General features: G+C 36.1%; 6 protein-coding genes and 2 pseudogenes across 7 annotated transcripts; 4 read left to right on the top strand and 4 right to left on the bottom strand.

Moving 5' to 3' along the window:
- Nucleotides 1–1,477, bottom strand: part of LOC9327392 — a 4,882-nt pseudogene extending 3,405 nt beyond the window's left edge.
- Nucleotides 1,478–27,865: 26,388 nt separating this feature from the next.
- Nucleotides 27,866–29,442, bottom strand: LOC9327391 (probable BOI-related E3 ubiquitin-protein ligase 2). Its single transcript, XM_021014599.1, has 4 exons — nt 29,332–29,442; nt 29,118–29,218; nt 28,678–29,006; nt 27,866–28,495 (listed from the first exon to the last, which is right to left on the bottom strand). Exons 1-4 carry the CDS (start codon nt 29,382–29,384, stop codon nt 27,980–27,982), a joined length of 999 nt encoding a protein of 332 aa, XP_020870258.1. The 5' UTR covers nt 29,385–29,442; the 3' UTR covers nt 27,866–27,979.
- Nucleotides 29,443–34,944: 5,502 nt separating this feature from the next.
- On the top strand, nt 34,945–37,037 carry LOC9330089 (probable beta-1,3-galactosyltransferase 5). The gene is made up of 7 exons (XM_002893982.2): nt 34,945–35,194; nt 35,286–35,385; nt 35,495–35,553; nt 36,106–36,305; nt 36,398–36,461; nt 36,570–36,642; nt 36,733–37,037. Exons 1-7 carry the CDS (start codon nt 35,100–35,102, stop codon nt 36,871–36,873), a joined length of 732 nt encoding a protein of 243 aa, XP_002894028.2. The 5' UTR covers nt 34,945–35,099; the 3' UTR covers nt 36,874–37,037.
- A 2,929-nt stretch (nt 37,038–39,966) lies between these two features.
- Nucleotides 39,967–55,283, top strand: LOC110225396 (alanine--tRNA ligase-like). Its single transcript, XM_021015045.1, has 8 exons — nt 39,967–40,171; nt 53,005–53,258; nt 53,402–53,555; nt 53,641–53,781; nt 54,133–54,267; nt 54,479–54,596; nt 54,753–54,848; nt 54,963–55,283. The coding sequence occupies exons 4-8, from the start codon at nt 53,764–53,766 to the stop codon at nt 54,968–54,970; spliced, it is 375 nt and encodes a 124-aa protein (XP_020870704.1). The 5' UTR covers nt 39,967–40,171; nt 53,005–53,258; nt 53,402–53,555; nt 53,641–53,763; the 3' UTR covers nt 54,971–55,283.
- Nucleotides 40,166–52,876, top strand: LOC110225395 (putative F-box protein At1g21990). 2 transcript variants are annotated; one of them, XM_021015043.1, is made up of 4 exons: nt 40,166–41,189; nt 41,280–41,420; nt 41,498–41,815; nt 52,756–52,876. In XM_021015043.1, exons 1-3 carry the CDS (start codon nt 40,239–40,241, stop codon nt 41,804–41,806), a joined length of 1,401 nt encoding a protein of 466 aa, XP_020870702.1. In that variant the 5' UTR covers nt 40,166–40,238; the 3' UTR covers nt 41,807–41,815; nt 52,756–52,876. The 2 variants fall into 2 exon arrangements, with proteins under 2 accessions (XP_020870702.1, XP_020870703.1); XM_021015044.1 differs by lacking the exon at nt 52,756–52,876 and adding an exon at nt 52,229–52,749 and having other exon boundaries at nt 41,498–41,845.
- A 230-nt stretch (nt 55,284–55,513) lies between the features above and the next one.
- LOC9327390 lies at nt 55,514–57,821 on the top strand (annotated as a pseudogene).
- Nucleotides 57,822–62,714: 4,893 nt separating this feature from the next.
- On the bottom strand, nt 62,715–63,729 carry LOC110225360. Its single transcript, XM_021014896.1, has one exon. The coding sequence runs from the start codon at nt 63,710–63,712 to the stop codon at nt 62,846–62,848; it is 867 nt and encodes a 288-aa protein (XP_020870555.1). The 5' UTR covers nt 63,713–63,729; the 3' UTR covers nt 62,715–62,845.
- Nucleotides 63,730–66,237: 2,508 nt separating this feature from the next.
- LOC110225249 lies at nt 66,238–67,341 on the bottom strand. Its single transcript, XM_021014498.1, has one exon. It carries the CDS (start codon nt 67,322–67,324, stop codon nt 66,458–66,460), a length of 867 nt encoding a protein of 288 aa, XP_020870157.1. The 5' UTR covers nt 67,325–67,341; the 3' UTR covers nt 66,238–66,457.
- Nucleotides 67,342–72,089: the final 4,748 nt, after the last annotated feature.

The following is a 72,089-nucleotide window of genomic DNA, read 5'->3' as shown; positions in this document are numbered from 1 at the left end:
AATGATGTTTCAGAAACCAAACCAATTAAACAAGTTTGATGCTACCTTCACTATCATCCATCTCTCAATTCTCTATATTCAAAAGTCAAGTCTTTTCCTCTGCCTCTTTGGTCTTAACCAAAACTCGATCTCCCAATAGCTTAATTGAAGCTAAGTATATTGTCAATACTAAACTGAGACAAAGAAAATTATAAGTCATTACTAGAAGGAAACCTATAAATCATCACACATAGTTTTAGAAATAAAAGAGAGCTTGACTTCTAGCTGCACTTGAAGAAAGAAAGTATAGAGACTTACCTAGTGGAGAAGGATATATGAAAGGCAAGAGTTGCTAAAGGTTGAGTTAAGAGAGACTCCCTTATTACAGACAGAATCTACACAAGATTCCTGCAATATCGAGTAAGAAAAAGTCTTAAAATTGATATCTCATTCATATGTAAAAATGTCCTGAGATACTGAATAAAGAGACCTTACTTAACAATGACCTGATATAATAAAATGTCCACTAGCATTCCTATTAGATACTAAAACCATTCCACGAGAATCTAATAACATCCAATGGTACATAATGCATCAGATAATCAAATCATTATAAACTCAATGTAGAAATACAATTAAAGTAGCTAAACGTAATCATCCATGAAAACAGTCTTCTTGTTCTTACCTCCTACTATAGGAGCAGTCTTTTGGTCTTCTTGTTCTTACCTCCTACTATAGATCGTTACCCTACAACACCAATGAAAAAAACAAACCGGCTGAATGCAATTTTTCCAGTTTGAGTCTCACCTAGACATTTTATCGAACATCTAGAGTGCACAATGAGTTCATCTACAGAATAACTACATAATCAAAATCCCAAGTCAAACTGGTTAACACTAAGCAACATCTATATAAAGAAATAACTCTTAATCAATTCACAAACCCATATCCATCTAACCGACCACGAGCTAACAAAACAAAGACGTAGAGAGAAAGAGACATAGAAACAAAAGGCGTCATGTTTGTGCAAATCCTCAACAACACAGAAAGGAAAAAAATCAATTCTTTAAATCAAATTCAGAGTAAAAAAAGAGTGTTACGTTGCTAGGTAAGTTGCAGAACCTAAATGATTTTAAAACTTTAAGCTAGTAATTTCATCGAACACATGGTGTGCATAAAAGACAAGCGCTAAAGATGGTAAGAAAAAATGAAACTCTAGAAAATCAAATACCTTAGGGGTTCAGGATCAACATAAATCTTGAGAAAACTCCATAAAATAACAACACTTAACAAAAATAAATTAAACCTGGAGGAACTAGTAACGAGTATGAGGAAGAACCCTAATCAATTCTCCAAACCTTTCCACCGTCAAGAGTTCGTGAACACACAAATCTCGACGCATTAGCTGTTAAACAAAATCATTTATAAACACGATTCACAATTTCAAACGAAAACCAAACCATATTTAAAGAGGAGAGGGAGATAAAAAAAAAAAAAAAAGACAGTGAGAGGGAGGACCAAAGAGTGAGATCGAAAGGAGGAGAGTGAGACCACTAATCGATTTCTTTTAGGTATGAGTATGTGAGAAGTTCTCGATAGGTTTTGGGTGAAAGGGGGAATTGTTTGTGAGAAGTTTTAGGTCTGAATCTATAAGAAAGAGGGAAATGAATAGACTGTGGCGCTTAAGTGAAATTTTTGGGCAAAGTATTAGCGAAATAAATGATTTTACATTTTCATTTGCTAATTTGGTATCTTAGCGTTGTTTCAATGCTATAATATAGTAATCAAATAATTTTTCTATTTTTTATAGCAGTTGCGGAAAATGAGCTATCATCACGTGCTATCAATGTGGATATTTTTTGTAGTGTTATTTGTTTGTTCAAAAACTAATATGTGTAGGCTATTAGCTCAATTTTCAAATACTAATTTGTATATATCACTTTTTTTTTTTTTGTATATATCACTTACTTATAACTTTTTCTTAAAATATATCAATACGTGTACTTGTAACTTGCAAAAATAATTCGATCAAAACGTCAAAATGTTAACCTCTTTTCTGAAAGAAATTATATAGTATAATAAATTCGCATAAACAACAACCATATATATCTTAATTAAACTCATCCGACTAAGAGAATCTCATGTATATAAAGGTGTTGATAAAATTTAAACTTTTCATGGACTGGATCATAAAAGTTAAGATTTTGATCAAATTGAAGAGACAGTAAAATTAAAAAATTATAAAAAGAAAAAGTGAATGTGAAAATGTAAATTAGAATTTGGGAGTTAGCAACCTCGATTAATGAGAAGATGGAGGGGAATATGTGTCTGAGTGTCTAAAATAAAATAACATAAAAAGAGAAAAAAAAAATAAAAAAGTGGCTTTCAAGGCAAACCCGTGACTCTCCTCCTTCTTCCTCCTTGTTTCTTTTCTGACACTACGATCCTTTCCCTCACCCACCACTTCCTTCTCTTACTTTCTTAAACAATCATTTCTCTTTTTCTTTTTTACTATTTTTATAACTTTAGTATATACCAATTTCAATTCAATTTTTACTCTGTATTTCCCAATATTTAATTGGTCAACACTTTTGCTTCTTGAGGTTTCTTCTCTGCTCTTCTTTAGTGCAACTATTCTCAACTTATTGTTATTACCGGAAACTTTCTCTTCTGTTTCTTCTACTCACAACATACTGTTTTTTGCTTTCTTCTATTCCCTCAAATTAATCAATGAATGTCCTTTTACCACATATGTGTATATATTTTTTTGTCCTTTTTATATTTGAATAAATATGTGTAAATGTAGAATACACACACACACACACAATAATATGCATTCTTACATAAAACTGTAATTTAAAAATCCATAAGATCCTTTTAATCTTTCTGGATCTTGTAAAGTGTAATTTAATAATATTGATAAATTCTGACTTATAGATTCATGTGAAAACCATAAATTATGTAATAAAAACTAAAAGTATGTCAATGTCATGTGTATATCCCACTTTTCCTTTAATTTCCTAGGTCATGTGTATATATCACATGAGGCTCTGCTTCTCCTCGGGCAACTAGCACTTGACTAGTTTCTCTTCTTCATATTATTATATGAATTACGAGTAAATCATAAATAAACTCGTATTCTTTTAAAAATGACATATCTTATTAAAAAAACATCCGATAAATTAAATTGATAAATACACAAAACAAATTTTGTCCTTAAACTTGCATGTAAAACAGTCCTTTACTTTTTAAACTTATGCTTTTTAAGAGATTCAATTTCCTAGATATGTATGCCACGAAGGAATGCCTTGATTAAGCAAGAAACAAAAAAAGTTCATCAAATTTAACACATCAAAATAAAAAATACTCTGATTCTTTACTGAACAATGTCTGCTATAAAAATAACTATGAGAGAAAAGAAACAAAATATTTTGACGAAAGGGCTTAAACATCATCCCTTGGGAATGAAATTACGATTTAACAAAAAGTCTATATATAGAAAGAAATTCATACAAAAATGGAATTTAGGTCGAAGAATTTAAAACGTTCAACAAAATATATATTATGAGTTTACTATCGAGTAATATTGCAAACTACTGAAATATGATCAATTTTTTTTTATATAATTAACTCATAAAAGAAGTATATATGTTATATGTAGTATATGGAATTTTATTTAGATGGGGTAAGAATAGAAAATTGCATGCATGCACTGTTAGAGGAATTTGTAAAGTAATTTTTTTTTGTAATATTCCAATAATACCGTCAGTTTATGGAATAAAGGTTTTTTCATACCTCAACTGCAGAGGTATGTTCGATTCATACATCAAGTATATTACTGTGCAAATTCATACCTCAACAAAGCATTAATTGAAATTTACATCCCAAACTTATCAATTTATACAAAATCATACATATGCCGCTACAGTGGCAATAAACTATTAAATATTGATGACATGGACACCACATGTACAGTGACGTGGATGCCACATCATATTGTTAACAAACAATATTTTTTCAATTTTAATTTATTTGTTAAGTTTTCTATAAATATTTATATATATACATATAAATAATATCTCTCTCCGATAGATTATTTGATATAACATGCAATCTTATATTTTAAATAAATTTGAGTTTTAATGAATTTTTAGATGACTTTGATGGTTGCAATGAATTTGGAAATTTATTATGATTTTTTGTGAAATCTCACTTAAAATCATGCGATTTGGATCTTTATATTTTTAACTAAGTAAATAATCGAAAATTTTCTTAAAGTCATAAAAATTCAAAGGTTAAAATGCTTTTTGATTTGTAAAGTACTTTTATAAATCATTAGTTCAATAATTATAATATTTGTTTTTGGTGAGGTTTCACGGCGGAAGAAAAAGAAGAGAGAATATAGGTGTTTCGGAGATTAAAAAGAAAAAAAACTGTTTGTTAACAAATAAAAATATGACGTGACATCCACATCATTGCATACATGGCGTCCACGTCATCAAAACATAATAATTTTTTGCCACTGCGGCAATAGATGTATGATTTTGAACGAATTCTTAAGTTTAGCTAGTAAATTTCAGTTAATGTTTTGTTAAAGTATGAATCACTACGGTGCTATACTTGATGTATGAATCAAACATACTTCTACAGTTGAGGTATGAAAAAGCTTTTTTCCGTCAGTTTATCTAGCTAGTCCCATAGGCCATAACGAAGAGAAAAATACAAGTTTAAAGTAAGGGAAGTAATAGTTTTATTTTTCTTGTATTTATCCCATCAACTTTTTTTCCATACATATAGGTCTTACATATAAATTTTAAACTCTATAGCCCGTGCCCCGTGATGTTAATGAAATTTGATAGTGGGTTAAAGACTAAAAGGAGACTGCATGTAGCCACAATATACTACTTGATCAATAATGTTTTATCTATACAAACAAAACGAAAAGAGGGGATCTCGAAGTATGAGACTCTCTTTTTTACATATACCGTTGTTTTTGTTCTGAGCCCATCAGACTCTATAGCACAAACAATTTGAATATTTGACCCCTTCATTAGTTAAATGGATATTATTATCTTAATAATCAAAACAAAGGATATACTTGTTTCTGTGTAATTATTATATTTAATTTGGTTATTTTGTTTTGGAGATTCTCAAGAAGAAAGATTGGGGTTTCCAACGAAGAGACAAACATACTCCAAACTCTTCTTTGCAAACTATTCTTCTCTTCGAGCCCTTTCATGATTTCGATATTGGGTTCACATATAATATGTACTTAATATCTTGAGATTTGTTGTTCAATATTAAGGGGGTATTATTGGTTTATTAATTTGTAAATCCATATAGAATTTGAAAATTTCTATTAATTATGAAATCAAGATATATGGATTTTGAAATAATATGTGTTTACCCATGGATTTGAATCCTTCTATTTTTCTCTTTCAATTCCATTCAATTCCATTTAAAACATAATTTGGATTCTCAAATCCAAAAACAAATGACTAAACGAATAACATATGATTTTAACTAGTATTTATAAATCATAGAACCAATAACACATGAATTTAATTAGGATTTTAAAATCAATGATTGAATAACAAATGATTTTTGTTTGGATTTCTAATTCATTATAAATCCATGAACCAATAACCCCTCCTAAATCTTTTAAAGGGTGGAGCTTATTGGTGATCACAATTTAACCAGCATAGTAAGTATAGAGATAGTTTACCAATCCGACTATTGCATTTAATAAAAAAATGGAAATAATCTTTCTTCATAAACATACTTGAAAAATGTGTAATTTAACAACAAAAAAAAATTTGAAAAATATTTTTTCTTGTATAATTTGTAGATGGTAAGACGAATATATATAGTTATTATACAAAAAAAAAAAACACATAATATACTGCTTTAGTTTGGAGATCGAACGACTAAATTGTCTTTTTACTAATTTTTATTGATGTTTTGATTGATTTAATTTTTTCATCCATTTGTACATAATATTTTTTTTTGTTGCCACATAAATTTGAATACCGCTTTATTCTTCCACAATCTTCTATAGTATTAGTATTATTGATTGGTAATCTAGCAAACTTCGAAAGGAACGATTAAAGTAATTATGATTTGTAAAAGATATCATTGAAAAAATAATGTTACGTGCAATAAGACCTTTTGAGTTGATTACCCAACAACGAATAGCATATTTTTAAATATGGAGACGAAGATCTAATGTACCGAGGGAATCGTTTGATGTTATAAAAAAAAATGCATAGATACCTAGAATGGATCTAAGATCTAATCAAGTTACAATAAAAGTAATGATTCTAACAATTGTGTAAAGTATTGGAGGAATTGAATATATTCCTGTTACTACTATGAGAAGAATAATTAAAAACTAAGATAAGCTCAGATCATCTTTTGTTTCTTGTTTTTATTTTTGTGATATAAAAGTTCTTGGTTTTCCTTTTCCATGCACTACAATCTTATGTTGATAAGATCAATCAATCATCTTTGTTCTTCTAATTTTTTCTTTAATTTTTTTCCTAATTGTGGATGATTTAAAGGAATGATGGTGAAGTCGATCGAATCTTGTAACAATGAAGCATATATAGAAATTAAGAAGATTTCATCGAGACTGGAAACGAGATCTCGATTTATCAATTGAGAGAGTGCTTAGATGGTTCCTTAAATTATGCGCGATGTCTCAGATGATAGCATTTGAAGACCGAGACTGAGCAAGATATCATCTATCATTCCATTGTTTACAATTCATGTAGGCAACCACTTGTAGAACCAACTCATTTATAAGAGATATAAAAGTGTTTTGAGGACCATATTAGACCCATTGGAGACGGTTGGAGGATGCAAATATGCAATGCTATTTTATCACAAAATAAAACTAAATCGAAGCAATATAACAATATTCGAAAACCAAATGAGTTCAAGACCCTTGTAGGTGAGAACAAAAAAGAGAAACAGTCGGAATGGACAAGATCCAGCACTGAATTTTATCTTTTGTAAATAGTATATCTTTGTTGCTGGCTCATAAAAAAAAGTTTGTTTTTGAGTTATATCTTTTAACATCTCTAATCAGGGCTCCGTTCGTATCTAAAATCTTCCGATAACCGGCTTTAGTTTATGGAAAACTTCCTACATTTTCTAGACTTATCGATGAGAATACGTCGAAAACAAAAATAGTTTCAATACCGCTCTCTGATCCTCCCATTAATTCTAAAAATTCAATAGTCCATCTCGTTTGTGCTTCTTTCACAATTCCGTCAAAAATTAAATTGCTAGGTTATTCATGAATCCTTGAAAATTCCAAAAGAATATCTAAAATATAATAAATTAAAATCAACATAAAATAAAAATATTAAAAGTTAATGACCAAAATCCGGTTGCAAATCTTTAGTTAGCTAATCCGACGATATAAAAATGGACGTTAAGGTGAGTTCATTACCTTTTTCGTTGTTGTTGTGCAAAACGTTCATTACCAAAACACAAACCAAACAAGTTGAATTATATGTGTAATTTATATGTGAGTGTGTGCATGCATGACATGGCCCTATGGTGTATGAAGAGCTAGAAGATTCTATTCTAAGTTCTAAAGTGAACTGAAGTTTGAATACCACGAATAGCTTCTTTCATCACATGACTTATCTTCTTTCTTCTAAAAACGAATATAACAAAATAATTCATATCTCTCTTTTCAATATATATGAACGTGAAGGATAAAACAAAGAGAAAAATACAAATCGAATTGCGTGAAACTATAAGTCTAATTTAAACCCGAGACACGTGAATTTCCAAGAGAGACCAGAGAGCGAATAAGGATAAAAGGAAACATCTGCACCCAAAAGTTCTTTTTTAATCAACATTCATTTCTTTATTTATTTGCGCAAAATGCTCTGATGTTTCTACTATTTTCTTTTTCTGGTTTTATATTTTTAGTTATTTATGTATACTTTTAGAATATGTAAAGAATCAAAATCATGTGTGGTATATACGACAAGGTGGGTACCCCTACAAGGTTCTCTCTCGTGTCTCTTCTATTTGCTTTCTTCTTTTGTCTCATTCCATAACACATTTTAGTGGCACGAGTTTACAAAATTTTGCTTAAATAGGTTCTCTAACATGTTAGTCTTGTTTTTGGTATTGTTGCATCTAAAACTCTTAATAAAATTTAGCTTCTTTAATTAGTAGATTTTTCGAGATATGCTTCATATAACCAGACGCTTAAAATCACGTTTTTATATTAATAAAAATATATGAGATAACTACATCAATATCTCACTTGATTCATGATTTGTCAATTTAAACCTACCCAAATTTGAAAATACAATTAAATCATGTGTCAACTATATTTTTGCTAGATCATTACAATGAAGTTGTTGGTTCCGAACTACTAAGTTGTGGAATTTAGTATTTCTGAACCCGACCGTGCCGCATTGAAGAGCAAAACTAGTATCTTGCATACCAATTTTTATCGACCGTCAGAGCTCCCGTATGAAATTATATATGCAGCCTAATGCTTAAACACATGGTTGGATATCATGTTTATACATCGATTAAATTCTACTACCAGTGTAATATATATTCATCCTTCGAATTAACAACTTTCAATATATGAAATTCTAAGATACTCCATATAGATTTCTCTTGCATGAGACCGTATAAATAATCTTTTCTATTCGTAGCCTAGTCTAACATGGGTAAAAGACGCACCAAGGGTCCAAGGCCCATGACGCTTTTAGCTCGAACTTCCAAGTTATAACTTTGCAATTATATATATTTTATACGTATATCGACCAATATATATTAGACCATCATACATTTGTTGTCAGATCAAGTAGTATTCATCCATTTGGCACAAGTTTAACAAAAGTTGGTTTGATTGCAATATGCAAATTAAAATTTTGAGGATATCAAGAAGATGTGAAAACCTTAAGACAAGAGATTGGGTCAAAAAAAAATGAGGTCAATGGAAGATCGAAAAGGACAGATAATAAAGAGAAATGGAGGAAGAAGAAGAAGAAATTTTGTCAGTCACGAGAGGCCTATTAAATTGGTTTCACGAGAAACTGATTCTCTGTGTTTATCTAAAGACAAGGACATGTTCTTCTTCGTTTTGTCTTTGCCTTACTTTCCTCATTTATTTCTGATCTTTTTTCCCCTTATTTGTTTCTTAATAGGAAATATTAATTGTAACGTACTTCTCTACATGCATGTGTTACTGTCAAGTGTCAACGTTTAGTATGTGTTAATGTGTACCTACATTATCTAGATAAGTTTGGTGAAATAGGTTTTGGGAAGATTAAAAGCCAATTATACCCTTAATTAAAATAAATTACAGAACTAAAAAAATTATAATTTTTTATCTCCAAATCCAAAAACTCTTAATAGAGTAGAGGCTTTACTTCCAAACCCCAATTATAAACCCGTTTTAGTCCAAATCGTAAAAAATAACTATTGCATCAATTTGGGATGTTAAAGATGGGTTCAAATCGTAAAAATCCTCCCTTTGTCCACTGTCTAAATAGTTTCTTTATATTCAACTTTACAGAATGATTAGGGTTAAAATATTGCATCAATTTGTCTCCCATTTTAATAGCATTAGTACAATCTCCACCGTTTGAACAAAAAAAAAAAAAAATTCTCCACCGAGCACAATTACTTCAACTATAGAGTCATTACAAGAAGTGGATTTCATAATTTGTGATGCTTTCTATCAAGGGGAAAACGTTTTTAATATTTTAACTAATTCTAAAATTTTCAAAATATGTATTTTTATTTTTGTAGAACGTAATCAAAAAAATATTTTCATATAATCGATTTTCCAAACTTGTAGATTTAGTTTTATTTTTAAAAGATTCATTTTCAATATTTAAGAATTCTAAATATTTCAGAAATTGAAATCTATATTATTTTAGAAAATGTATTCTAAAATAATAATATCTTTTCTAACGTGTTCAGAACATAGTGTAAATCGTATAATGGATTTTCCGGCTAAAATTAGAAAATCAAGGAAAGCGTAGAATAGATGTTCTACGGTTTTTAGAAATTTGTAATCCGGTCTTCTGAATTTGCTAGAACAGAAATCTAGTCTAAAACTTGTATAATATGTACAAAAGTTTAGAATAGAAACTCTGATATTCGTAGAACACTAGAAAACGTATTATAATAATATTAGACGAAATTTTATCCATAAAAAAAATCAATTTTTTTCAACTAAATCACCAATTTTTTTTTTACAAAACATATATATTCTTGTATATCTACATGCTTTCTTGGTAAAATCATTAAAAAAAATACTTAAAATATGGAGTAGGGATATTTTGGTACAAAGTGACATTCTCACAAAAAATTGTATATGGTCAAATTTTTATTTAGACCTCCTTTATTTCTAATTTCCCCTTTGATTAATGGCTTTGTGAATTATGCCCTTTTTGCCATTTTTAAAAAACTTAACATTTGAGATTTTTTTTTGAAATAAATACTAAACCCTAAACTCTACACTTTACAAAAAATTGGAACTTAATAAACCCAATCATAATCCCTAGAATTGTGTTTCTAAATCTTGAGAAATGGCATATATAATATTTTTTTTAAAAGGGCAAAATTCATAATTAATTCGATTCACATATGTACATTCGTAAAATGTTTAAAATAATTTTATTTACTTATTTATAATGATATAACAGTGTTTTAAAAATTTGAACACTTGAAGAAAGACCCCAAAAATAGTAACTCGAATAGCATTTTTATTTATAATGAAATATTTATATTTTTAGCAAAAAAACAATATATTGCTTAAAAAGGATGAATCTACGATTTACATACATAGATCTAAACAAACGGATTCTATATCCACTCAAATTGAACTGTTAGTGTGTAACCGAGTGTCTAGCTACCGTGATAAGAGACCAATACTCGCCTCCGGAATGATGCAGTCATGGTTTCGATGCCGTACTAACATTCTATAGATTAGATGGCTTCATAGATCTTAGAGCCAACTGTGCACTTGTCCTTCACCATTAAGGGGTTCTAAGAATATGTTTCTTTACTATTCAATACTTCCAATGACTAATCTTTTTGTGGATTTAATTTGTATTCTCTAAAATTTTATTTATGGAGAAATTAGTTTGTGGAGAAATTAGTTTTTGGTTGAAAGACATGTTTTTAAAGTGATTTCCGTAAAATGTGATGTTAATTATCTTCATTTGATAACGAATGAACCAAGAGTTAATATAAACTTTTAGCCTGACAAAACCATGAAATCTCCCTAGCTATTTCAAACAATCGTTATTTGACATAACCTTTGTTTCCATCTATTAATTTATGACTAATCCATATAATATGCCACAAATAGAGCTGTCGAATAGTTCATCCACGCCCAATTGAACTAGTCCACGCAGAACATTTTTTTTTTGGACTGTAATTGGTCGGTCCATAACGAATAACATAGTATTAAAAAAAAATGTCCATGCCCAATAAATGTGGATGTTGGATTTACACATTCAATTATTTATATTATTTGTGGGTTTAAACTCTCAAAGACAGAACTACAAGACGAAATACGTGTAAAAAAGTATGGAAAGTGTATGCAAATTGTAGAAAAAAATAGTATCGTATTGAGAATACAACAAGATTTTGATGCCTTTTTTTGGTCTATAGGATCTTATATTTATCTCCAAATTATTACATTTAATTTCCTAATCAATCTAATAATTCTTCTTTAATGTGTCCCTTTTGATCATCCCATCAATATTGTAACAACGTCTTCGTTTGAATTCTTTTGGGCCTTTCTTGGGAATTCGAGTGTTTGGCTCACCATGTGGTTTTGAAATGTCCCTTCACTTCATAAAGCTTATAAAAGCTCTTCGGTTCGTTCGCGCTGATACAATCTATTTGGTTCAAAAATATGTCTACGAATCTTCTTTAATGACTCAATGACCACGCGGTAATCCAAAACCAACAATAAAGACCATGTCCAGATTGGCATGTCCAAAGACAACCTATTCATCATATACATGCATACTGATCATGAATTGGTGTTTCAATTGATCATGAAACTACACAAGTTTAGGTGTTTCAATTGATCATGAAATTACACAAGCTTAGGTATTTCTAATGATCTGAATGGTACATACGATGCAAACAGTCTTTTATCCTCTCTTTTCAAACTTAAAGTCTTAAACTTAGACAAGACCAACCATAAGAATACCTCAAACTTACACAAGATCAAAGTCATCATAACCATAACTCAAAAGTCTCAAACAATAAACATAACTAAAAAGTCTCAATCTTACACAAGATCAACCATAATCATACCTCACACCAATCCATCACATTGTACTTTTTTCCCCTTCCTCATCAACAACGTCGAACTCATTACCCACAATAATTTTTAAAAAATGTAGTTAGATTCAACGCTTACAAAAACAATATGCAAATAAAGCGTGAAATTCTTACCAAATTCTTGAAAACTTCAAAACCAATTCCTTGTACATATCATATCTAAAACATTTGTCGCTAAGAAGGCAACTCATATATTTGTTGAGAGCACGTCTACCTACACTAAAAGATGATTCTGATGCCACAATTGTGATAGGGATGCTAAAAACATCACACGCCATTGACGCTAACTCTTTAAAACGGCTTGAATTATCTTTCCAATATGTCACTAAATTCAAACTGCTAAATGTAACCATATTCTAGAAATGCTAACTTCAATCTTGGATCAAGAACTGGAAAAATTGCAAGAATGTCACTGAATTCTTTCCAATATTTGTCAAACTTTTCGTTCAAGCCACCATCATTTCACAAATAACCATCATTAGAGTCTTAATGGTTTCTCAACAAACATTCAATTGTCCACACTTGCACAAAATACAAGTTTGATGTGGGATAAGATGAACCAAAAATTAGTTTTATAATTTCAGCAAACGGTTTCAAGAGCTCACATATCAATTATGATGTTTTCCACTCTAAATCAGATGAAAAACTCTTATAACTATATATATTTGAATACCAAGAGGTTCTGGGCCAAAGCCCGTAATCCCTCAGGCCCGAAACCACAACATGCAATATTAGTTTTCTTCCAAGTGTCACTCGTTAGCATATATTTAAGGTTTTTTTTATATCATTTTCTAGTCCAGTCATCTAATTTGAGTTTCAAAGCTTATATTTTGGACAACATTTAGACAAATACACTAGAGGGAAATTTATCCATCACACCTTCTAATTGTTCTGTATTGCAAAGGATTTACCATTGGCTATAACTCTACAGACTAAATAAAGGTGTGCCCATTCCTGAAGGCTTTACATTTGAATACTAAAGACATTTTCACAAAAATACACATTAGGGCTGATTAAACTGGTTTACAAATGTCCATTTCTAAAAGCTTTGCATAGTGAAACTAGAATTTCCCACAAAAAGTATTTTTTAAAACCTGAATTAGTCTAAATAAAAGGCGGGACAAGCAACATAATCATGTCTAAGATTCTAATACAATATATTCTCCCTGTCTTCTGCTAATATGTCCCTGCAAAAAAAATGGTGAAAACAAATGGGAAAGTGTATAGTTTTAAGATATCGAAAATCTAAGATAAATGGAGGACAAAAAAAATAACAGGAAACCTAAAGAGTTGAGTTTAAAATTCATCTTACCTTAGAGCAACATAAAAAAGAACATCCAAAAGTAATTGTAGCAGGATCCTCTCCGCGAGCAACTCTTTTCGTGATGATATCAAGACTTCTCCATGTTTGAGGATGCTTTTGACGATAGTTCAATACCATGTGAGTGCCAAAAGCAGCAACTCCTGCAAGCCCAATGGTAAACAGAGCACCTCTATTAACCTAAACGAACTCAAGTCCTCTTTTGAGATGAAATATTACCTTTGCAATATTACGCAAGACATCATTAAAATCGATTGCTCTAGAGAGCATCATATAAGTGAAATTCTAGCAAGCTATAATATTTTAAATCAGATCTATTTCAATTTGAATTCCAACTGTTTTCGTACAGTTTTGAAACATGTTTGCTCTAGACAGAGACCCCTTTACATACTTAACACTATCCCTGATTTTATCCAAAGCTCCACTAACCACATCAAAACAAACTTGCACAATCAAATTTGAGATGCGTTGAAAACCACACATAAAAGAATTCTCCATTGCAAACCAAATATTTTTGTAGCTTTGTTTTTAAATATTTTGCATGATATCATTAGTAGAATCATTGTCTACTATTAGAGAGAATACTTTTTTCTCTAATCCTAATATTTCAAGAATTCACTAAGCATCATAGCTATAACAATACCAGTATGTGGAAGCGTAAAATTACAAGTTTAAGTGTTTAACCATCAAGAGTTATATATAGTGGACTGTCAATCAATTAAATCTTTGTTTAGTGGGATGTCAAACAAATATATAATGGGTTACCTTCGACAGTTATAGCTCTCCAAATATCAATTGTCAAATAATTATACCCGGGATTTTTGTCGAGATTTCCTTAAGCTTCATTTTCTACTTCTAATTTGACAATTTGTTTTTGGAGAGACGAAGAAGAAAATTCTAATTTTCCACCAAATTTTAAAGAATTTGGGCATGCCTATTGTCTATGTGGTCTAGCCTATTTTATTCGCGGGTAAAATTGGTTTTTAATTTATTTAGACTATTTTTTTAGCGTGATCATAACCGTTCATATTGATTTGGACGAGACTGACTACCCAGTGACAGACCGACCAATATATTGACGAATATAGCCCAAATTAATAACCATATAATTTTTTGTTTTTGTTGTGTTAATAACCATATAGTTTTTGTTGCAAATTTATTTAAGATTACCTTTCCAACTCCGAAAAATGCAGATTAATGATACGAAGTCTAAAATAATACGAAATGTAACCCTTATTCGCTACCGTCAAGTTCGTTCAAGTTTGTAAAATTTTGACACATACTATTTCAAATCGAAGCCCTCGCGATAAAGAGTTCGACTCTACATTTAGAATTTTTAAAAACTAATGTATGTGATCGAAAAAAAGTTTACAATATCGTACAAGGGTTATATTGCGTATTATTTAGCATTTGGTAGGATTAATTTGCATTTTTCGGAAATGGAGGATAAAATTGTAAAAATGGGCAAGTTCGAGAGTTTTTTTGCACAAATCCATTGCAATTTAGTAAATGCATTTTGTCCACCGCAAATCCATTGCAATTTAGTAAAAGGATATGTGACCATTGGGGGCAGTTTGTTTTTGGGTAACACGTTATTTTGTCTAATATTACGTCTGGTAAACAAATATAATTATTGTTGCAGGCTAATTTACATGATAACATTCAGTTTTATTTGATGTCACATGATTTAGAAAATAGCACCGAATGATCATGAACCAAAAGAGTATTTTCAGAGATTTATCATATAATTACCTAAATAAATATTAGAGTATGGTCATTTTGCATATACAACTCTTATATATATCTTAACCCATGGCAGTAAATCGATGAACGAATTTTCAAAAGCAAAACAAAGATTTGCTTAAAAAGAAATGACTTGGTTGGAGTTGGACCATTTTATAAAATAAAAATGAAAAGGAAGACATTTTAATTTTTTTATAATTGGGTCAGATAAGTTGAAGGAATCTAGTAGTGGATTTGTTTTTAAAATGAAATGTCTTTTCTCCATGCAAAAATGAGAAAAAGCTCTCCTTTATTCCTTCATACAAAAACAGACATCCAATAATCCAATTTTTTACTTTGGTCTTTTCATATATTCTTTTAACGCTAAATTATTATAAGCTTTTATCGTAGGTCCATGCTTATAAATAAATATATATATAACATTCTTTATTTATTTTTTTTCCTTACAGATCATAATCTAGATTTTTGCATATATCATGTTGTTGGCCTGATATCCTTTTTTTTACGGATATTCAGAAGTCACATATCTGGATCCGAGTAATTGAAACTTTAGGATATCCAATCCTGTTTCACTCTAAGAATATTGAGCAATTATTGACAATGCAAGTTTATTATTTTTCACATAATATTTTAACTACATATAGTTATTTATTATAATAGTCTATGACTTTGATCGCTAACATTGCTCCTCCTATATTACCATTCAATTTGGCAGTTAAAGATGGTGGTGGACCTGGTGGTAAGAAGAGGCAATACAGAATTGGTAGTATAAACTTACCCGGTTTTGTATGGTCATTTTTTTGTGGGGTGGTAGAAACGCCAAAAATAGATTTATGTTCATTTTGATTTTTTTATATATTAAAATGTAAGTGAATATAAAATTTATAAATTATATATATTCTTTTTATTTGTTTTTTGTACGATTCTATTTTGTTTTAACTATTTAATGTGCTATTACTACTACCACTTTGATATGAAAAACCTGTTATCTTACCGTACATCTATTTCTTAACGTAGTCTTTAATTATAATTTTTTTTTTACCTTTTCTTATTATTTTATAATTACTAGTATCAAAATTCTTTGCCTTTCGGTTTAAAATCGGACGAAATATATATCTATTAAGTAACAAATGGTATAGAGAAGATTATGGGCTATCTCGAGAAGGGCATATTACAATGAATGAGACAAACGGAAGAAACTTTATATATGTACAAATGTTTGCGTAAAAGCGACAAAACAGAGAAGTCTTTAATTTGATTCTCCACTTGAACTAACTTTATTTTCGCTTTTTCTCAATCCTTAAATTAGCTAAAACTCATGTTCCCATGTAAACGATATTATACAACTATTACAACATACGAAAAAGCTAACGGGTGCCAATAATTAAAAAGTTTGATCATGTAGTGTGACCTGTAGTTTTTCAGTGTTGAAAAGGCTGCAATATCGCTAAGAGATGACATTATAGTAAAGAAGTTGTGATAGGATTGGGCCTAGGACAAGTTCATTAAGTTTTGAATAATACTAACTACAAAAAAACTAGATTAAGAATGAAAGCATTCTTAAATCTTATAAGTTATTAGCATTGTTGGTGTTGGATCTTGCATAATCATCTCGATTTCATTCCTAGGTTCGTCATCTCACGAGTGCCAAAATTTTTCACATATTTGACTTGTGAATGCATCAATAGTCAATGGTCAAAGACTCAAAAGGTTTAAGTCTTAGTATATTAAGTTGTGATTTAATTCAAAAATACATTGTGATGAATGACACATTAAGAGAGAACATGAACTATAAAATAGAGGAAGATCACCTTATGGAAAAAATCCAATTTTTCTCACACCTTTCGCCACAAGAACAAATTATATTTTAAAGAATCAATAGCTATTCATGTTTAATTTTCTTGATCTATTCATGTCTATTTAAGTACCTATTAACAAAATCCTAAAGCTTATACTATCCATTTTTTTTCTTGATTTATTCATGTCTATTTTTCTATCAATTTAGTGTTTTGTTCACAAAAGTTTTTATCCTTATCTTTTTTTTTTATATAATTGTGAATCGAATCGTTTCGAATTCTGCATCAACATGCATCTAGTTTTTGATGGTCATTGATTTGGTTTGAGTATACCCCCAATCTATAGCAAGATGGGTAGGAGGGTGGTATCGAAGTAAAGTCAATTAGTAGCAAACTTATAAATTAGAGGCTCAAAAGTTGTAGTCTATATTTTATAGTGATTTGTTTTCAATGTGAGAGTTTCTTTTTTTTTTTTTTTTGGACAAAGTTTTCAATGGAAGTGTTATGTTCAATTTGTGTTGATTTAGATTTCACCATAATCGAATTCTGCTGCAAATATTTGTTTTCTTTTCGCATTACAAAACACGAAATCAGCAGCACTATGAAGAAGAAAATCCTTTTTTTTTCCCACTATCGAAGCATTATTAACATTTATTAGTCAAAAATTTGTTGGAAACTCAAATATTCCCAATTGTTCTATGACAAATTTGCATGTTATGTACGTTCTACTAACTTTTTCAGGAATTGCTTGTTATTGTGGCTTTCGTAGTTGGTTGGGGAGATCTTTTAGTTAGAGAGCATTTAAGGTAGAATTAAAGAGCCACTAGATTTTTGTTTTTACGAGGATGATGAATGCAACACTGAGACTCTTCTCCTTTTGATGACCAAAAACTAAAAGAAAGTACTATATTTTAGTGATGATAATCAAGAGCTTAAACTTAGTTTTTTTTTTTTTTTTTGTGTTTAAATAAATATGAATAATTAAATTAGTTAAACAAACAAAGTGTTTAAAAATAATAGACAAACTAAAATTTGAAAGTTTATAAATAATTTGGTTCAAAAAGTTTAATTATTATTTTATAATTTTTAATTAATCTGAAAAAGAAAAAGAAATAAAGAAGAGAAATATAATTTGTACTCTGAAAAAGGGAATGGAAGAGAAAGAGCAGCTTTACAAAGTAGAATATGCTAAAGAATGATTGAAATGCAAATGTGAAAGTTGTCTTTAATTTTGAGCTATCATTCAATTCAACTACTTTTCTTTATTTTTTTTCTTCATATGATTTGTTGTATTAGGTAGATTAGATTCATGTGTACGAATATTATAACTTATAAATGGTATATCCAAAGAGATATTTTCAATTAATTTCTGTAAACCAAGTAGTATTATTTTGCTTCTTTTGAACTTTGATCTTCGTAAAGTGTGAATGGAGTTAGATTGTGATGGTGATGGTGATCATGTATTTGGTGTTAGTAGTAACTCTATTTTTTTTTTCCCTTTTCAGTTTCATGTATTAAATAACTGTAAAAAAGCATATTGGATATCCATAGAAATTTCATGAAAGAGAAAGCAAGCACACTTTTTTAGTGATTACAAAATTTAAAGCGAAATGCCGTGGTTAAGCGAGTACTTTAATCTAAAGCATCTTTGAGTCGAAAAATCATGACAAATAAGGATTCGTGTCTATACAAATCCAATAGATTTCAAAAGATATGTCCAAACACATGAAAAGAATATGCAGAATATATACATATAACCATATAATATATTAAACGTACATGCACACTATTATAAGTAAAATTGACTAGTAGACGACGAGAGAATTGATCATACGAATCAAGATTGTGTAGTGACTAGTGAGACCTCGGAGTCTATATATACGTAAAAATGGTAACGATATTAAAAATGATTTAAAAATCGTATTGATCAATTTTTTTGTTTGTTGTTGATGGTTATTTGGATTTTTATCTTTCTAATTTCTAAAGAAAAAGCAAAATTCTCTTTTACAGATACCTTTTCTCTTTGTCGTTACTTTGTAAGGCATAATTAGGTTAAACTTCACTAATAATCATCTTGACACTTTTACCTTTAAAGCATACCTTCTTAACACAACATTAACAATATTCGGTATTTGGTAACTGGGAGTATCAAATAGTGTTAGTTGACAAATAACATAAAAACAATAACATTAACTGAAATTAGTAAAAATTTATTTTCAAATCTCAATGCATTCTATATAGTGACAAGTGAAACTTAAGAATAATATTTATATCATTGTAAGAATTCCTATCTCATGGTATTGATTGATTAGCTTAATATATGTTTTTGTTCTATGCATATTAAATTTTTACATAAATTATTCATGAATTTGTTTTTATAAATATTCCATATATAATCATTGTTAAAATATCATATATTATTTAGTCGGGATTGTTTTTTTGAACCCTCAAAGGCAGGCGCTTTGGGATGCTGGATCTGGATCTCTCTGTTGCATGCTTTACACTAAGATTAACAAATGTGAGTTTAGTAATAGTGATGCTTGACTTGTTTGCAAATAGCAATTGTTTTAGCATGAAATTTAAACTTACTGATGACTTTATCCGGACAATATGGACCAAGATTATTGGGCTTACCCCTTTGGAATGGGCTCTTCGACCTAGCCGGTATTCTTCTATTCATGCTCTAAGAAAGCATTTAAAATAAATTTTCACCCTCATGTAGCAAAAGTAACATCTAGATCAAGATTAGGTGGACAAAGACGAGCCAATCTATATAATGGTATAATTTCATATGTCACATGTTTTTTTTTTTTTTTTTTTTGTCATCCGAAATTAATTAGAACTCAAAAGAGTCATTTCTGTGGAATGTTATTTACAAATATGATATGAAGCGGTTCTGTACGAATTTTTCGTGCCAGATGATCTGCTTTTACATTAGCATTGCGAGAAATTAAAGATAAAGAGAATGATGAGAATTCTTTCTTGTCGCTCTGAAATTCCTCCAAGTACACTGAAAACGCCGGCCATTCGGTTGGAGAAGACACCATCTTAACCAGATCAGAACAGTTTGTAAAGAACTCTACCTCTTGATTATCTGCACCTATCATACACTTCATCTCCCAGAGAAGGGCCTCGAACTCGGTATGTAATGGAGATAAACTTCGACGGAGATTTGCAGCTCCCATGGTTGGCGGCTCTCCGTTTGATGATGTACAGAACCATCATGTACCGGAGAACTTATCACTTTCTTTTCACGATCCATCCACAAAGCAACGGTATCCTGAATAATTCGAGTCAAGTGAAGTATTCCCCACTCGAGACCGATTTACCAATTCCACAGTACCATGTGTTTCATGATGAAGCTCAATTTGGGCAGACTGCCACAATTGAGCTTCTTTTTCCGCTAACCGTAATACCTCCAACGGATCTTTATCAATATTTTCAAATACTTTTTCATTCCTTGCTTTCCATATATACCAGATAATCCATGGAAAGGCTGAAGAGTCAAAGTCCGAAGGTATTCTCCAAAATAAATGGTCCAAATTCGCAAAGATAGACTCCGTTGGAAAAAATCCCATTGCTGTAGGAATCTGAGAGAGTGCCCAAACCTGTCGTGCCGGGTGGCACTGAAAGAGTGTATGATTGATTGTTGATTAATTGGTGATTTTAATGAGTTAACCGGAAATCATGAGAAAAGAGGTGGTACTCTAAGACATGCATCTTCGTTTATCCCTTTTAATTTGATGATTCAAAATTGCGGTCTTTTGGAATTTTCATACATCGGAGACTGGTTGTCCTGGCGGGGTTGGCGGGATAAAAAACCTATACGGTGTCGTTTGGATAGAGCTTTAGCGAATAAAGATTGGCATAAATTATTCTGCAACTCTTTCGTTGAATATTTACCAATGGTTGCTTCCGACCATTCACCGGTGGTAGCTACGCTATTGGATAAGATACCACGTGGAAAATGAACCTTTAGGTTTGATAAGAGATGGATTGGAAAGGATGGTTTAATGGAGGCAATTTCAAATGGTTGGAATTCGGAATCTGAATCAGGAGCAGAAAAATTCGTGGAAAAGTTGAATAACTGTAGGCCGGCAATTTCGCAATGGAGGAGAGAACTAACTCCTTATGGGCGGCAAACAATTGACGGACTTAAATCGGAATTATATGTGGCACAGAGGGATGACAGAAGATCAAGGGAGGAGATTACAAAATTAACATTACGGTTGAAAGAAGCTTATCGAGATGAGGAACTGTACTGGTATCAAAAAAGTAGGTGCTCTTGGATGAAACTAGGAGATAATAACTCAAAGTACTTTCAAGCTCTAACAAAACAGAGACGGGCAAGAAATCAGATTACTGGGTTGCATGATTCAAACGGGATTTGGTCTGCGGAAGATAAAGATATTCAAAATATAGCGGTCTCTTATTTTAAGGATTTGTTTACTACAACCAAGCCCGAGGCTTTTGAGGAGTCTCTGGCTGAAATATAAAGTCTGATTATGGATCAGGTTAATAATTTTCTAACGGCACCTGCTACGGAGAGTGAGGTGAGAACAGCTCTGTTTATGATGCATCCGGAAAAATCGCCAGGGCCCGATGGCATGACAGCCTTATTTTTCCAAAAGTCTTGGATTACAATTAAATCAGATCTTCTTGTTCTGGTTAATTCTTTTTTAGAGGATGGAATTTTTGATAAACGATTAAATACGACAAACATTTGTCTGATCCCAAAAACGGAAAGACCGACACGGATGATGGAATTATGGCCTATTAGTCTATGTAATGTGGGCTATAAAATTATATCGAAGATTCTTTGTCAAAGACTTAAAACGGTTTTACCAAAACTGATTTCGGAAACACAATCGGCTTTTGTCGAAGGACGATTGATTTCGGATAATATACTTATTGCACAAGAGATTTTTCATGGGTTGAGGAATAACCCGACATGTAAAGCAAAATTCATGGCCATCAAAACTGATATGAGTAAAGCTTATGACAGAGTGGAATGGATTTTCGTTGAGAAGGTTCTAAGAAAATTAGGTTTCTGTGAGAAATGGATTACCTGGATAATGTGGTGTATTACAACAGTTCAATATAGAGTGCTCCTTAATGGACAACCTAGAGGACTAATTGTACCAGAAAGGGGATTACGACAAGGAGACCCGCTTTCTCCTTATTTATTCATCCTTTGTACAGAGGTACTAATTGCGAATATTCGGAAAGCAGAAAAGGAAAAACTAATTACGGGTATTAAGATAGCAAATGCAAGCCCTTCGGTTTCACATCTGTTATTTGCGGATGATAGCTTATTCTTTTGTAATGCAAATAAGGACCAGTGTGAGGTAATATTGGGGATTTTAAAGAAATATGAAGCGGTCTCCGGACAGCAGATTAATTTTTTAAAATCCTCGATTCAGTTTGGACATAAGGTAGATGAGGATATCAAGGAGGAAATCAAATCTATCTTGGGAATCACTAATATCGGTGGGATGGGTTCTTATCTTGGTATGCTAGAGAGTTTGGGTGGATCTAAAACAAAAATTTTCTCTTTTGTCAGAGATAGATTGCAAACAAGAATTAACAGATAGTCGGCAAAATTTTTATCGAAAGGTGGGAAAGAAGTGATGATTAAATCGGTAGCTGCAGCATTACCAACTTATGTTATGTCGTGCTTCAGACTACCGCAAACAATTACTTCTAAACTTACTAGTGCGGTTGCTAAATTTTGGTGGAGTTCAAATGCAGATTCCAGAGGTATGCACTGGATGGCTTGGAACAAGTTGTGCAATAGTAAATCGGAAGGAGGGTTAGGCTTTCAGAATGTAGACGATTTTAATTTAGCCCTATTAGCTAAACAATTATGGCGGTTGATTACGGTTCAAGATTCCTTTTTTGCGAAGGTGTTTAAAGGGCGGTATTTTCGAAAATCCAATCCCTTGGAAAATATTAAATCATACTCCCCATCATATGGATGGCGTAGTATCTGTTCAGCTAGATCTCTGGTTAATAAATGACTTATTAAAAGGGTCGGATCGGGGACATCCATCTCAGTTTGGGAGGATCCCTGGATTCCAGCTAAATTTCCGAGACCAGCAAAGAGTAATGGTTCATTTGTTGACCCATTGTTAAAAGTAAACAATCTTATAGATAGTCGGTCGAATTTTTGGAATCTTGCTCTCCTAGAAGAGATCTTTGATCCAGAAGATATCGCCATCATAAGTGCCCTACCTGTGGGTGCGCCAACTAAGGAGGTTACACTGGGTTGGCATTTTACAAAATCCGGAAAATATACAGTCAAATGGGGATATCATACCGCACGGTTAGGAAATTTAGAGACAAATTTCTCATTGATTGGTCTAGACATCAAACCGTTAAAAGCACATTCTTGGCAAGTGCATTGTCCACCTAAGATACGTCATTTCTTATGGTAAATTTAACGGGTTGTGTACCAGTTACGGAAAATTTACGGAGAAGAGGAATCGATCGTGATACAGGTTGTGCCAGATGTGGCGAACCAGTGGAAACAATCAATCACATGTTCTTCTTTCTGTCTCGAAATAATTGATTGTCTCCTTCCTAACTAGACCAAGAAGAATTGACATAAACTATTTCTTCCAGAAACGAAAAATGAATACAATGTCGAAGTTAAAATGTCTCATAAATAATATTTTGACAGAATGGTATTTGTTTTTACATCTTTGGATCGAAAAGATCCGATGCATAATCAATTCCTACTACATAGGGTAACACGACTTAGTGGAGTCGAATTCCGGTGAGAAAGGCGGAGTCAAGTGGACTTAACCACTTGACTAAAAGCACATCCCCGACAGAATGATATTTATTTAAACAAACTAAAAAAAAACAAAAATATGTGTTGGTCTCATACATGCTAGGTGATTGGGCCACTAATTATGAGCCAATTCAATTAAGACATTCCACAAACTCTCTAACAAAATAGTTAAGTAGGAAAAAAGAAAGAAGTTGTGTTTTTTTTTTTTGTCATCTGAAATTAAATAGAAGCGGTTATCTTTTGAGATCTATTTAATTTCATCGCCCAGAGGAGAGCATCTACTTCTGTATGTAGTGGAGATAGGATTCTACGGAGGTTGGCAGCTCCCATAGTTGGCGGCTCACCATTTGATGATGTACAAAACCATCCGATACCAGAGTATTTATCATTCTCTTTCCAAGATCCGTCCACAAAACAACGATATCCAGAGAAGTTCGAATCAAGGGACACAGTCCTCGATCGAGACCGATTTGCAAGTTCCACAGAAACCTGATTTTCATTAAGAAGCTCCACTTGAGCTGATTGTCACAATTGTGACTCTTTTTCCGCTAACCGTAAGACCTCTAAAGGATCTTTGTCTATATTTTCAAAGGTTGTTTCATTCTTTGCTTTCCAGATATACCATATAATCCATGGAAAAGTTGATGAATCAAACTCCGAAGGTATTCTCCAAAATAAATGATCCAAGTTCGCAAAAATAGAATATGTGTTAAAAGTCTCCATAGCCGTAGGAATCTAAGAGAGTGCCCAAATCTGCCGTACTGGGTGGCACTGAAAGAGTGTATGATTGATTGTTTCCTCCGATGCGCCACATTTGGCGCATCCTGGGTCACAATCAATTCCTCTTTTCCTTAGATTCTCTGTAACCGGTATACAGCTCGTTAAAATTTTCCATAAGAAAGGGCGTATCCGAGGTGGGCTCTGAACTTGCCAAATATGTGCTTTTAACTTTTGATATCTGGGCCAATGAAAGATGAGTTTGTCTCCAACTTATCTATCTGTGTGGTGTGATATCCCGATTTAACTGTGTATTTATCGGATTTTGTAAAATGCCAGCCCAAAGTATCCTCCTTGGTTGGCGCCCCCACCGGTAGGGCACTTATTATATCGACATGCATCTTCTTGGTCAAAGATCGCCTTGAGGAGATCAATATTCAAAAAATTCGACCGACTATCTATAAGCTTGTTAACTTTTAAAGATGGGTCAACAATTGAACCGTTACTTTTTGCTAGTCTTGGGAATTGAGCTGGAATCCAGGGAATCTCCCAAACTGAGATGGATGTCTCGGACACAACTCTTTTAATAAGTCCTTTATTAACCAAAGATCTAGCTAAACAAATACTCCGCCATCTATAGGATGGAGAGTAGGATTTTATGTTTTCCAAAGGATTGGATTTTCGATAATACCACCCTTTAAAGACCTTCGCGAAGAGAGAGTCTAAAACCGAATCAACCGCCACAATTGCTTTGCTAGTAAAGACGAATTAAATTCATCAACATTCCGGAACCCTAACCCCTCTTCCAATTTACTATGACATAATTTATTCCAAGCCATCCAGTGCATGTCTCTAGAATCACCATTCAAACTCCACTAAAAGTTAGAAACCGCACTTGTCACTTTAGAAGTGATTGTTTTTGGCAGTCTGTAGCATGACATAACATATGTTGGTAATGCCGCAGCTACCGATTTAATCATCACTTCTTTCCCACCTTTAGATAAAAATTTTACCTACCATCCGTTAATTCTTGTCTATAATCGTTCTCTAACCATTTTTTTTTTTTTTTTTTGTCTTGGATCCACCTAAACTTTCTGGCAATCCGAGATAAGAACCGATGCCACTGATGTTGGTGATACCCAAGGTAGATTTAATCTCTTCCTTGATATCGTTATCTACCTTATGTCCAAATTGGATCGACGATTTTGAATAATTTATCTGTTGTCCTGAGACTGCTTCATATTGCTTGAAGATCCCTAGAATTACCCCATACTGGTCCTTATTAGCCTTACAAAAATATAAGCTGTCGTCCGCAAATAGCAGGTGTGAAACCGGAGGGCTTGCTGTCGCTACCCTAATACCCGTAATTAATTTTTCCCGTTCTGCTTTCCGAATATTCGCAATTAATACCTCTGTACAAAGGATAAATAAGTAAGGAGAAAGCGGATCTCCTTGTCGTAATCCCCTCTCTGGGACTATTAGTCCTCTAGGTTGTCCATTAAGGAGAACTCTGTATTGGACTATTGATATACACCATATTATCTATTTAATCTATTTTTCACAGAAACCTAATTTCTTTAAAACCTTTTCAACCTAATCTATTCCACCCTATCATATGCTTGCTCATATCAGTTTTAATAGCTATGAATTTGTCTTTACATGACGGGTTAGTTCTTAACCTATGAAACATCTCTTGTGCAATAAGAATATTATCCGAAATTTATCGTCCTTCCACAAAAGCCGATTGTGTTTCCGAGATCAGTTTTGGTAGAACCGTCTTGAGCCTTTGGCAAAGAATCTTCGAAATAATCTTATTTTAGATCACTTAGCCTACTGCTTTCCATGATTTCAAACCACTATTTAATTTACCAATTGTTGTTATTTTTATATGTTAATCTTGTGATACAACTTTAACATCGTCTTGTCAAATAAAAACGTACTATACGTTAAATATGTTTTTTCACCAATTTTTTGGGTTAAAAATATTTGATTTAAATGAACTCACTAACGTGTTTTTCTATTTGATTATGTTATATAGTTTAGTTCCACTTGAAATATATGTTACATAATTTACATATCACTATTTTTTGTTAACAACTTACATATTAGTTTATGTATATTTTGATATATAACTCATGAATAATATAACCATTAATATTATTATATTTTTAGAAGTTAGATTATAACGTATTTGAATTTTCATGATTTGTTTCTATAGTTTCACAAAAAGTGACTCTTTCAATTTCTTTGTCGTAAATCAAAAATTTAAGTTCGGTTTAGTAATTTTCTTAAGTGAACATTTAATAATAAATAAATCTCTTTGTAGTATATTTCTGTTACAAACTAATGTTTCACTTTAAATTTTAATTTTTTCTTTAAAATTTTAGAAACACGGTTACATAGATTATTTTTTTACGCTACCATGCATTTAAATTTTACTTCCATACTAAACCTCATTAACATACTCAAAACCTCATTTTTAATTTTCTTTATGTTTTCTTTATATTAAAAGTTGATATATTATTATTACTGATAAATTTTTCATAGTATTATTTCTACTATTTTCCAATTTTATTTATTTTATTTAATTTGTTTGTATTTAATAAAAATTTCTGTTAATTCTAATTGACATCAATATACACAAATATGAATTAAATGACCATTTTAATTAGAATTTAATGTAAAAATATTTTTTTTGACTAATGACATGGCTTTATGTGGACATCTTAAGAGGAGAGAAAACTCTCCCATTATATATATATAGATTTTGGGTTATTCAGTATTGAAGAAATAGCTACCAAACTAAACCATATCTTTTATAAGTTCAGTTCGGAGTTATTCAGATTTCGAATTTTGTCAGTTTAAACCCAAAAAAATCGTTTCGGATTTACCGTTTTGAATAACCATTTGCAGAAGTCGTAAAGTATAAGTCAGAATGTTCGGTACGGTTTCAATATTTGGAGAAGTTTCATTTTTTAACTCTCGAGGAAAACTTAAACAGAATTATTTTGGTTTCTAAATAGTTTTCTGTTGTTTGGCTCAAGTCAAATCGATTTATTAGTTCTCTTTGAAGTTTGAACTCAACACTATCGCCCACCTGTTTAGGCAATGAATGGATCAAAACCAATCCGGTCTAGGCTGCTTAATATGTCGAACCGGTTAAAACTTACCAATAAGATGATATTAACAAACACAAAAAGAAAAAGCAGAGACAACAATTACAAATAGAGTTCGTTCGTTAACTAATTGGACATTAGTTTGGTCAGATCACAATCACATGTATACTTCCATACCTAGAAACTTAGAAGACTGACACAAAGGACAAGAGCTAAGCTTCCTCTCACACTCCTTACACAGACACATATGCTTACATGGCAACAACAACATACACACTTCTCTCACTCCACAAAACCTGCACATCATCATCGGCTTCGTGTTATTGTTGTTGTTGTTGTTGTTGTTTCTGCCATTGAAGCAAGAAGCTGTGTCATCCACTTCGCTGTCTCCACATCCTTCAATGCTATCTCTTGGTCGACCTTGAGCTCGTTCAAGATTGTAGTTGAGTGCAGCAATCATGTTCTCGTTGTACGTTGCACGTTGTTGCCATGCCTCGGCTTCCATTGTTAGCTGTTCCATACGCACCTCAAGTTCCTTGTTCTTTCGGTTTATCATCTCTAGTTCCTCATCTTTCTCACGGAGTTTCTGGATAACTTTTTCCTCCATGAGTGACACGGTTTTATGTTGACCCCTCTGGATCTTGTCGAGGATAGCATGCCGTAACTGATCCCCCTGTCGAAGATACACAGAATCAAGAACACGGAGAACAAAACAAAATCTTTAAGTCTCCTCATACATCCAAGAAGCATCTAAATATACGAACTAAGCAGATACAGAACGAGGAGCTCATCCTCATGCGAATATCGAAAAACAATAAATATAATACGAACATCAACAAATATCAGGTTCTTTACCTGAATCTTAAGAAACCTATCGATATCTGCATCCTGCCTCTTTAACTCACGATCAATATCGTCTCCAACAAGCGACAACAAAGCAGAGCCATCAGAAGAAGCAATACGAGCATTATCAAGAGAAAGTCCCAATCCGGTTGATACAGACCGAGCTTGCCAAAAATCAATAGAAGATATCTGAGAATTGTTCTCCAAAAAATCTTGTTCCTTTATCCTCTCCCGTCTTGGTTCAAGACCAAGACCATAGTTCCACTCTAACTCAGCTCCATTACCACCATCAGAACCATCAATTTGACCAACCGGTCCCGGTGCAAAACCAGCAACATGAACTGATATAAAAATCAAACCTTTAAATTACCAAAACTGATTTCTCAATCAAATTTCAAAACCCTAATTCCATATTCCCAAATCTTAAAGTCCAAGAATCAGATAAAACTTACATGGAGGAATATACGGAGGATGCTGAGATTGATCATGGAGATTCGTAGAGTTATCAAACCCTAATTCCGGCGAAATCTGGCCGTCGATTCCGCAAAAGTCTCTGAAACAGAACAAGTTCGAGAAATTAGGGTTTTGAATCTTGAAAATTTTACAGAAAATTAGGGCTTTTCTATCACAAACAGAGTACAAGACAACAAGAAAAGAGACTGTTACCTGAAATTCTTGGAGTCTTGAAGGTGTGGATCTAAATGGTGAGGAAGAGCCATCGATGAACTTAGAGAGAGAGAGAGGAAACAGAGAAGGAGACGGAGATGGCTTCTGAAATTGGAAACTCTTAAAGATTTGTATTTACGATCGGGTCCCTATATTGTTTTATATCTTTGTTTTTGACCTTATAGTTTGGTTTCTTTTATTATTTGTCCTATACTCTTAAAATCAATGCTTTTACCCAATTTGGGTTCCTATATTATTATCTTTAAATATATATATATATATATATATATATATATATATGTATATATAATTCTGTGATTATTAATTTATGATGTTATTGAGATTATATTTTTATATAAATTTTTTAAAAAATTATTATCTTATTATTTTATTATATATATATATATATATATATATATATATATATATTATATAAGATAATATATAATCTATCGAATATCGTTTACCACTTTGTAATACAATTAGCCATAATTTTTTTGTAAGTTTCCAACTTCATAGTATGCATTAATTTCATTACAATAGTCTAGCTACTAGACTATTAAAATACGATAGTTGAGGTTATTAATTATAAATTGAATCATAAACTTAAATTTATATATATCGTTTGTATAAATGTATTCAATTATAGTTTTTGTGATTTATTGTCAAATGAGTTTTTTGAAATATTAAATTTTCAATTCTATACTACAAAATTATAACATCCAAATCATAATTTTATGTATATTGAATTGTCTAACCTTATATTTTTGTAAAATTTGAACAATTAAACCAAATATCTCTATAAATTGTTATCACTATAAATTAATAAAATATCATGGTCTCAACGTTATTTATTTATAGAAGTTTTACTGTAGCTTAATCGTCTTTCGAATCATGAGTCGATTTTGCTGTAGAACCCATTTTCGTTGTTGTATTTATAATTTGGAATTTCAATTATAATTGGTTAATAATTAATGGAGATTAGATTGATAATCATGTTTTTTGGGTCTATAAGGACATTGCATTGATAATGAATGAAATGTAGTGGTTGAATCGTAGATATTAGGCCTGCAAGTTCTATTATTCGGGTCGGGTCGGGTAGATTTTTTGAGTTTTCTGTTATTTCGGAATCTGTATATTTGTTCGCATATCACCAAAATTAATTTCGGTTCGGTTTGAAAGCCGGTTAATTCGGTAATTCACAATCCTACAGAATTTAATTGAAAAAAAAAGTATTATCAAGGGAAAATCCCAAAAAAAAAACCTCCAAGTTGAAACATTTTCCTAAGTAAAACCTCCAACTTTTTTCGTTCCCATATAAAACCTCCAAATTGAAAATTTTCCCAATTAAAACCTTCAACTTTTTTCGTTCCCAATTAAAACCTCCAACTAATTAATTTTCTCTAAAAAAACATTCAATTCGTCAAACTTGAGCCCTATCAATGGTTGACCAATGATCGCTGGTAATTTCGTTCAGAATAGTTAATAGTCGTTGACGACATCTATTTTTCGTTTATTTAGTTTCCAAAATTTTATTTGAACCCTAAAAATTAGAAAAAATGTATTATAGGGTTCGTAATTAAGATTTTCATCTTTTCTATTGTAACTAACACATGTGAATTTTGAAAACTAAATAAACGGAAAACATGTCGTTAAAAGCCGTTTACCGTTAGTTAATCATTGATCAGGCACAAATTTGACGACTTAAAAGTTTTTTTAGAAAAAATTATTTAGTTGGAGGTTTTATTTGGGAACGAAAAAAGTTGGAGGTTTTAATTGGGAAAAAAATTCAATTTGGAAGTTTTATATGAGAACGAAAAAAGTTTGAGGTTTTAGTTAGAAAAATGTTTTAATTTAGAGGTTTTTTCTGGGATTTTCCTTATTATCAATAATAATTCTTCTTATAATTACATGTTTTAATCATCAAATTTGCCTCGTTATGTTAAACAAGTCGTTCACAAACTACAGCTCGCATAACCGTGAAGAGGATTTGGGAATCGTGGAATATTTGTTGACGACAATTGCTACATCCAATTAGGGGTTTAGTCTGCATATTGAAGCTGAAAACCATTTGCCTAAACCTATGTTCCGTGAGCATGTAGAATAACATCACGAAAATTAGTAAGCTAGCAAACTACAGCTAGAGGTTGACGAGGTAGATAAAAGTGTGGCCATCATTGCTAAGTCCAGACCAACGAACCAGCATTTCTTCCGTGCTAAAAACTGATAAAAAAATTACGGGAAGATATAGCGGATTCTGCGCGGCCGGATCACCAAACGAGAAAACTAACGTTAGTCTTGGATAATTCATTATAAAAAAAATCGATTAATTAGGATATTAGTTTATGACTTTGAAAAAAATCACATTTAATATTTATAGACAAGAATCAACAATATTATAGACTAGCTATGTAAATAGGATTATAGAAACTTTCCTTGTGAATTGACTGGACGAATGCAGGAAAGAATTGGTTATAGGGACTAACCTTTGAAATAAATAAAACCCTAATTTGCTTATAAATTTTAGCAATACATTTTCATATCATATTTTTATTTTATTTTAAACTATTTCACTATCTTCTCTTTCTTTTAGGTTTTTTCTTTTTCCTCTCAATCATGATTCTCTCTTTTCTTCTTTAATTATTAATAATGATTTTTGTTTATGCAAAATATAGATTTATTTACAAGAATATCAATAATCTCAGGCTATTGAACTCATATTTCATATCAACTATTTTTTTTTGCAAAGAATTCATATCAACTACTTCATCATAATTTTGTCCCTTCACATTTTACAAGTTATATTTATATTTCATTTTTAGCAAATCACATAATGAAAGCATAATTTCTTTGTTAGAAATGTAGCAAATTCATCCAACTTAGAGATATAAAAACATCATAAATATTTTTATGTGCTAGATTTAACTATTGAACAATTCTACTATAAAAAAAAATATGAAATAATACAGGTAAGTGAAAATATTATTTTATGTTTGTGTTGGCAGGTGGATCTAGAGAGAATTTGCAATCAGGAAAAAACTCATGTAATTGGTGAGACGTTGTAAATAATTAACTTTGAAGAACTTGTAAAATGAAAATAAATTTTGTTAGTTTTGAAATTCTCAAAGTCGAAAGAGCTTTTGTTCATCTGCAAATATCAAAAAATACAAGTAATAAAAGTTTAAAACATTGATTTTTTGAATAACAAAAGTCATTTAGATATTAGCAAATAAACTTTAGATAAAATCTTGCATATGAATTAAATACATATATGTATAGGGAAGATATTTCTAATCATCTCCAAAAAAAAATATGGGTTTCATTCAAAGAATTGATTTTTTTATCGAAAAATGTACCATTTTTAACCAATAATGTAACGATTATAAGAACAACTAATATAAATTTCCTATTATGTTTGACAAAATGCGTTTGACTATTTTAAAACTAAATTTACCAATTTTCTATGTACTTTATACATTCCTAGCGATTGAGAGTTGTTGATTATGTATTTAATAGTTTAATAAATTTCTGTTTAATTCATCACCTTAATGCAAGTGGAAGTTTAACATAAATAAGCTATTATGTTGAGTTTTACAATGATTTTTATTTGTAAATTCTATTTTAGTTATTAACTTATGTTGTTATAAAATAAATGATATATATTCATTTACAGCGGTTGGCGTTTTGAAATAAATAAAACTTTATTTTACTTATAAACTCTAACAATGCGTTTACATCTCATATTTCTATTTAATTTAAAACATGTTTACTATCTTCTCTTCTCTTCTCAGGTTTTTTTTTCTCTCAATCACGATTCTCTCTTCTTCACTTTAATAATAATCAATGATTTTTTTGTAAAATATGGATTTATTTATAAGAATTCAGACTATTAAACTCATATTCATATTAATTACTTTATCATAATCTTGTCCTTTCACATTTTTCAAATTGAATCAATATTTTAAATAAATAATTAATAGTCAAATATATGTTTATTTTACATGAATAATTTTTATAATTATATTTAATTGTGTAATTTTGTCAACAAATGACCAAATAAAAAGAAAATTTAATTGTTAACATGAATAAATTCATCAACTTAGAGATCAAAAGTATTATGATCATATTTTCCTTTGCTAGATTTCACTACTATCTCTAAGCATTCTCCTATAAAAGAAAAAGAAAATATAGTTAAGTTAAATTATTATTTTATGTTTGTGTTGGCAAGTGGTTATAGAGACAATTTGAATTAAAAAAAAAAACTCATTTAATTAGGAGATATTGCAAATAAAGCTCGAAAAACTTCTAAAAGTAAAAATATAGCTTTCGTTCATCTAGAACTTCTTGAAGTCGAAAGAGTTTTTGTTCATCTGCAAATATCAAACAATACATGTAAAGTAAATTAAAAACATCGATGTTTTGAACTAAAATCATCATTAAGATATTAACAAATAAACTTTAGATAAAATCTTGCATGCAAATTGAATAAATATATGCATAAGGTAAATATTAATCTCAACCCATTTAATTTATATATCATATTAATTACTCCATCATAATCTTACTCCATCAAAGTGAAATTTATGTTTTTTTAAAGGCATTTGCAAAAATACTTTTTTCTATGCCTTTTTTTCAAAAATACCCTCTTCTGTTGTTAATTTTTAAAAATATCCCATGTTATGTATAAAATGACTAAATTACCATATTTTTGTGAAAGCAGATAAATACAAAGTGAAAATTTCTATTATCCTTCTTTTGATTACCTCTTTACATCCTTATACAAAGTGAAAATTTCGACATTTTTCCAAAAACAAAACACCAAAAAATGAAAAATCTTTGAAGAATTTTTTATTTTATTTAGAGTTTTCAATTATTAGACCAAATGCAATGCATGCTTCCATAATGATATGGGTTACAAGGTAACTTGCATTTTTGTGATATGGGCTTTGTTTTAAATCTTATTATCTTGGCCATAATTAGAGACACATCAAAAGTTCAAAACCAATAAATTATAAACAAATGAAAAAAGAATAAAAAACAAATAAATAAAATGTGATTCCTCGTGGTTTTCAGTGCAAGCCTTGCAACGATGGAAAGACAGAAAAGTTGATTTTTTCTTCAAAATCATACTGGATATTGCTCTCACAGTGATTAAGATTCATGCTTTGCTTCTTGGGCTTCAAGCCTCTCCTGTAAAATATGATGCCGCCCCTAGGTCCACGGAGAGACTTGTGTGTTGTTGAGGTAACAATATCACAATAATCGAATGGATTTGGACTTTCCTACAACATTGACAGAAACAAAAACGTCAAGAGAATGCCAAGAAAAGCAGGCTAAATAGATATCACTGAGTAAACACAAAGATCATGTGCTTAAGCTTCAAGTTTAATGACTAATGCAAAAGAAAAACAATCCATAACGCAATATGGAAAATGAGAATGAACACACCTTGGCAGCGACAAGACCGCTAATCTGTGCCATGTCAAACATCAAAACAGCTCCACATTTGTCTGCAATATGCTGATAAGCACGTGTGGGAGCTGATACAAGCAATGAGGAGGCACATGCGAATACATGGGATAAAAAATCAAAACAGGTAAAAAGAGTTACACTGAGGAATCGAACTTGAGATACTTGTAATATTTCCATACCCTTGAACCATTAGACTAAAGAGACTTTTACTTATATGGGGCCGATTAAGAACTATATATTTTGGGGCCGCAAGCACATGCTTCACCAGCTTCTGCCTATGGCCGGCTCTGCTCACAATGAAGCACAACAAAGTCTCCAAGAGACTAACTATGACATGGGTTCCTATTCTTTGCATTTCTTGCTTTTTCCTCGGAGCAATCTTCACCTCCAAGTTCTGTTTCTTTTTAAGTTTCTTCTTATCTTACAAAATAAATTCATGTATTTTTGCTTTTTCATTGTTTTTGTTGTTTTTACATTTTCAGATTGCGATCAGCGTCTTCGGATTCCGGTAGCCAGCTCATTTTACAGCACCGGTGTGATCAGGAAGTTAAGATTGTTACCCAAGATTATGCTCATGAGAAAGTATTTTTCTTAAATCTTGAATCTCATTGAATCTGAATTTCTCCTAAAAGTATTATTTTGGTGTTAAAAAACTCATTTTTTTAATCTTTGGATTTCATCCTAAATACAGAAAAAATCAGAAGACAAAGATGTAATGGAAGAGGTTTTAAAAACCCATAAAGCAATCGAGTGAGTGAAATTATATTAAAAACAAATGATTATTTTTTTTGTAAATCTTAGACTTGCATGTTGATTAGGAATGTTTTGATGATCATTGTTGATTCTGAAAATCACACAATGAATTTGTTTAAAGGAAGAGAACAAATTCAATTAACTCTCTTGCTATTTGTGACCAAAGACTCAAAAAGAATGATGAATTTTATTGCTTAGAGACAACGCTAGGGTTTAGCTCAAGAACAATTAGGGTTTTTTGTGCAAAGTTGCTGATCCCTTGAATAGAGGACAAACCCCCCCCTATTTATACAAAACTAAGACGGTTTAAAGATATGTTAATCTTCTAAATCTTCGGAGTCTTATCTTCGAGTTTTCCTTTTTCTTGAATGAGAACTCGGTTTAGGCGATCTCCCGTCTTCGGACCGAGCTCGCCAGGTGACCTCCTTTCTCTGAATTCGCCAGGTAACTGAATTCTCAGATTTATTAGTAATTCGTCCGGTTTATGCCGGTATTGTCGGAGGTGCTAATTCCTGCACCAACAATCATAGTCTTGTGTTGTGACAACAGATCATTGGATAAGTCAGTTTCTATGCTTCAGAAGCAGCTCTCTACTACACATAGCTCACAACAGATTCTGGATGCCACATCAACCAATTCTTCAACAGAAGGAAACCAAAGGAAGAAAGTTTTCATGGTTATTGGTATCAATACTGCATTTAGTAGTAGAAAACGTCGTAATTCGCTTAGAGAGACTTGGATGCCTCAGGGTATTTTGTGATGTCCCTCCTTCAAATTTCTGGTTCCTTTCATGCTTCATTGCCTCTAATCTTAGTTAGCTTTTATATGTAATCTATCACAGGGGAAAAGCTTGAGAAATTAGAAAAAGAGAAAGGAATTGTCATCAAATTTATGATTGGACACAGGTGAAAAAAATCATAGAATATAGTGAAACTAAGACTCTTTTAAGTGCAATGTAGTCTAATGTGTGTTTTTTTAAGTAGACTAAGACTCTTACTTGAATGTGATTGCAGTTCAACGCCAAACAGTATATTGGATAAGGAAATTGATTCAGAAGATGCTCAATACAAAGATTTCTTTAGGCTGGTGAGACCAATTCTACAAACTTGATTCTTCTAGGATTTGGTTTACGATTTTCCTGATTTTTTTTTCGGGAATTCTTTTTAACTTTTGCAGGATCATGTCGAAGGATATTACAATCTATCTGCAAAAACCAAAAGCTTCTTTTCTAGTGCAGTTGCAAAGTGGGATGCTGAGTTTTATGTCAAGATTGATGATGATGTTCACGTCAATCTTGGTACCAAAATATGTTTCTAGCATAATGTAGTGGAGTATGCAGATCAGTCGATAGAATGTGGATGGTTCATGTGATGTGTGGCGAAGGTGATAAAGCTGTGTGGGACGCGAATTTAAAACTCTCTTAGATCGGAGAAAGAGACAAGAGGAGATGAACATTTTGTTTTGTAAAGAATTAAAAGGTATACAAATTAAAAAGCTGGAGAAGAAGCTGAGGAAGACCTTTTAGTTCAATATTTTCTTTTCGTTTGTGGAAAAATAAAAATTAAAAAGAAAGAATGAGACATTCTATAGATGCAGACGTGACAAACTTGCTTCTTATACACTTTTTCCTCAATATGAAATTTCTATTTCTTAGTCATTTTTGAATATTTGAAAGCAAGAGTCTCGTATACTCTCCTATCTCTCTGGTTTTGTGATTTCGAGTAATCTAACTTGCATCAACATCAGCAACTTGTACAACAATCACAATCACTTATGCAACTTTCTTAAATGTAACATCATTTACCTAAATTCTCTGTTTTTACTCTGTTTTTTGTAAGCTTAAAAGTTTTGAAAAGTGGGAACCCAAACAATATAATTTCTGTCAATATATTAACCTTGAAACCAAAAAAAATAAAGACTTCGACTACTTGTGCAACTAAACTAAATTCTAGAGCTCGTTTCACCCAAGTACTAGTTCATCTAACTCTCACATGGTAACTTGAAACTGCACAATGGTCAAACATGATTGTTGGCAAACAACTCGAGGATACAACTATCGTCAAACTCGTGTCCACAAGGGTAAGGTCACAAATTGTGGGAGCTGGACTTCGTCTTCTTGTATAATTTCATTGATATAGACTGATCAAGGGCAAACTTACTTGCCATTCTAAATCGAATATCAGTGGTGCTCTGTTAGAGCTAAGAACCAATTCCAAAACTAAAACCTTTATTAAGATCAGCTTCTCGTCTTCCTCCTGGGGTCATGGTCAAAAGACTCTCTCTAGTCTCAATTGTGTTTGCAGATTGTGACATGTACGAGTATTTCTCGCTGCCCTGTTCTTGAGTCCTACATTATATATGTTGATGTTAACAATCCCCTGGCTTGAAATGGGAACGTCTTGCCCTTTCATCAAGCGACTCACCATCTATCACGATTGCCCCGATCAATCAATTTTGCTTAGTTAAGGATGTCTTCCCAATGAAGACAAGGTTATGCACAAACGTTTATGGAGTTTCAAGCACATATACAAACCGTTTACACAGGCCCAGCCCATATCATAGGCAAATGAAGCAATGCTTAAAGCCATCATAATTTTGGAGACATATTTTAGGTTTAAAACTTTTAAGCTTTTTATAATAAAAGAAAATATTATAGGTTTCTCTTACAAGATTAATTTTTGTTGGGTCGTTTTCAACCATGCTTGTAGATTATTAACTTAACAAAATTTTAATTAAGTATGCTATTAATTTTTTATTTAGTAAGATTCTGGCTTAGAAAAAAAATCTTCTAAACAATGGCTAAGTTTAACTTTTAGATTTTGTTTTTATAGGATCGATAGTGAAAGTGGCATGTGGATGTGGTGACAATTGATTAAGAACAACGAGACAGAAGACAAATACTAATCCCCGAAACTATACTCTGTCGGGCGAAAAAAGTGCAAGCAATATAATAATTAATGGTTTAGATTATAATTATTATACTTGTTTTGTTTTGTCTTTTGTGTAAAGAATGTAAAAATGTTAATTAGAACTTGTTTGAGATTATTGTTAATTTTCTAATGGCTTTGCTATCAATTGAGATAGCTATAGTCAAGAAGCTCAACTACGTGAGATTAATGGATGATTTTGCAGGAAAAAATACAAAGAGAGTAGCTAAATTTCGTGAATAAAAGTTTTTATACTTTTTTCTTTATTTACAAACTGTTTTATGGAATTAGAAAATATTTTTAAAATTTTAATGTGACTTTTGTTATATTAATATTCTCTCTGATTTTGCATATTAAAAAAAAGTCACACTTCTTTTCTCTTCGTATGACATATGAAATTGTTGGATTGGCCTTACCTTTACTTGAGACTCGTACTCTCACAACTGGTTGGCAAGAGTTTGTCTAATGAAAAATTAGGTTGTGGGGGACTTTCTTGTCTTAGTGGAGAAGATAATTATAGTTGGAGTTAGACGGGCCTTTGGAAGCCAAGAAGAGTCTCAAATACAAGTACCGGTACCAAAAAGACTCCTAGTTAACATCATTTGGGTAATATGTAATCGAGGTTCTCTGAGGCTGACATAAACTTCCTAGTACTTTGCTAAACTCTTCAAGGTTCAAATAGTTCTTCTTCCCATACTCACCGGGCTAGCTCTCCTAACAGGAAAACGAGTGTTACAAATTTATGATTTTTATTAAAATTTGAACATAAGTTATTGTAAAACATTACAAACTCCCAATTCAAATGGTTGAATAACAAAAATAAAAAGTTTTTTTATATTTACAATCTAAAAATAATCGGGTTATGTAAGATTAGGCGGTGAATAATCGGATTAGGCGGGAAATAATCGGATTAGGCGGAAAGTAATCGGGTAACTTATTTCTTTAAGGGATTGATTAGTCATTAATCGAGGCGGATAGGGTGGATCTAGCGATTAAGCGGGGAGTAATCGGACCTAGGCGGAGATTTTTAGAACAGGGGTTGGAGTTAGACGGGCCTTTGGAAGCCAAAAAAGTCTCAAATACAAGAACCGGTACCAAAAAGACTCCTAGTTAACAAATTTCATACACTTAAACTTTTTTCATAAACCAATTTCATACATTTAAACTAAAATTATTTGCAACACTTATTAAGTTTTCTAAAATTAAAATTGTTAATTTAATTTAATTTTTAAATTAATATTTCTTTTTCTTAAGAACTACAAGTTAATAAGAACCTACCATTGGAGACACATAATTTTTTTTTAAAAAAATACAATCTCTTAACTCTAAACTTTACAAATTTAATATTAAGAACCAAAATTAAGAGCTTATCAATTATCTCTGTAAAAAGAGTAGGGCTAAGGGTTGTTGGGCTCATGTTGGGCTGAAACAAGATGTAGAGAGTAAAACTAAACATTTTTTACGGAGAGGGAAGAACGAAAATGATGGGAAAAAAAAAAGGAAGAACGAAAAAAAGAAAAGTCAATGATGAATTGAATGCTTTCTCCCTAATTTATTTATCTTCTTCTTCCTCTGCCCTCTTCGTCGATCTTGCCCGACCAATCTCGGGTCTTATGAAATTGATACGGCAAAAGAAAAAGGAAGGTGTGAATTTTTCTAGATTTTATTAGCCACCAGATATAATCCAGGTGAATCTTCTTCTTGTTTTGTTTGTTTGTTGGGGTAGATAAGTAGATCTAAAACCTTAATCCGTCTATGTGTGCCCAAAGAGTAGCTAGAGATTTAATTAGCAGTTTGCCAGATGAGGTTCTTGGCAAAATCCTGTCGTTTCTTCCGACACATCATGCTGCTTCCACATCGGTTCTGTCCAAGAGGTGGAGGAATCTGCTTCCGCTTGTAGACAAGCTTGAATTGACTGACGATGCAAGTGGTCGTTGTCCTTTAGGCTTCCCTGAATTCGTGGACAAAACACTTGCTCTCTTAGACAGGCCTTGTTCAGTCATCAAGAGATTCCATTTGAATTGTGAACATAAGCATGAAGAATCTCGGGTTTACGGTTGGATTCGCACAGTTCTGGAGCGCGGCTTCTTGGAAGTTCACTTGGAGTCCTCGCGTATGTATTGTATAGATACTGAGTTCTTCACTAGCAACACACTGGTTGAGCTCACAATATGGGGTGCGTTTTATCCCGACGGTATTCTTCCTCCTGGGGGTGTGTTTTTCCCAGCGCTCAAAAGACTCTCTCTAGTCTCAGTTGCGTTTGCAGATTGTGACATGTACGAGGATTTAGTCTTTGGCTGCCCTGTTCTTGAGGAGTTATTCCTATATTATACAGATGTTAACCAAGCCCCGGCTTGGAATGGGAACGTCTTTAGCCCTTCCATCAAACGACTCACCATCAATCACGATTTCCCCGATTACCCTGAAGTTCACAGTGAAATTTGGTTTAATACACCCAGTCTTGTGTACCTTGACTATTCTGGTCATGTCTCGCGTTGCTATACCGCTGAATTGGGTTCCCTTGTAGAAGCTAGACTCAATCTTCAACCATGGGAGCAACTTATTGACTCAGACGATGATACAGACGATGAGGGTGATTTTTATAGTTATGATCCTAATTGGGAAGCAGTTTCGAAAGATGCTACGGGTCTGGTTGCAATGATAAGCAATGTTAAGACCCTTCACTTGTCTTCAGATTCTCTTGAGGTCAGTTTTTTTGCTATTTGTTCTTCTTGTGTTAATTGTTTTTCAATTTGGAGCTAGCTAACAAGATTTGTTTTGGTTGTGATAAATCAGGTATTTCACTCTCTGTGTAAAGCAATGCCAGCGTTTCAAAACCTCCTTAAGTTATCGTTTGAGAGTGACAAAGAAAGAGGCTGGCAAGTGGTGCCACTTCTTCTCAACAGCTCTCCAAACCTGGAAACTTTAGTCATCAAGGTAAATGTATATCAAATTTCTGTTGATCAACACTTGTTATTCTTCTTTGCTTTACATGAATTTCCTTTCGATTTCAGGGGCTTGTGCACAAAGTTACTAATAGATGCGGGGACGCCTGCATTTGCATCCGTAAGAAGAAGGGAGAATGTTGTTTATCGACATGTCAAGTGAAGGTGTTAAACATTTCAGGGTATCGCGGAACTTGTCGTGAGCAGAAGCAGATGAGTCATTTCTTGGCAAATTTGAAATGTCTGGAGACTGTCAAGGTGGGTGTTGAAGTGGATCACCGAGAAGACAACGATGCTAATAATACGTACCTGCGAATCACCAATGCTCTTATGAAGCTTCCTAGGGTTTCATCAAACTGTCGGATCCATTTCCTCTGATTTCTCTTTTCCACTGTTGAGGGAGAGTTTGGGCTTTAGGAAAATGAGGCCCAATCCAAGAGAAGCCCATCAACGAAGCAGGTCTCAAGCCCAAAGGCATCGAGGCCCGGACGACCTCGCCGCCCTACGGGTCCGCCACGTCACAATACACGAGGGCAAAACCGGTAAAACCTGTCAGGGTACGCCCTACTCCGGAGGAGTATAAAAGCAGGACGACTAGTCCTGTCACATCCATCGAAAATCACGCTGACACGGCAAGGACACGAAGAGCTCGGCTAGGACACGAAGAGCTCGGCTAGGACACGAAGAGCTCGGCTAGGACACGAAGAGCTCGGCTAGGAGGAAAACCGATCTCAGTTTGGAAAAAGAAAGCGACCTCAAGCTTTGTTCAACTCGGAAAACAACCTACAGTTCGGCCTAATCAACGACCCGGACTCCTCAATCCGACGTCACCAATCTCGGCTCGCCTAACGCTATTTGAACTCTCGGCTCGAATTGTTTTAGGAGATTCTTTTTACTTCCCTAGAGAAACCCTATTTCGTACTTGTGTGATTCGTGCATCAACAGTTGGCGCGCCAGGTAGGGGGATAGCTCAGAGATTTCTCCAGTCAACAAAACGAGCCCGCGACAACACGATGGCAACCGACGGAAACCAGGGTACCAGCATGGGCGTCCGAGACGACAACGCATCCTCCACGGGAGGAGAGACGGTGACGCCGATCCCGTTAGGAGTACTTCCGACTAGGAAGGCTACCCATACCTCGGTAGCTATTCCCGCGTCGCTACCGCAGACGCCCGAGGGACCAGCAGAAGCAGCAAGGAACGAAACGCCCCCGGCACACCAGGAGGAAGGCGAACCGACCTCTCCCAGCAGACGACGTCCAACGAACCTCGAAGAAAACCATGCAGAACGGCACGCTGCGGCAACAACTCCCGCCGAGCCAAACCGACTGCTCCAGAACATCCTCGACCATCTAGGTCGACAGGACGCACGAACAGATGCTCGGTTCGCATCTCTAGCCGCGGCTCAAGCGTTCTCCATGGACGAGATCAACCGTTTGCAAACGAGTCGGAGTGCAAACGCGGTCTACACTCCAGCACTCCCCGGACGTCCCCAGGTAGCTCAGCCCGTCCAAACCATGGGCAGCACCAATCCGCGAGATACGGAGATCGCCGAACTAAGACGCGCTGTCCTGGAAATGAGCTCGAAAATTCATCGTGCCACTAGTTCGGCTCCAGAACTCGACCGTGTGCTCGAGGAAACTCAGCAAACCGCTTTCACCCGAAGAATCACAAGCGTCTCCGTCCGCGGATCCAAGAAAATCAAGTTGGAAAGGTACAACGGAAAAGGCGACCCTAAGGAATTTCTGCAATCTTTCAGCGTCGCGATTAACCGCGCCGAGCTGACTCCAGAAAACTTCGAGGCAGGGCGGTGCCAGATCTTTATCGAACATCTCACGGGCCCAGCTCTCAACTGGTTCTCCCGCCTAAAGCCAAACACGATCAGCAGCTTCAACCAATTGTCGTCGTCTTTCCTAAAGCATTACTCACCTCTCATCGAGAACCAGACGTCCAACGCCGACCTGTGGTCCCTATCGCAAGGCTCCAAGGAATCACTCCGATCATTCATCGACCGCTTCAAGGTGGTAGTAACCAAAATCACCATCCCTGACGAGGCCGCGATAGTAGCCCTACGCAACGCCGTCTGGTACGATTCAAAGTATAGAGACGATATCACTCTTCATGCTCCAAACACTCTCGAGGACGCACTTCATAGAGCCTCGCGGTATATCGAGCTCGAAGAAGAGCGGCTCGTTCTAGCCAAAAAGCATAATCCGCCCAAAACATCCGTAACCAAGGAGACTGCTTCGGTGATACCTAACACAGCAAACAACGCCGAGCCAAAGCAACATTCCAAAGGCAATATCGGCCAGGCACGACGACCTACGACCTTCGTCGTTAACAGCGAAACACCATCACCAAGGCCGTGGAACAAATATGTAAGGGACACCGATTCCCCGGCATCGACGTCAATATTCTGCGAGTACCATAAAAGTAGAGCGCACGCCACTGAGGATTGCCGGTACCTGCAAAGCTTGCTGATGGCAAAATATAAGAGCGGAAGCATCGCGATCGAGTGCGACCGCGCCCAAGGAAGTAAGAATCAAAAGCGTAACGAGAGCACGGCTCGTCAATATCTACAAGACCACGCGAAAACCGAGGAAGTCGAGGATGCGAATGATTCTGCCAAAAGACCTCGGAATGGAAAGGCACCAGCCGAAGCTCCGGTGGTCGTCAGACAGGTCCGAATGATAATGGGCGGGCTGCAAAACTGCAATGATTCAGTTCGGTCAATTAAACAACATCGCAAAAAAGCTGAAATGAAGGAAGTGTGGCCGTCCACGAGCGCACCACCAACTACGCCCGACGACGAACCCATATCGTTCACCCAATCCGACCTGGAGGGCGTCGATACACCGCATAACGACCCTCTCGTCGTCGAACTCATCATCGGCGATAGCCGAGTAACTAGAGTGCTCATCGATACTGGAAGCTCGGTCGACCTCATCTTCAAGGATGTTTTGGCTATAATGAATGTCAGCGATCGGCAAATAAAACCCGTATCGCGCCCGTTGGCCGGATTCGATGGTGACTTCGTAATGACAATCGGGACGATCAAGCTGCCCGTATTCGTCGGAGGAACGATCTCGTGGGTCAAGTTCGTCGTAGTTGACAAGCCCGCAGTTTACAACGTCATTTTGGGAACACCCTGGATGCATCAAATGCAGGCGATCCCGTCCACGTACCACCAGTGCATCAAGTTCCCGACGCACAACGGAGTGTTCACCTTGAGAGGGAATCAACAGATCGCAAGAACATGTTTTCTCATCGAACACAAGAACCGCGTCGCTAAGAAGTTATAGCAATTAACGACGCCAACATCGTCGACCGTCCCGACCCTAAAAAAGTCCCTCGAAGAGCCTCAACTGAGCAGAACAGAACAAGTGAATATTGACGAGACGGATAAGACAAGATGCGTCGCAATTGGGGCCGAGATAGTACCATCGGTTAAAGAACCACTCATCGCGTTCCTAAAAAAGAATTCTAAGACGTTCGCCTGGAGCGTAGACGACATGATAGGCATCGACCCTATGATCGTTACGCACGAGCTTAACGTCGACTCAACCTATAAACCGGTAAAGCAGAAAAGGCGAAAGTTGGGACCGGAGCGAGCCAAGGCCGTAAATGACGAAGTCGATAAGCTATTGAAGGCTGGCTCGATAACCGAGGTAAAATATCCGGAATGGCTAGCGAACCCGGTCGTGGTGAAGAAGAAGAACGGCAAATGGCGTGTTTGTGTAGACTTTACCGACCTCAATAAGGCATGCCCAAAAGACAGCTACCCGCTCCCCCACATCGACAGGATAGTCGAAGCGACCGCCGGGAACGAACTTCTGTCCTTCATGGATGCATTCTCGGGATACAATCAAATCCTCATGCACAGGGATGATAGGGAAAAGACCTCGTTCATCACAGACCGAGGAACCTATTGCTACAAGGTGATGCCATTCGGCCTCAAAAACGCCGGCGCGACGTACCAACGTTTGGTAAATAAGATGTTCGCCGATCATCTCGGACGAACCATCGAAGTTTACATAGATGACATGCTGGTAAAATCTCTAGTAGCAGCCGACCATGTCCGACACCTAAGCCAATGCTTCGACGTATTGAACGAATACAATATGAAATTAAACCCCGCGAAATGCACGTTCGGCGTAACATCCGGCGAGTTCCTAGGGTACATGGTCACACAAAGGGGGATCGAAGCCAACCCAAAGCAAATTCGCGCAATCCTCGATCTGCCTTCTCCAAAAAATGCACGCGAGGTGCAGCGATTAACAGGACGGATCGCCGCACTCAACCGCTTCATCGCCAGATCGACGGACAAGTGCTTACCCTTCTATAACCTCTTAAAAAGAAAGGACAAGTTTGCATGGGATGAAGCGAGCGAAAATGCTTTCAACGAACTCAAACAGTACCTCACGACGCCCCCGGTTCTCGCTAAGCCAGAAAACGGCGAAACTTTATTTCTATACATCGCGGTATCCAGCTCGGCCGTGAGCGGTGTGCTTGTTAAAAATGACCGAGGCGACCAGAAGCCGATCTTTTACGTCAGCAAATCCCTCATCGAAGCCGAGACACGCTATCCCACAATGGAAAAAGCTGCGCTAGCGGTCGTAACATCTGCAAGGAAATTACGTCCCTACTTTCAATCCCACACAATCGCCGTTCTCACCGACCAACCACTACGAACCGCCCTACACAGTCCGAGCCAGTCTGGGAGAATGGCTAAATGGGCAATCGAGCTCAGCGAATACGATATGGACTTCAGGACCCGACCAGCAATGAAGTCGCAAGTTTTAGCTGACTTCCTTATTGAACTACCGCTCATTCCAAAAAACCTAAGCGGAGACCCCGAGCCTGGCGACCCTCAGAACGGCGTCTGGACGCTGTACGCCGACGGGTCCTCGTCATCGCATGGCTCTGGCGTCGGCATACGACTGATCTCACCAACCGGGGAAATAATCGAGCAATCGTTTCGTCTGCGTTTCACGGCAACAAATAATGTCTCCGAATACGAAGCACTCATTGCCGGTCTACGTCTCGCTCTAGGAATGAAAATCAAACGAGTCCAAGCATACGTTGACTCACAGCTCGTCGCAAATCAATTTAACGGCGAGTACGAAGCCAAAAACGACACTATGGAGGCATACCTCAAGGTCGTCAAGAAATTATCCTCGCAGTTTACACACTTCGAACTAACCAAAATCCCGCGAGGAGATAACGCGCCAGCTGACGCTCTCGCCGCATTAGCATCTACGTCGGACCCCGACCTTCGACGTATTATCCCGGTGGAAAGCATAGATCGACCAAGCATCGAAGCAATCGATACTGTCAACTTCGTCGGAACCAATCACGATCTGGACGCAGCCGACTCAACAGACTGGCGGGTCGAAATACGCGATTTCCTCACCGATGGAACGGTCCCAACGGATAAATGGGCAGCACGTCGATTACGCATCAAAGCCGCAAAATACACGACCTCGGAAAATCACCTCCTAAAGCTCAGCGCAACCGGAGCATGGCTGAACTGCCTACACGGCGAAGATATCACAGAAATAATGAAGGAAACACACATGGGGGCCGGCGGCAACCATTCCGGCGGACGAGCTCTCGCATTACAAATCAAAAAGCAAGGTTTCTACTGGCCGACTATGATATCAGACTGTAAGGACTTCGCGGCTAAATGCGACCAATGTCAGAGACACGCGCCCTCGATTCGTCGACCAACCGAGCTACTCAAGGTCGGTGCGGCACCATATCCATTCTTGAGGTGGGCTATGGACATCGTCGGCCCGCTACCAGCCTCCAGGCAAAAACGGTTCATCCTAGTCATGACGGATTACTTTACTAAATGGGTGGAAGCCGAATCGTACGCGACAATACGAGCCAAGGATGTCCAGAACTTCGTTTGGAAATATATAATATGCCGACACGGCCTTCCATACGAAATCATCACCGATAATGGCTCGCAATTTATCTCGCTGACATTTGAGAATTTCTGTGCGAACTGGAAAATTCGTCTAAACAAGTCCACACCGAGATACCCGCAAGGCAACGGGCAAGCCGAGGCGACCAACAAAACTATTCTTGCCAGCCTCAAAAAACGTCTCGACGACAAAAAGGGAGCTTGGGCAGACGAGCTAGACGGAGTACTTTGGGCGTACCGAACTACGCCCCGCAGTGCCACCACGCAAACACCATTCGCGCTAGCCTACGGCATGGAAGCAATGGCCCCAGCCGAGGTCGGATACTCGAGTCTTCGCCGTTCTATGATGGCAGTCCGTCCCGATCTCAACGACCAGATGATGCTTGACAGACTCGACGAACTTGAGGAAATGCGCAACACCGCACTATGCCGAATTCAGAACTACCAGCTCGCCGCCGCCCGATACTACAACAAGAAAGTACACAACCGCCACTTTGACGTCGGCGACCTTGTACTCAGGAAGGTCTTCGAAAATACAGCTGAACTCAACGCCGGCAAATTAGGAGCGAACTGGGAGGGGCCGTACCAAGTCTCAAAAATAGTTCGCCCGGGCGACTACGAACTCCTCACCATGAGCGGCACTGAGGTCCCACGAACTTGGAACTCCATGCACCTCAAGCGATACTACTACTGACGACCTCGTTTTCTTTATATAAAAAAAAAAAAAAAAAAAAAAAAAAAAAAAAAAAAAAAAGGTAGCTCGGCCTTACCGATGCCTCTCTATGTAATGTGAACTACGAACGGCTTGATCCCTCCGATCAGGGGGTACGTAGGCAGCTCTGCTTGCAGGGCGCAGCTATGATATTAATAAAATTTTGTATTTCCATCTTTGGAAAAACAACCGAACCGAAATATACATCGATACCCTGGCCAGGCAAATCGATCGAACACGTTCGAACGAGAACGCACACCCTTACTTAAGTCTGCCAAAACAAGTAAAAAAGTCTTGGAAAAAACCTACACTTAAGGGTCTGAAAGCCGAGCTCCGTACTCGCAAAGCCTCGATAAACCGGGTAGCATAAGCCGGGGACGAACCCGCACTCCCAAAGAGTTGTCAGGCCAATACAGGGTAAGCCGATCACCGCGCGTCGCACCTCACGATGTCTCGAGCCCGCCTCGAACACTCCGAGCAAACTCGGAAAAGCCGAAATTGGCAAAATTTCGCACAAGCCGAGTCCAGCACTTGCATCATACCGACAGAATAAACGTATAGGCCGAAGACGGACTCACAAATCCCGAACCGGTCAAGCTCACCAACAACCAAAATAACTTAGGCCTCGCATCAGCTTGGTGAACTCGCACCAAGCCGATCACGGCCAGGTTTACACAGAAACCGGCCGCGTCCCGTCCTACACAGGAGCCGACCTTGAAGAACGGGCTAAAATAAAAGAAGAAATAAATGGCGAAAACCACATAAAATAAGCCGACCTAGCGGCAATCATGTTCAAACAAACCGACCAGCGGAAATAAAGCTAAAAGCCGAGTTAACGGCACGAGTTCGAAAGCCGACAAAGCGGCGACTAGATAAGAAAAAGCCGTCAAAGCGGCAAAACGACAACAACTTTAAAAATGACCTCGCGGTCAGCCTTCGATATCAACGTCCTCCCCATCCTGGACAACCTGAGCTAACGGAGTAGCCACCCGTGGAACCTCCTGACCATCGCCAGTCTGCTCAGCGCCTATAGCCTCGGTCCCAAAACCACCCCCATCCTGAAGTTCGGCCCTGGTCTCGCGAGCTTCAACTGCGACCTCCTGCTGAGTGTCCTGATCAACGGCATCTTCTTCGACCTCGTCACCTCCGACGAAGTCCCTACCACTGGCAGCCGAAGCGGCATACTGAAGGTTCTCAGTAACCTCGTTCCGGTCCGCAAAGAGGGTATAGGCATCAAAATCGCCATCCTGAAGTTCGGTCACGTCGAAGGCCGCAAGATCAGCTCTGTACTGCGCCACGTCGGCCTCAACCCTGGAAAGCGTTTCCTCCGACTTAATGACGACCTCGCCGTCTTCCACTAAGGCCTTCAGAAAACCAAGGTTCCCGACCGCCTGGTTGTAAAGCAGAAGAGTGGGCTGCGCGGCACGGGTATCCTCAACATGAGCCTGTAGACGGGTGAGACGAGCCTGAAACAGCCGGGCCATCTTCGCAAGAGCTTTACCCCTACAGTACTCACCGTACTCAGCACGACGTTCTCGCAGTCTAGCCTTTTCGGAGCGGAGGATCACAGCGAGCTCGTCATACCGAGCCTTCTCTGCCTCCACCTCGGCGCTCAAACGGTTCCTCTCCGCAATCAGCCCATTCCGGTGATGATCGAGAAGGTTGACCTTCTCCCTAAGCTTCACCGCCTCGTCCTTAACAGCACCCAACTCTCGCGAGACTTGCTCTACCCGCTCCTTCTCCGCAGCAATGGCAGCCTGATAATCACTCGAATTCGGGTTCTCGGTCGAAAGCCGACGAACTCGGCGCTCGTAGAGATGAACCATGCGGTTCATCGCGAAAGTCGCCTGATAAAAATATGTATAAACAATCGACCGAGGAAGGGTAACAAAAATATACATACACATATATATAATAATAACCTCGCATGATTTCCGGGCCACCTCGGTATACGCATCCCGCTCCCGAAGATCCTCGATTAGAGGGAACGAGCCGGGGCCATGACCCATCTCGCGGAATAGAGCAGCACAGGCATCCGCATTAGATGTGAAGGGAACATCCCTATCGACATAGCGGTACGACCATCGGTGGTCGGCGACCCGAGGCCTCTTCTGGGCAATCGGACGAGCTCCTGTATCAGCCGGCCTCTTCCTATTCAGAGGCTCGACTGAGCCACTTCGGGCCCCTACGGCCCGGAGATCGTCACTTGGGGGAAGGATTACAGCTCGGTCACCCTCACCAGCCTGCTAAGTCAAACGAGCTGCGAGCGTCTCGTTCTTTTTTACCCTCTCGGAGTTAGGGCTCAGCGGTCGAGAACTTCCGGCCTGAAAGGCGTGACGCCCTCCCTGATCTAAGAGACTCTTCTTCAGGGCCTCCCTCATTTGTCGCTCCTCTGAGCGAGTTGGCTTCGCCACAGGAGTCTCCGAGGCCGGCCTCTTCTCCTTGTAACGACTGGCGTAATCCGGAACCACACTCAGGTCGAACTTACCCATTGCTTTACGACCTAAAATCAAAAAAATACGTATGAGCCAAGATAACGAAAACCCGCGGATACGAACGATATATGCGATACCTGGTTTTGGAGGAGCGGAAATTTTGGAACTTTGACGAATTGGCCCACGACGAGAAGAACCTCGGCGACCGCGTGAAGAATTCCTAGAAGGGCGGCGAGCAACTTTGTTAGTAGACGGCCAGATATATGTACCCTCGGCGCGAATCTTTTCGAGGTCCTCCTTGAGCTGCTCGGGAAATGGATCAAATATCGTCGGGAAACGAGCTGCATAAAAAAGAAAATATAAGAAAATCGAAAACCAAAGAGGAAGTATGAGGGCGGAAGACGAGCTCAAGCTACCGGGTGAAATTTTCCACCCTGTATAGATCGGAATTCTAACGTCCTCAACAGACTCCGCCGAAATCCTAACGAAGAAGTATCCCGCCGACCAATCACTGGTTTTGCTCTTAGCCTCGTCGACAAGCTTAGGAGTCGTGGATGACTGGACGTAGTGTAAGCCCGGCTTTTTCTTGCTGAGGCTCTTAATCTTAGTTACCTCCTCGTAGTGAGAAGAACGGACAACCACGCCGCACCTATTCGCCAGCCGAACCAGGCCTACCGCATTCCGGATGGCAGCAACAGAAAGCTGAGAAAGAGCCATCTCCCGCCTCGCTACATATTCAAGCAGGAAGCCCGGAATCGGAAAAGTGAGATCGCACTCCGTAAAGAAGCTCTCATAAACACAGAGGAAGCCGGCCGGAGCGGACCAAGGTCGCTCGGATAAGGCAGGGATGCGAGTTTCAATCGAGGACGGAGCGTCACAATAGTGGAGGGTATATGCGAGGGTCTCAAATGACGTCCGGGTCGGCCCCAGGAAGTCAACGTGATAGGGAGACGGTCCGGGAACCCCGAAAGGCATCTCAACGAGCTCAGGCTCAGCCTCCAGATCGTCAAACTTGACGTCACCGATATCCTCATCTCGGAGACTAGGAACGAATGGAACGACAGAGGTAGCTCCGATAAGATCCCGTTGAGAGGGCGAGTCGCGACGTCGCAGTTCGGCCGCGAGAATCGAGGAACCAGCGTCAGACGACCTCGACGAGTTCTGTCGACGAGGGGACGAGTCGGACTCTAGGTCGTCATCAAAAGAATTGGCCCGGAATCGATCAACGGATGATATACGACCCGAAGAACCAGACGAGGTGCGAGAACGGAAGTGGTCGGAAACGGAACCGCGAGAACTGGCGTCGGAAGACATCGCGATAAAACAAAAAACGATATAAAGCGAGAGAAAACGAAATAGAGAGGAGAAGGTTATACCTTTAGCGGAGGAAGAAGAATGAGAAACGGACGAGAGAAGAGGAGGTATTTATAGAAGCGAAAGGTGATAAGTAATCATTATATCTACAAAATCGAGCAATAATTACGAGCTAGGACAGCTTCACACGCGAAGGGACGCTTCGATCTCCAAACACCGGGAACAACGTCAGACGAATCGATCCTCGCGTCCCTCCCACGCGCGCGCGTCGCCGAAACTCGTTGATCCGGAACGACGCGAAGAAAGGCGATCTCTTGCGTGTCTTGGGAAGGGAAAAATAATCATGATCCTCGCAGCACACGATGAATCATGATTGGGGGGCAACTGTTGAGGGAGAGTTTGGGCTTTAGGAAAATGAGGCCCAATCCAAGAGAAGCCCATCAACGAAGCAGGTCTCAAGCCCAAAGGCATCGAGGCCCGGACGACCTCGCCGCCCTACGGGTCCGCCACGTCACAATACACGAGGGCAAAACCGGTAAAACCTGTCAGGGTACGCCCTACTCCGGAGGAGTATAAAAGCAGGACGACTAGTCCTGTCACATCCATCGAAAATCACGCTGACACGGCAAGGACACGAAGAGCTCGGCTAGGACACGAAGAGCTCGGCTAGGACACGAAGAGCTCGGCTAGGACACGAAGAGCTCGGCTAGGAGGAAAACCGATCTCAGTTTGGAAAAAGAAAGCGACCTCAAGCTTTGTTCAACTCGGAAAACAACCTACAGTTCGGCCTAATCAACGACCCGGACTCCTCAATCCGACGTCACCAATCTCGGCTCGCCTAACGCTATTTGAACTCTCGGCTCGAATTGTTTTAGGAGATTCTTTTTACTTCCCTAGAGAAACCCTATTTCGTACTTGTGTGATTCGTGCATCAACATCCACCGTTGTTTATCTGCCGAGAAAACCTTGTTTTATTTGGTTGTTGCAAAACATTATTGTGCTCCAAACATACGAACTTAATATTATTAATACTTCAATACATTGTTTCTCCTGATCCACGATTGGTTGTATTGCAACCAAAATGGGCTCCTACAATCTAACAAAGCATAGTAAACCTAAACATTATTGTGTTTAAATTCTTACTTCTTTTAATTTAATCATAGCCACGTCTTGTAATATTTTCCAGCATCACCCAATCAATTATGCGGTAGCGTTTTGGTATGATTGATGCTCGAAAGAGCATGATTTAAACCAAAAACCAAAAACCAAACTGGATGGCTAGAGACGCTTGTGTTTTGAGAAAAAAAAAAAACCTCTCTCCGACATGAAGAGTCTCCTCGACCGGCGATCCTCCAACCAGATCTCCTCCTGAAAAGACGCTCTACTTTCCCACTATTGTCCAGTCGGTTTCACATTTGCAACTTCTCTTCGCTAATGCTGGTACCAGATATCAGTTCCCCAATTTTGATTGTTGAGTTGAATCACTCTAGATATTGATAGGAATTTTGAAGTTTGGGTGGTGAATCTTAAACTTATCTTGAATCCTGAGACTTTTTATCTGAACTGCGGTTTTTCTTTGCAAGGGACTGCTGAATCAGTTTAAGCCAACATTTTTGGGGACTGCTGATCCAAATTTCGAGCTCAGCAAGCTAACACTCAGAAGTGTGTGTACGTGCTGGTGGAGAACACATTGATCTCGATGATGTGGGGGCGGGGGGTTGGGAGCTTTTAACAAAGGTAAATTCACAACTACGGCAACCTTTTTTTTTCTTTTTTTAGAGTTTGATTAATGAATAAGCTTCCCTGTTTCTTCATGACTCAGGTCTACGGGCTACCAACTGATCGAATTTACTCTACCTATTTTGAGGGTGATGTGAAAGCTGGTCTTCAACCTGATAATGAAGCTGGAGATATATGGCTTAAATTTCTTCCATCTGGACGAGTTATGCCCTTTGATTGCAAAGTATGTTTACTTCATTACTCCATAATATAGTTTCCCTTTTTGTAGTGATCCCTTTGTTCTCATTTGAAATTTTTTTTCTTATTTGATTGCTCAGACTATCATCTTTGTATCAATTGCTAATGTTTCTGGTATATATTGACACATTGCTACTTCAGCAAGAACTGTAGAACTTGGAGGCTTGAATGGATTTAGGAGTAGGTATACACTTTCAGGTTTTGATATTTGGCAAGTTTTCAAAACAGATGTTTATGACTTCGGGTCAGATTTTTTTACCAGATGTAGATACATGGATTTTCAATTTTGGTAACCTTCTTTGTCATTTCGATTTAGCAACACCTATTATATTTGCAGGACAACTTCTGGGAAATGGGAGACACTGGTCCATGTGGACCTTGTACTGAAATACATTATGACCGTGATGCTGCATCCTTAGTTAACAAGGATGATCCAACTTGCTTAGAAATATGGAATCTTGTCTTTATTCAGGTATAAACTCTCTCTGTTCTCTTCGTAATTTATCTTGGTATATGTGGAGCCTGAAAGGTTATTCTTTTAGAATGTTATTGATCATCTAAATGCAGCTCCATATCAACTCGTAGCCAAATTTTGCTAGCTTCTTTACCTTAATTTACCCTCTCTTATTTCTATTTTTAGATTTTTTTCCTTTAACGAGCCTGTACATGTGTTTGTAAAATAGTTTAACAACTCTGGAAAAGTTGGTGCTGACGATGTTGACAGAGTTGGCACGGCATATAGAGTGGTCGCTGATCCTATTAGAACTCTATTAATTGCTATTGTGAATGGATCTCGGCCTGGTATTGCCGTATTCCCTCTTCTTCCATTTCTTAATTGCTATTTTTTCTTTTCTTTTGCAAACAGTTATTATTTGATCATTAGTAAATCTGTTATGGTATTTAACTGAAATGTATATATATATTCTCTTGTTTAGCGAATATTACCACCTCTTGTAGGTAGCGAGGGTCTTCAACATGATCTGAGGAGTATTCTTCGTGGAGCGGTTCGATATGGAAAAGATATTTTAAAAGCCGAGGAAGGGTATTTCAACGGTAAGTAGTTACGGCTGGAGCATATTGTGTAAATGCAACATATGTTTCGCACGTATCTTAATTTTGTCTCTGTGTGAGTGTGTCTGTCACTGACCAGTCTATTCTAACATGTAGACTTGTAAGTTCTGTTATTCGGGTGATGGGCGATGTCTTTACTTTACGGAGTTAAAGGAACATGAAAAGAAGATCACAGAGATTATAAAAGAAGAGGAAGCAGGCTTTTGCATAACCTTGGAAAAAAGGTGGTGGCTAAATTTAAGCTCCATCAAACCTTTACCTTTCTCTTATTTTGAAACCTGGGATATTCTGGCTCTTTGAACTAATGTCTTAGAAACAACTCCTTAGCTTCAAGTTCAAGGAAACTTTGTATTTTAGAATATACTGTTATTGGTTTCAACATCATTTCGGTTTAATGTATATTTGGACATGATTCCAGTTGCATTCTTTGTTAGATAGGTGATCAGAAGAACAGTTTGATTGATGGAATTCATTTTTTAACTGCAGGGAATTGAGAAGTTCACAAAGTTTCTCAGGAAGTTGAGGGGAATACATTGTCTGGGGAGAGGCATGATTCTAGGATTTATTTTTATTGATTTTTCAAATTGAAATGTTGGCAGTATATGCTAGTTATAGAGTTGACTTACAGAGGGACTTATACATTGTCAATGTCAGATGATAAGGTTAGATACCTCTTACTGCCTATTGGCTGGAAATCAAAAACATTACATCATTATCCTGAATTTTTTTTGCAGATAAGCAGCTGTTCTGTACCCAGGGACGCGCCCTACTGTCATAAGGATCCGTTTTAAGGTACTTCGATCCCTCAAAATATCAGGACAGTGAAAATTTCTTTTTAATAGTAGCATTTATAACATTGGTCTGGCATTGGGAAGAAGGCCTGTTGCTTATCTTTTTAAGTACCGTGTCTAGTACATCCATCTAAGACTTATCTGATCTTGCTGGGCAGTTCTTTCTAGCGACGCTGCTTCATTGGCTGGTCTCCGTCGTGTTTGAGATTGCTTTCAATCTCCGGACGGAGCTTCTCTGGGTGATTTGCGGTGGTTGTTTCTTTCAATTGATGAATTGGGTGGTTCGTTCTTGGATTTATCGTGACCCTCTCTTTGTTAATACCTCTGTCTCGCTTTTGCACTCAATTATCACCTCTGCATCAGGTCCCTCCCTTTCCTCTCTTCTTTTATGTTTTGAGTTTTTACTATAGGATTTTGCTCTGTTAATTGGGAAAATTTTTCATCATACGTGTGCACATTGGTCTTTGGTATTGGTCAATTTTCCTTTAGTCTGGTGTGTTTTCACGCTTGCATTTGTTCATTTCTTAATGTAGTTCTTATTTCCGAGAGAATTCTTTTTCTGATTGCTTGATTAGTGGTGTAGTTGTTGTTGTTTCTATGCTAATTCTTGTAATCACTTTGAATCTCCTGTATAGTTTTAGTGAGTGACAGATTTGATGATTTAGGTTAAAGAGGTAAAGAATAAGCCACAATCTCATGTGGGAGAGAACACTTAATTGATGCCATTTTCCAGGTTTTATCTTTTGCTATGAAAGGTCTGTTCTGTACCAACAAGCATGTCCTTGACTATATAGACTCAACTCTTCAACTTCCAATTTTGATGTAGCTTTGTTGATTCGATGATCGGGATGTGGGTGATTAACTTGTTTTTTGGTCTATAAGTTGATATATGGACGTGTTAAGATTAGTAACCAGTGCAGAATTTTTGCTTTACTGTCAGAATGCCATTTGTTTCTTGGATTGCGGCAACCCTTCTTAAATGCTGGAGTGCATAAAGCTTACCTTGATTATATAAACTTTGGGTCTGGGGAGCTTATTCGTTACTTCTACTGTTTTACTATTCATGCTGATCATTAGTCTCGGTAGTTATTTCTATTTGAGACCTGGTTTACACCCTTGAATGTAATTACTTAATTGGTTTTAAAGACCATCACACCATCTGTCTTGCCATATCTTGCGTATGATGTAGTTCTTTCTTCACCAAACCATATTGATTGATTTTGCATCTTCAACACTGCACTTGTGTTATTGCAGTGGTTTTCATTCTGCTCAATCAATGCTTAGCCAAAGGTTTAGACGAGATGTTCGATCATTCTGAGTTGGTTGGTGGTACTTGGAAATGAGCATATCCAGCTTTGTGTTTCTCATGTGGCTACTTTGCATATGACCAGTGGGATATGCTTCAGTACCGGTTATACAGCGGCTTAATACCTTCCATTGTGGTTCACCACCTCATCCTCCTCGTTTGCTTCACATTGGCTCTATACCGAAATGTAACCATCAACTACCTGATTCTTACTCTCATTTGTGAGGTACATTCAACTGTCTTCCTGAAAAGTTTCCCTGGCTCTTCTCTGTTCTTTTCCGATACTATGCTAACATTAATATAGCTCTAGTTGGATATAGACTATAATGTCAACTCCACAACATGTACTTATCCGAACCAAAGTGACCTTAGTTATTCTGATGTGTAAACAGATGCATTCGATCTTTCTACACGTGAGGAAGCTAAGGAGAATGGCGGGAATCCGAGACAGCAACACAGCATTGGTGAAACTAGAGTGGGTACTAAACTGGACAGCATTTGTGTTTGCGAGGTGCATTCCTCACATTCTCATCAGTGTCAAGCTGATCAAAGATGCACACAAGTTTGGGAAAGGCCTGGAGTTACCGATGCTATGGTTTGTTTGTTGTATGACTAGTGCCCACACATCTCTTGTTTTATATCTGAGGCTTTGCTACTAAGTTCTAATAGCTTTCAGATTTGTATGTATCTATAGAAAAACTATATGTAGATGTTTTTTGTTGATGATTACAGAGTTTTTTTCTTCTTGGGTTTTGGAAAACCGTACCAAACTAGAATTTTGGTTCGGCTTGAAGACTCGATCTTGGTTTGGTTTAGTATATTGCTTCTACTTGTTACACTATCTAAATCTTTTTCTTGCTTGTCTTGTCTAATGCGTTCAGGTTAAATGGCTAACAATCATACTTGTACTTATAATCTAAGAAATTGTTTGTTTTATCGTTTTAAGTAATTTTGTCGATGTTTGATATAAAACATTTCGTCTTGCTTGACAAATTACCATCTGTTGAAATGAGATAAGATTGTAGATCGCTTTTATTGCAATTTGTAGAAATGCATATATGAGAAAATCACAGAGGATCATTGTTTGAGAAACTAACTGCATAAGCAAATTCCAAGCATTATCATTGTGCTATGGTATTTTATCTACAAGTTCAAGAATATTAGTCATCTAATGTAAAAATTGCTAATACCAGAAGCATCTATACTACAAACACAACAAACAACAACTTTCTGTAATCGATACCTGCAACAGATGATGATCACACTCCAATTTTCAAACGAAGAAAGATTGGAACTAACTAAGAAACACAGTCTAGTCTCTACCTTCTCCCTTTGAACCAGAGGAACTCTGCTGATTAGAGCCTCTCTTCCCTCCTTTAGACGTGTTGAATATACGAGCTTTGTCATCTTTCGACGAACAGTAACTAAGGCAGAAGAGTGATGTGGATTTGTAAACATGCTCACTCAACGACCAACCTGTTAGACCACATGGATCACCGTCTACTGCCCTTTCCCCCCTCTTAATTTGATATCGCAGCTGCGAAACAGTAGAGTGGATTTCATCATATTCACCAAATTTGTGAACAGCATGGTTTGACCTTAACCATTGAATGGTTTTATCTCCCACTCGGAATCTTTGGAACTCTGGAGTGCTTTTTTGCTGGTAAAATAACCAAGATCGCTCCCTTCCTTGACTGAGAAAATCCAAATCTATGAAGTTCCACTCACTTGGCAGTTTCTGAAAGATCTCAACATCTTGGATCTCTGGGATTCCACCATCTACATTGTCTTCTACCTTTCTCAGCAAGGCAACAACAATCCGATAATTTCGCTCCCTTTCGTCAAAAAACCCGTCAACAACGACATATGCGTTTCCTTGACTAACCATCTCTTTATGAGTGTCACAGCAATATCTTTCACCATCAACCACTACATGGTTGCAGCCGAAGAGGGAGCAACCATGTAGCGGAAGAGAAGCGGCTGGGAGTTCTTGTTGTTTTTCCCGCAAAGGAGCATCTATGAAAAAAAGACAAAAGATGAGAAGACATAACAGTAACATCTGTATTACACACGACATGAAGCCAATTTCAGATAAGAAGCCAATATAAACAGAAGAGATAACATTAGCATGTGTTACACACGACATGAAGAATATATATTACAGGAGCAAACATTCCACATGAATTAGGACAGTTTGGTTAGGTTCTTGCTACTTGCTAGTTAGGCATATTACACAAAGACATCACAGGACAAAGATAGGAGCAAAACACTGCAAACAGGAACTCTTTTTTGTTATTACTGGAGACTTGTAAAACCAACTTTCTAATGGAAAAAACATCTTTCACACTCAAATTTGTAAACGAAGAAAGACTGGAACTTTCTTACCTTTAAACACAGTCTTGTCTTTTCCTTTTCCCTTTGAACCAGAGGAACTCGGCTGATCAACGCCTCTCTTCCTCTTCCCGCAGTCGTCTCCTTTAGACATCGTGAATATACCAGCTTTGTCATCTTTCGACGAGTGGTAACTAAGGCAGAAGAGTGATGTAGATTTGTAAACATGCTCACTTAACGACCAATCTCTTAGACCACATGGATCACCGTCTACTGCCTTCCCCCCCCTCTGAGTATAATATTGCAGCTGCGAAACAGTAGAGTGGATCTCATCATATTCACCATATTTGTGAACAACAGGGTTTGACCTTGACCAATGAATGGTTTTATCTCCCACTTTGAATATCCGGAACTCTGGAGTGCTTTTTTTATGGAAAAATAACCAGCCTCGTTCCAATTCTTGATGGAGAAAATCCAAATTTATAAAGTTCCACTCTCTTGGCAGCTTCTGAAAGATCTCAACATCATGAACCTCAGGGATTCCACCAGCTAGATTGTTTTCTACCTTTCTCAGCAAGGCAACGACGATCCGATAATTTCGCTCCTTTCCCGAGTCAAAAAACCCGTCAACAATCACATACGCTTTGCCTTGACTCGCTAATTCAGCAGCCATCTCATCATGAAACTCGGAGCAGCATCGTTCACCATAAACCACTACATGGTTGCAACCAAAGAGGGAGCAACCATGAAGGGTTCTGCCACCATACTGACCGTGGCGAAAGGGAGCAGCTAGTTCTTCTTCTTTATGTTGTTCCCGCTGTTGTTGTTCCGGCAAGAGAGTAGCAACCGGTGCTGGGAAAAAAAAAGGCAAAAGAATTTTAGATAAGAAGCCAAGTTAAAACAAAACATAACAGTAGCATTTGTATTACATGCGACATGAATCATATATATTACATGAGCAAACATTCCAGAAGCATTTGAATGTTATAGTGCACGTTCATAACATGAATTAGTTAGGCATATTACACAAAGACATCACTCTGAACTCGATACATGCAACAGATGATGCACCTTTAAATACAGAAACTAAAAGAAAGACTAGACTGGAGACTTTATTATGCACCTTCTCCCTTTGAACCAGAGGAACTCGGCTGATCATAGCCTCTCTTCCTTTTCCCGCTGCCGCCTTCTTTAGACGTGTTGAATATAGGAGCCTTGTAATCTTTCCCAATGCGGTAAGTAAGACAGAAAAGTGATGTGGATTTGTGAACATTCTCACTTAACGACCAACCTCTCAAACCACATGGATCCCCTTCAACTGGCTTTTGTCCCTTTCTAGGGTCATATCGCATGTAAAAAACAGTAGACTTGATGTCATCATATTCCCCATATTTGTAAACAGCATGGTGTGACCTTGACCATCTAATAGTGTAATTTCCCACTTCAAATGTAGGGAGCTTTAAAGTGTTTCTTTTATGGTAAAACAACCAAGATCGTTCCATTTCTCCATGGAGAAAATGCAAATTTATAGAGTTCCAATTCACTGGCAGCTTCTGAAAGATCTCACCATCTTCAATCTCTGGGATTCCACCAGCTACACTGTCTTCAACCTTCCTCAGCAAGGCAAGAACAATCCTAAAATTTTTCTCCCGGTCTGCGTTAAAGAAGCCGTCAACAATCACATAAGCCTTTCCTTCACTAGCAAGTGAATTGGCCATCTCCTTGTGCGTGTCAGAACAATATATTTCACCATCAACCACTACATGGTTGCAACCAAAGAGGGAGCAACCATGTAGGATTCGGCCACCATATTGACCATGGAGAATTAAGGGAAGAGGAGCGGGGAGATTTTCTTGTTGTTGATCTGCGGAAAAAAAAGAGACAAAACATAAGAAGCCAAGCTAACACAGGAGAGAACATAACAGTAGCATCTATATATTAGAGGAGCAAACAAACCAGAAGAACACACTCATTAACATGAATTAGGATAGATTGGTTAGGTTCTTGCTAATTAGGCATTTTACACAAAGACAACACAGGACATAAGACATGAGCAAACAAACATAGTAGAAGCATCTGATTATCTGAACACACTCATAACATGAATTAAAATAGTTTGCTTAGGTTCTTGCTACTTCCTAGTTAGGCATATTACACAAAGAAAGCACAGTACATAAGACATGAGCAAACAAACATAGTAGAAGCATCCGATTATCTGAACACACTCATAACATGAATCAAAATAGTTTGCTTAGGTTCTTGCTACTTCCTAGTTAGGCATATTACACAAAGAAAGCACAGTACATCGAGATGAGCAAACATAGGAGAGAACATTGAGGCAATCACAGGACAAACTTACCAGAAGCATCAATATTAGCGGCAGCGAGTTCTTGGTGTTGTTCGTGCGGTTTTTGTTCCGGCAAGAGAGAAATAGTGCCCTGTCCAATTGAATTATCGATATCCTCGATACTACTAGCGGAAGCGATTTCTTGATGTTGTTCCGGCAAGAGAGCAACGGTGTTCTGTGCCATATCCTCGATGCTATCCATCTTTGCGAACGGAATTGAGAAGAGGGAATCGAAACGGAGGGAATTCGATCGGAAATCAAAAGGGACGGTGATCGGAAATGGAACCGGAGGTTGATCCGAGAGCAATCAGAGTTTTGAGTGAAAACGACGTGGAAAAGGTCGGAGATCGATGCTATGTTTCTTTCTGAACCCGAAGAATGCAATCGATCGGAGATCGGAATTGAGAAGAGGGTGACCGGAAATGGAACCGGAGGTTGATCGGAGAGCAATTAGGGTTTTGAGCGATAAGTCGATAACGACGTGGAAAAGGGTCAAAAAGTGAAAGAAAGTTCTAAGACTATGTACATTGGTTTCAACATTCAACACCCTCCACATCATATCTCTCTCTTCCACATCATCTTCTCTCTCTTCCACCTAATTATTCAACATTCACTAAAATTTTACATCCTACAATGGTTTGTTTAATAAAATTCAACACCCTACCCCACTTCTTTTTATTTCATTATTTTTAATTTCTTTTATGTTTTTGTTTTTCCGATTGGGTATTAATAACGATTATCGCTTAAATTTTAATTAGCGTAATTAAGAGTTAAATATTTTTTTATTTTTAGTTTATTTAAATTTTATGTTTTTAACTAAAAATGTAAATAAGAAAAACGAAAATAGAGAGAGAGTCATTATTAAAACAAATAAAATTACGAAAAATTCAAAACAACAACATGTATTCTTATCTATATTTTTATCTAAACGCAATTTTTTCACCCAATTAATGAATGCCAGGTGTCATAATTTTATCATCTCTTGTATAATTCAACAAGTCGAAATAATTGAACCAAATAATTTTTATCTAAACGCAATTTATTTAATTTTATAAATAATAAAAACGAGAAATACAAATAGTCGTTAATAAAACACATACATTGATGAGAAACTTAAAATGCAATACAATAAGCATACAATACAAGTAAGGAAATACTCATAACTTAATTAGTACAATAATCTCAACTCACAAACTTATAAATCTCATTCACCACCGAACATTCCCCTCTGTGCCCATATGTGTTTGACTAGATCTGCTTGAAGTTCGTGATGTACATTTAAATCACGCAAATCGGATCTAGCATGCACATGATTTGCAAATACGGGTAGCACTTCGGTCGAAAATGGTTGTTGTGTACTAGACCCACTTGCCTCAGATTGATCATAATCATTCCAATGTTGAGCATATGTCTCTCGTTCATCCTCAACAATCATATTATGCAATATGATACATGACCTCATGATGATAGCCAAATCGGTTATGTCCCACATGCGAGCTGGTTCACGAATAATTTTAAATCGAGCCTGCAACACTCCAAATGCACGTTCAATGTCCTTGCGACATCCCTCCTGACGTTGTGCAAATAACTTGTCTTGTTCACTTTGAGGCAGCCTAATCGATTTAACGAAAGTGGGATAAGAAGGATAAATACCGTCAGCTAGATAGTATGCCATATCATATCGACGTTGGTTCACGAAGAATTTGACTCTTGGAGTATTTCCCTGTTCAACATCATCAAAAACCGGTGAACGGTCTAGAACGTTTATATCGTTCAAGGTGTCGGGACATCCAAAAAAAGCATGCCAGATCCATAGATCATGAGATGCCACTGCTTCAAGAATAACAGTGGTGGTTCCCTTATCGCCTCGAGTAAATTGACCTTCCCACGCCGTAGGGATTTTGAGGTTGGTTGAAAGATGGATTTTGAAATTTTGAGGTTGGTTGAAAGATGGATTTTGAAATTGATAATTGTTGGGATTTGGATAGGGAAAAGGGTAATTAGTAGAATTTTGCGTAGGATTATTGTTGAAATTTGGATAGGGAAAAGGAAAATTAGTAGAATTTTGCATAGGATTATTATTAGAATCCATTTCAAAAAAAATTAAGGATATAACCATGCGTTTATGGGAGAAGAATAAGAAAATTATGGTAGAAATTGTGTTTTTTTTTTTATGTGTCCAAATGAAATGAACCAAGTCTCTATTTATAGAGTTTAAAAAGTTATAAATTTTCATATAAATATTTTTTTTTTTAAAGTTCGTTTGGTATGTAATAATTGATTGTAAATAGATAATATGAAATAAAAATCTCTAAAATCTCAATATCCAATGAAAATATAGCAAGTGTCAGCATCTAAAAAATTTCTTCTTTTTTCGAAAAAAGAAATAAAAAAAAAAGGTTTTAGAGAGTACACTCTCTTTTCCCCGAGTTTGAAACACACCTCCCACTCACTTATTGACACGTGGCATGCACGGACCCAAAAATTTTCTTTTCAACATGTTGAATACTTTCAACCAAGTTGAATCCACGTAAGGTTTTTAAATTATTCAACAGATGCAATGTGGAGATTCAACAGTTGAATAAATAATTCAACACCTGCATTGTAGATAGTCTAATAAGAGGCTGACAAAATAGAAATTTAGGGATTTGTCTTTCTTTCAAGCGATCTGGTCCACTGGATTTTAGATTTACTTTGCATCCTCACCGTTCCTTTCCCACGATCCTGGAGGAAATAATACATCCAATCAGAGAACTCGTTTTCACCCAAAATTTTCAGTAAATTATTTATATTTATCCGCTGGAATTTAAAGTGTTATGTCCTAAAATAAAATCTTTTTATTTTTATAAGTTTAACTAAAATTATATAAAATTATGTTTTAATTTTAGAAAATATAGTATTTTAATTATTTTAAAATATAGATTAATTATGCATAATGTGCAATATAAAATACTATTTGTAGTTTTGTTTATTATATGTGACAGTATAATATTTAATAAATGTTCATATGTGTATTATTGAATTTTAATAAATCATCTACATCCATCGGAGGAGTGTATAACACTTTCTAATTTCAATGTGGACAAGATGGAAACAAAATTGTAACAATATGAGTCAGTCTATATCCACATCATTTAACTTTACTTGATAATATGAGAAATCCTCAAAACAAAAAGACAAATTCATAAGGAATTAGGGAATATGCACTAAATAAATTACGAAAATAATATTAACTAAACAATGTCTATTTAACATGAATTAGGATAGATTGGTTAGGTTCTTGCTAATTAGGCATTTTACACAAAGACAACACAGGACATAAGACATGAGCAAACAAACATAGTAGAAGCATCTGATTATCTGAACACACTCATAACATGAATTAAAATAGTTTGCTTAGGTTCTTGCTACTTCCTAGTTAGACATATTACACAAAGAAAGCACAGTACATAAGACATGAGCAAACAAACATAGTAGAAGCATCCGATTATCTGAACACACTCATAACATGAATCAAAATAGTTTGCTTAGGTTCTTGCTACTTCCTAGTTAGGCATATTACACAAAGAAAGCACAGTACATCGAGATGAGCAAACATAGGAGAGAACATTGAGACAAACTTACCAGAAGCATCAATATTAGCGGCAGCGAGTTCTTGGTGTTGTTCGTGCGGTTTTTGTTCCGGCAAGAGAGAAACAGTGCCCTGTCCAATTGAATTATCGATATCCTCGATACTACTAGCGGAAGCGATTTCTTGATGTTGTTCCGGCAAGAGAGCAACGGTGTTCTGTCCCATATCCTCGATGCTATCCATCTTTGCGAACGGAATTGAGAAGAGGGAATCGAAACGGAGGGAATTCGATCGGAAATCAAAAGGGACGGTGATCGGAAATGGAATCGGAGGTTGATCCGAGAGCAATCAGAGTTTTGAGTGAAAACGACGTGGAAAAGGTCGGAGATCGATGCTATGTTTCTTTCTGAACCCGAAGAATGCAATCGATCGGAGATCGGAATTGAGAAGAGGGTGACCGGAAATGGAACCGGAGGTTGATCGGAGAGCAATTAGGGTTTTGAGCGATAAGTCGATAACGACGTGGAAAAGGGTCAAAAAGTGAAAGAAAGTTCTAAGACTATGTATATTGGTTTCAACATTCAACACCCTCCACATCATATCTCTCTCTTCCACATCATCTTCTCTCTCTTCCACCTAATTATTCAACATTCACTAAAATTTTACACCCTACAATGGTTTGTTTAATAAAATTCAACACCCTACCCCACTTCTTTTTATTTCATTATTTTTAATTTCTTTTATGTTTTAGTTTTTTCGATTGGGTATTAATAACGATTATCGCTTAAATTTTAATTAGCGTAATTAAGAGTTAAATATTTTTTTATTTTTAGTTTATTTAAATTTTATGTTTTTAACTAAAAATGTAAATAAGAAAAACGAAAATAGAGAGAGAGTCATTATTAAAACAAGTAAAATTACGAAAAATTCAAAACGACAACATGTATTCTTATCTATATTTTTATCTAAACGCAATTTTTTCACCCAATTAATGAATGCCACGTGTCATAATTTTATCATCTCTTGTACAATTCAACAAGTCGAAATAATTGAACCAAATAATTTTTATCTAAACGCAATTTATTTTATTTTATAAATAATAAAAACGAGAAATACAAATAGTCGTTAATAAAACACATACATTGATGAGAAACTTAAAATGCAATACAATAAGCACACAATACAAGTAAGGAAATACTCATAACTTAATTAGTACAATAATCTCAACTCACAAACTTATAAATCTCATTCACCACCGAACATTCCCCTCTGTGCCCATATGTGTTTGACTAGATCTGCTTGAAGTTCGTGATGTACATTTGAATCACGCAAATCGGATCTAGCATGCACATGATTTGCAAATACGGGTAGCACTTCGGTCGAAAATGGTTGTTGTGTACTAGACCCACTTGCCTCAGATTGATCATAATCATTCCAATGTTGAGCATATGTCTCTCGTTCATCCTCAACAATCATATTATGCAATATGATACATGACCTCATGATGATAGCCAAATCGGTTATGTCCCACATGCGAGCTGGTTCACGAATAATTTTAAATCGAGCCTGCAACACTCCAAATGCACGTTCAATGTCCTTGCGACATCCCTCCTGACGTTGTGCAAATAACTTGTCTTGTTCACTTTGAGGCAGCGTAATCGATTTAACAAAAGTGGGATAAGAAGGATAAATACCGTCAGCTAGATAGTATGCCATATCATATCGACGTTGGTTCACGAAGAATTTGACTCTTGGAGTATTTCCCTGTTCAACATCATCAAAAACCGGTGAACGGTCTAGAACGTTTATATCGTTCAAGGTGCCGGGACATCCAAAAAAAGCATGCCAGATCCATAGATCATGAGATGCCACTGCTTCAAGAATAACAGTGGTGGTTCCCTTATCGCCTCGAGTAAATTGACCTTCCCACGCCGTAGGGATTTTGAGGTTGGTTGAAAGATGGATTTTGAAATTTTGAGGTTGGTTGAAAGATGGATTTTGAAATTGATAATTGTTGGGATTTGGATAGGGAAAAGGGTAATTAGTAGAATTTTGCGTAGGATTATTGTTGAAATTTGGATAGGGAAAAGGAAAATTAGTAGAATTTTGCATAGGATTATTATTAGAATCCATTTCAAAAAAAATTAAGGATATAACCATGCGTTTATGGGAGAAGAATAAGAAAATTATGGTAGAAATTGTGTTTTTTTTTTTATGTGTCCAAATGAAATGAACCAAGTCTTTATTTATAGAGTTTAAAAAGTTATAAATTTTCATATAAATATTTTTTTTTTTAAAGTTCGTTTGGTATGTAATAATTGATTGTAAATAGATAATATGAAATAAAAATCTCTAAAATCTCAATATCCAATGAAAATATAGCAAGTGTCAGCATCTAAAAAATTTCTTCTTTTTTCGAAAAAAGAAAAAAAAAAAAAAGGTTTTAGAGAGTACACTCTCTTTTCCCCGAGTTTGAAACACACCTCCCACTCACTTATTGACACGTGGCATGCACGGACCCAAAAATTTTCTTTTCAACATGTTGAATACTTTCAACCAAGTTGAATTCACGTAAGGTTTTTAAATTATTCAACAGATGCAATGTGGAGATTCAACAGTTGAATAAATAATTCAACACCTACATTGTAGATAGTCTAATAAGAGGCTGACAAAATAGAAATTTAGGGATTTGTCTTTCTTTCAAGCGATCTGGTCCACTGGATTTTAGATTTGCTTTGCATCCTCACCGTTCCTTTCCCACAATCCTGGAGGAAATAATACATCCAATCAGAGAACTCGTTTTCACCCAAAATTTTCAGTAAATTATTTATTTTTATCCGCTGGAATTTAAAGTGTTATGTCCTAAAATAAAACCTTTTTATTTTTATAAGTTTAACTAAAATTATATAAAAATATGTTTTAATTTTAGAAAATATAGTATTTTAATTATTTTAAAATATAGATTAATTATGCATAATGTGCAATATAAAATACTATTTGTAGTTTTGTTTATTATATGTGACAGTATAATATTTAATAAATGTTCATATGTGTATTATTGAATTTTAATAAATCATCTACATCCATCGGAGGAGTGTATAACACTTTCTAATTTCAATGTGGACAAGATGGAAACAAAATTGTAACAATATGAGTCAGTCTATATCCACATCATTTAACTTTACTTGATAATATGAGAAATCCTCAAAACAAAAAGACAAATTCATAAGGAATTAGGGAATATGCACTAAATAAATTACGAAAATAATATTAACTAAACAATGTCTATTTGCTATATGGTTTTTGTCAATTTTTGGCCCATATTACTCATGAGTTCTTCGTTGTCTCTTTTTTCTTTCCTCTCGCCGGCGAGAAATCTCAAATCTCTCTTTTTCTCTCATTAGATTTCTCTTATTTTTGCTCGATCTCCTCTTTCTTTTTCTTTTTCTCTCTCTCGTTGGATTTCTTCACCACCATACTTTTTTCTTTTTCCATATCACTATTTCTCACCTTCGTCGGGCATCACCACCGAGTCTCACTACTTCGATGATGTGGACATCCAAACCAAACCAAACCGGGAGTATACCAAACCAACCGGTACATGTATCAAACCGGTTGATATGTAGCATTTTGGAGGATTCTTACCCAAATGGAGTCCTAATTAATCAAGCACAAGGCCTAGGGTTAATTATTCTCCACCAAATTAACCCTAAGAAGACTAACGATAGTTCAAGAGGAATCAAAGACCACCGAGCCGAATTACCTTGTTGTGGAAATTTGACCGTTGCACTCTTTTTCTCTTATCTAGGGTTTGTCCCAATGGGTTTACCTAGGAAGGTTTTTAACGAGGCAACATCAAGTCATCAAGGAATCATTCACCAAGCAATTGATTCGAAGATGTTACAAGTACATATAGCTGATATACTTGCTGACGGACCGGCTGAACTACTCGCTGAACTACTTTCTGAAGTACTGCGCCAAATGAAGCCAAACAAGGAAAGCTTCCTTATTCTACACTTGGACGCACCTCAAAGCTACATATGGAAACCAGGAGAACATCTAGGCCACACAAGATATGTACCACATGAACTTTGGTACACCTTACCACACAAGAACCCGCAGAGTTACTACTTGCCATATATGGAGCCGAAGGAGATTAACTTGCAACAGCTCTTTCCTTCTTTGTTTGTGCGCTTGTGTGAGAATCTTGAGACCTTCCAGAAGCTTCCAAGACGTCACAACTTCCTCCCCAAGTTGACAAGATACAAGGCATACCTCACTTGCCTTATTTGGACCGATTTTACATTTAATGGCCCAACGACCATATTTTCTTTTAATATTGTGATTTGTTTCTTTGTTTAACTTTTAGAACGTTTGTACTCAGCCTATATAAGCTGATCATTAGTCTCATTGTAAATCACCCTTGATCATTTTAAAGTAATAGAAACGTTTTTTCTTGTCAAAGTTTAAGTCTTTGTCTTTTTGTTCTTTAGTTCTTTGTGAGTGAGTCACTTAGTACTTTAGAAACCTGTGGATTGAATTTCTTGAGTGATTCAACATCTTTTATTTGTTCATTGATCGAGTGAGTCGATTATCCCACTGATTGAGCGAGTCAATCACCACATCTATCCATCGTACCACTCCTTGATTCACTAGAGAGTGCTTTAGAGCCAGCTCGTGAATTCCACTATTCCGCGTGAAAAGCTTGGAATCTCTTGATCATCAAGTGATCTAAAGTTGGAGTGATTCCAATCTTGTATTAGAGCTTCAAAACCTCCTATCCCCAAGGTTATATATCTTCAACCTATATCTTTTTCGATTTTTAAAGTTTTATTATTTAATTTTTATAAATTTGAAGACCAAATAAAAATTTTGTTTCTTGCTTTGTTATTGTTTATTTGCTTCAGTACTTTCACTAAAATAAAAAAATTATTTTCTTCAGTTTATTATTTATTTTATAATTATTATAAGAAAAATCCATAAAAATCATATTTTTATTAGTTTTCGTAATATTATTTTTATAAAATCAGAAAAGAGAAATAAAAATTGTTTTTCCTTTATATTTTCGATTTTGATTCAAAAAAAGAAAAGAAAAGCAAAATAAAATTTTTATTTTCTTATTTTTGTTTATAATTATTGTTCTTGCCATATTTTTTGAACTACTCTTTGACACACTTTTCCTTCTTTGTGTTTGTGAGGTATGCCCCTAAAATTTAGAAGTGATAATGGAGTCAGAGGACGAGAATTACACCTACGAGGCTGATTGGCAAGGTGAGGAAGATAAAAGCCAAAGCTTAACTGGAGAAGATGATGGCTATGAAGGACGATCATGGTGTGAGGATTACTCTAGTTCAGAATTTGGATATGAACCAGATGGAGAAGAACGTGAACCCGAACCACCAGACCCAGCCCAAGACACCAAGAGCCACCATGGTTGGTACAGAGGAGAGACTGACCAAGAAAGCAATGCCGACGAGCCCTATGGAGAAAAATCATGGTGTGAGTCCGAAGAAGAGGAGCCACACCAAGAAAATAGGCCATGGTGCGAAATACCTTACTCTGACCATGAGGAAGAGCACCAAGAAGAGGACAGACCATGGTGCGAGATACCCGATGATGGTTATGACGACGCATCAAACGATGGGGTTAAACCATGGTGTGATAGATATTGGACTCCTGCATGAATTAAGCTTCTCTTATTGTCTCTGTTTTGCATCTATTCAAGATTTTCTACAAATTGCGATAGGAAGGTTCTGTAGAAGTTCTTATGGAGTTTGATTTTGTTGATCACTCAGATTGCTATTAAAAGGTTTTGTTGTGATAGAAATTTTAGTATAAAAGAATTGAGAACCTAAAGTTTAATGCTTTTTCTCTCTATTTTGCATCCATTCCTCTGTTTCCTTGAGAAGTAGACGAATCTAGATCTCTGCTTCTATTATAGATTTCTAAAATTTGGTTGTAATCTTTGTAATTGATCATTCCTCTTTTGATGTTATCTGTTCACAGTGTCGAAGTTGATGGCTTCCTTTGTGATTCAGATGTGATTGCTTGAAGTAGATTGTTTGATTAATATTAGGTTAAGACTTCTTTAAGTAGATTATCATGTTTGTTTTTCAGGTTTGGTCTCTCTGTTCTTTTTCAAAGGAAGCAATATATAGGTCTCTCTGTTCTATACAAAGCAAGCATTGGAACCAAAGCTATTGTGAAAGTGGTAATTTTGTTTCACTATCTTCTCCGAATTGTTTTGGTATATGAATGCTTGTACATCTTCTCATTGTTTCTATGAATGCATGTGAATGCTTGTATGGTTCCTTGTATTGGAAGACATCTAAATAAAAAAATTTGATTTTTTTTTCTTAAGAACCAATACCTATTGGTTCTTAACCATTGGAAGACTATTTCCTTAAGATATTCTCATTTTATTCTTAGACCATATGCAAGGGGGGAACTTTTGAGTGTGTTCTTAGGATTTAAAAATAGGAAATAAGGTGAACAGTGGTAGAACAGTTCTAACTTATCCTGCAAACTGTTCTTCCTGAAGAACAGTTTTTATAATTTTAAGAACAGTTGTATCCATTATTCAACATTTTTATTATTTTAAAACCCTTAAGAACACACCAAGTGTTCCCCCCTTGCATATGCTCTTAGAAATACCAAAAATCTATACTATATAAAAGTCGAGGCTATAAGCTCCTAAGGCCGTCCACGTGGGATTTTAAACGACCAATCGCAAATAGACATCTCATTAATTAACTTTTCTTTAGATTATATAAATTTTCTATATTTTAGATTTTTGTAAAATGGGAAAAAGCAACATATGAAAATAAAAATAAATATTTGAAGATTTGGAACTTTTCTAAATATTTTGTCATGAAAA

This window comes from Arabidopsis lyrata, assembly GCF_000004255.2.
Source record: "Arabidopsis lyrata subsp. lyrata unplaced genomic scaffold ARALYscaffold_1, whole genome shotgun sequence".
In the NCBI taxonomy this organism is placed as follows: domain Eukaryota; kingdom Viridiplantae; phylum Streptophyta; class Magnoliopsida; order Brassicales; family Brassicaceae; genus Arabidopsis; species Arabidopsis lyrata.
The sequence above is the reverse complement of the archived record's forward strand: the minus strand, read 5'-3'. Positions and strand labels throughout refer to the sequence as shown.

Coding starts and splice junctions, on each gene's coding strand:
- LOC9330089 (XM_002893982.2), top strand. CDS start 35,100: ATGAAGCACAACAAAGTCTCCAAGAGACTAACTATGACATGGGTTCCT. Junction 35,195..35,285: donor GGAGCAATCTTCACCTCCAA/GTTCTGTTTCTT, acceptor TTACATTTTCAG/ATTGCGATCAGCGTCTTCGG. Junction 36,462..36,569: donor AAATTTATGATTGGACACAG/GTGAAAAAAATC, acceptor ATGTGATTGCAG/TTCAACGCCAAACAGTATAT.
- LOC9327391 (XM_021014599.1), bottom strand. CDS start 29,384: ATGGCTCTTCCTCACCATTTAGATCCACACCTTCAAGACTCCAAGAAT. Junction 29,219..29,331: donor CAAGACTCCAAGAATTTCAG/GTAACAGTCTCT, acceptor GTTCTGTTTCAG/AGACTTTTGCGGAATCGACG. Junction 28,496..28,677: donor ATAGGTTTCTTAAGATTCAG/GTAAAGAACCTG, acceptor TATCTTCGACAG/GGGGATCAGTTACGGCATGC.
- LOC110225395 (XM_021015043.1), top strand. CDS start 40,239: ATGTGTGCCCAAAGAGTAGCTAGAGATTTAATTAGCAGTTTGCCAGAT. Junction 41,190..41,279: donor TGTCTTCAGATTCTCTTGAG/GTCAGTTTTTTT, acceptor GTGATAAATCAG/GTATTTCACTCTCTGTGTAA. Junction 41,421..41,497: donor TGGAAACTTTAGTCATCAAG/GTAAATGTATAT, acceptor TTTCGATTTCAG/GGGCTTGTGCACAAAGTTAC.
- LOC110225396 (XM_021015045.1), top strand. Junction 54,268..54,478: donor GGAATCTTGTCTTTATTCAG/GTATAAACTCTC, acceptor TTTGTAAAATAG/TTTAACAACTCTGGAAAAGT. Junction 54,597..54,752: donor TGTGAATGGATCTCGGCCTG/GTATTGCCGTAT, acceptor CACCTCTTGTAG/GTAGCGAGGGTCTTCAACAT.
- LOC110225249 (XM_021014498.1), bottom strand. CDS start 67,324: ATGCAAAATTCTACTAATTTTCCTTTTCCCTATCCAAATTTCAACAAT.
- LOC110225360 (XM_021014896.1), bottom strand. CDS start 63,712: ATGCAAAATTCTACTAATTTTCCTTTTCCCTATCCAAATTTCAACAAT.